Source organism: Seriola dumerili, unplaced genomic scaffold, assembly GCF_002260705.1.
Source record: "Seriola dumerili isolate Sdu_G_001 unplaced genomic scaffold, Sdu_1.0 BDQW01000035.1, whole genome shotgun sequence".
NCBI lineage: Eukaryota > Metazoa > Chordata > Actinopteri > Carangiformes > Carangidae > Seriola > Seriola dumerili.
Genome location: NW_019174290.1, coordinates 1534516 through 1599129, shown reverse-complemented (window position 1 = coordinate 1599129; position 64614 = coordinate 1534516). Strand labels below are relative to the sequence as shown.

The window sequence follows — 64614 nt, the reverse complement described above, 5'->3', positions numbered from 1 at the left end:
CACATCCATATTTCCCCCTACTTTCCCTCCCTCTAATTGAGATCTGCTCTCCCTCTGTTCCACATGGATAGATCCATTCAACAACTGACAGACCACTGTTTGTCTCCAGGGCCCTGTTTGTGTGTGTCTGTGTATGTGTGTGTTTGTGTATGTGTTGGCTATGAAACAGAAACTGATGATCAGTGGGGAACTATGAGGGCACATCTATCTGTGTGGCCAAAGGTATGCTCTGTCTGCTCATACTTTATTTACTTTTAGTTTGGGGCCTATTTTCATGGTTTGGGACAGGCCTGTTAGTTTCACAAGGGAAATGTTATTACAGTAGTATACACAATGATATTTTAGACAATAGCCTGCTTCAGACTGTAAGAACAGTTTGGGGAAGGTCCTTTCCTGTCCACAAAGCCTGACCCAAAAAGAAATAGTTTTGTGTGGAGGAACTTTTCGGGCCTTCACAGAGCCCTGACCTCAACAGCATCCAGCACTGTTTGGAATAATCAGAAGAGATGTACTCTACATTATCCTAACTATAAATGTTCCCTGCTGCAGGCAAGGCAGTGTGCCTTGTGTCTCTTTCTCTCTCCCCTCTCTGCCTTTAATTGCCCTGGTGACTTCTTGTCATGGTAACGTATATGTGCTGTAGGGTGAGAGGTTATATCTGGTATAACGTTCTCTCCCCAACCCCCTCTTTCTCTCTTTGTCTGACAGAAAAAACTCCATACTGTATGATCTAAAAATGCTCAGCTCTGAAGGACTATGCTGAGTGGAGCTGTGCTCAGCAGTGCATGCAGGTATAACAAAAAAAAATGTGTGTTCGGAATGTGGACATGGAAAATCAGAGGTCCAAAGCAAATGTAAAGTGTGGATTTCTGTTTTCGGCTTCAGTTGTTTCCTGCCCTCTTCTTTGTGATTCCACCCGTTTCCATCTGCTGCTCCGGTCAGGCCCGCCTGCCTCTTCCGTCCTCCTCCCCTGGGCTCCATCATGACTCCTGCCTGCATGTTCACCTTTATTTATACTGGAGAGACTGTTGACGGGTGTGCGTGCTTATCTTTTCTTCACACCTAATACGATAATATTAGCAGGGCAATGCAAAACCCCATGAAAATGTATCAGGTTTAGACTTTTGAGCTGTTTTGTTTGCTTCTTCTCCGGTGACAGTCAAAATCTGATTATGTAAGTGGTGCTGTTTTGACTGTCAAAAATATCTGATCAGAGGTTTTGTCCAGCAGGCTTGTCCAAAGTTATCTGTGTCAGCCACAGTGTGAGTGAGTCCTATGGTGTCCATCAATACAGAGAAGCTATCCCCAGATTGCCTTTGTAAAACTGAAATAACTTGCACTTACACTGTTGGATGTATTTTGAAGAAACTTGACACTGTCTTCCCCTTGTTTTCCCAAAGTGAAAATTCTGCACTAAAGGTGGAAAGATGGGAAAAGTTCATGAGTAGCTCACAGCTGCTGATCGCCATTGTGTCATTCAATGTTTATGCAATTTACTGACCTGCAAAGTGTGTGTGTGTGTGTGTGTGTGTGTGTGTGTGTGTGTGTGTGTGTGTGTGTGTGTGTGTGTGTGTGTGTGTGTGTGTGTGGACTTTTGTCTATTTCTTATGATTTACATTGTTTGTTTTTTAGTTGTTACAGTCTTCTGATACATTTTTCTCCTGCTGCTGTTATGCAGTGTAGGTGTGTTTCTGCCCAGTGTCTCTGTAAATAACAGTTCATAAAATTATTTCCCCATCAATCATCTCACTGTGAGCAGTTTGTATTTCTCTTTATATTTCAGTGTTTGAAACATCAACTGTAGAAGAGCAGCAGGATACGAAACATCTGGTAGCCTATGATTTGCTGGTGAAGTGATGGAAGAGGAAACGAAGTGGGTCTCGGCCTGCGCTTGGAGAGTCTGAGGGACATGAAGACTTGGATGGCTCCAGGTAAGAGAATCTGAAGGTGGGGCACTTTGAAAAAGCATGGCATGGCCTGGGCTGCTTGATGCTGGATACAGCTCAGCTCAGGCCACGTTGCCCCCTTCTGGACATTCAGAGAACAACAGCAATCATACGGCTGTACATGTTACACGACTGAAACAGCAACTAATTAAACAACCTTATTCTAAATACAGTCAAAGCCAAATACAAATAGAAAGTACATTTCTTGTATGTGCAGCATTAGAAATGGAGTCCCTCTCACGTCCATTTCATCATTCCTGAGGTTTCTTTCATTTCCAGTTAAAAAGACTTCAGGTGTTTTTCCTCACCAGCTTGCCACACTGCTCCTGTTACTGCCCTTGAGCAAATCAACACAATCATTATTAGAGTTGGTCACTGGGTGCTGCCTACTGCCTGTCGGCCTATATTTTTAGGAGTGCTATTAAAGTATAACAGAACTTCTTCTGTATGCAATCACTCATAAAACATTTATTAATCAAAAATAATTAAGTAAAACGCACCAGTAACTGCTGGCTGTTGTGCTGTAGAGAAAAGTTTGAAAATAACATATTTCTCACAGGTGAAAGACACTGTTAACCATAGCTTCACACAGGTGTTACCAGTGGCATTAACTATGACTGTGGAATATTTAAGCGTCCCAGTGAGCCACGACAATATGGCAGTGAACCAATGCCAGGACCCTGAAACTGAAGCAGCTAATTAATGTTATATAATATTTATGCTTGTACTTGTTAACTCTTTTCTCTATCATGTCTTTTCTTCTACTGAAGTTGGCACGCTAACCAGCTTTCCAATAGCAACTTGCTGTAGCCTCCAATCTGCCCTGAAGACGTAGTGGTGTTCAGAGGGTGTATTATAACTACTTGTTTAATAAACACATCGATGGCTAAAGCTCTTGCCAAGCGACAATCACCACCACCCGTTCTGCAGAAGAGAAAACTTACAAATAGCCCCTTAAAAGTAATGGTGTGTTTGCAGGGTCTCTGACCTCCAGGTAACATGTAGTGCAGCTTGACACTCACTAGATGGCAGACATGTTACTTCTACCATGCAACTTTTCTCTCTCGCTCTCTCTCTCACACACACACACACACACACACACACACACACACACACACACACGTGCATACATCAGATGTTTCTATCACTTGTCCGGGAACAATGAAAGTTAAAATAAATAGATGGAAACATGAAACGCTGGGCAGAAGAGCGCCTGAATGATGATTTTGCCTGTGTAATGAGCATTGGTTGTTTGAGGCGATCAGTGCATGCTTTTTATTTTTTTTATGTTAGTCACACAGAAATACAGAACCTATATCCACAACACAACAGAAACTCACACTGCACAGCATATTTTCCATATTGTTAGGTGCTGATTTTGCAGTGACAACTAGAGATCCAAGTGTTGATTGGAGTGTTGTTTGCTTGCTGACACCACTGATAAGGTGAGTATCTTCCAATAGGTGCAGCGCGGTATAAACTTGTTTACTTTTAGACTGTCAGACAACAACTATGGAGTGTATGATAATAACAAGTTAATCTTGTTTAATGCTATGCTATGTGGTGAAATCATGTTTGTTCAGTGTTATACACCTATCATCTCTGCGGATACAGTCAAAAGAGGTGATGAGTTTTGTTCCAAAGACCAAGATTAGTAAAACTGAGGTTCTGCAGAGCCACCAGTCAAATAGCCTGTGTTTTGAATTACATGTCCACTGAATGAAAAGACTAAAGTTACAGCATATAGTCTGCTGGTTTGTTAACTCACAGCTGGAGGTTAGTTTCAGCTTTTCTGGGCTCACAACAACCACTTTATTGGACCAGTTTAACTCTTTTGTAAGAAAACTGATCTGCAATGGGTTTATTTGCTCTGGCTGTGTGGATCTGGGGGTCCACCACCTGTATAAACAGTGTGTGTGAGAATATGATACAGTAACAGGAGGTCACCGTCTTCTCTCCAGAGTTTGCAGGGAAGAGGACAGTGTGAGGAACGATGCAAAAGGAGTGGTGAGCAGTGTACATGTGAGAATAGGTTTACCAATTTCTCTATTCATTCATATATTCTGCATATGCCCACATCTATCCACTAATTTACGATTTATCCACATACTTATATCTCTTCTGGTCAAGGCAGTTTAGGTGCATCATCTAAATTAAGAGGGTGTTCCTACTTTATGCCACAAGGCTGGTCATGTCAGTGTCCATGCAGTTATGGGCTACTCAAAGTAAAGGATCTATTTACCTTTCTCAATCATTCTTTGAACACCTCTCATTATTTGTACTATGCTGCTGCCTCTTACCTCTCAGGGGACCAAAGAAGAAGAATGGGAATGACAGGTTACCAGGGAAGGAAGATTCTGGAAGTAGAAATAAATGAGAGCTGAATGCTGGCAGAAAGTAAGAGCAAGCAAGAAATGAGCCATATGGGAATAAGAATAAGACAGAGAGAAAACACAGAAGTAAATAGCAAATATTTGGACTGACAGGTTGCTGCTTGAAGTTTGGTTGCATGCCTAAGTTTGACTGAACTGTTGGTGCTAATACACTAAGTTACAAAATGCTGCATTACATGTATGTTTCAGAATACATTTAGTACTCTTATTTATACAAAAAGGTAAAACAAGAAAAGTAGCTGCAGAAAGATGTAAGTTTTAAAGCTGCTGTGAGGACATGGTCTGTGATTTGTCATGTTTGTACAAAAATGTGTAAAAGTACTTTTATATAAAGGTTATGTTGTATGATATGTTCATATGTAAAATATTTTGACACTGGAGACCGATGTTGATTTGCTGTGATCAGAGGCGAACAAGCACTGAACAGGGGACAGTGGATCAGTCTCAAAAGTCTCCTTTATCTTCCCTTTTCCTCATCTCCTTCTCTCAAGCCATTGGAGGAAATTGTCTAATCCCCTCCTTTTAACACCTCTTCACCAATGGGCAACCAGAGGAAATGAGTCAGAAAGGATAGGTAGAAAAAGTATTAACATTCAACCCTGGGCTGCGGTTTAGTTATGAGCTCTGTCAAGCTAAACAAAGCTTCACTTGTACAACTGGCTTTAATTTTCAAAATAAAACTTTTGAACATTGCGTTGACATTTCTTTAAATGTAATATATATTTGCCTCAATTAATAATACATTTGGTCAACATATTCTATTAAATAAAAAAAACTAAACATAATTTGATGAGCGCTTGCTATAGTTTAGCGTGTTTATGATTTTACTTTGAAGGCATGCTCATATGGTTTCCGGTACCTCTCAGACTTTTTCTAGCTAGTTTAACGCAGCTGATTAACAACTGCCTGGTTGCTAGACGACTAAATCTCCAACAGTGATGTGAAAACAGTAACATCTGCACGGGAAGAAAACAACGTTTTAACGGATTTCGAGAAGCTATGGTTAACAGTGTCTGTCACCGTATCACCGGCTCATTACGTGGCGAATCCGCAGTGTTGTGGACGCAAATTTCGAGTTGTAGCATAGCTAACGTTTCTCTTTTGTTGCCCCATGTTTTTACTACTACTAGCAAGAGGGGAAACTGAAGTGAGCTGCTTGACTTGGAAAAAATGAGAGGATTACACACGGAGAAAGTCAAGTTTTCCGACTTAACGTAACGTTTGTTTTCCTGCGATGTTTAGTGCAACTGCTAAAATGTCTCTGGAGGCGAGTGATGTTCAAACAGATGAAGACTGCGAGGAGCTGGTGAGTCCTTAGCTTTGGTTAGGTCAAGAATAAAACTGACTTTGTCCCTGAGTCTTTAGATTTGTTCTTTAATTTGTGTTTCCTTCTCGTTTCTAACATTTATCACAGCTGCGTCCACACTGAGTTTGTAACTCAAAACAGAACACAACACAATCGTTTATGACAGTTAGTCCCAACCTTTTTGGCTCGTGACCCCTTAAACTGATGTGACGTCTTCTTGGTTATAATGTCTTGAGAGCATTTAAAAAAAATCCTTGTTTGGTTGCCGACTGTTTAACTTGAAGGACTTTTAGACGTCTTGAAATTGTTCAGTGTTGTAGAATGTTTTGTATAACAGAAATAGTTTTCTCTGTTTAATCGTCTAGGTAGCCCTGAGACTTATATTGGAACCCCATATGGGGTTTTTTACACCCAGGTTTATAGGATTAATTTAGATTTAAACCCGGCCTAAACATACAGATTTTTTTTTATTAAAAATGTTATTTTTCTCACTTCTTTACCTTGGCACACACTCACTCGCCTCTCTCCTCTGTCCAACCTAGGTTGAGGATGGCTTCTCTTTCTCTGCTGATATTTTGGAAAAGGTAAACAAATCCGCTCCTGTTGTTAGTGATGTGACTGTAGGTTTATACTTTTGTCTTTCTGTTGGGTTGATGTTTTGGTTCAGGTGTATTTTGTTGTTAATAAACATTTTAGTTTAATACACCTTTCTTCTGCTTCAACGCCTTGTTTTTGTCCTCCATCAGAGAACAAGGAGGAAAAGATCTTCTGGGAAGCCTCCTTCTTCTCCAAGTAAGACCTGCTCAGCTGCTCTGTGGGGAATTTTTGCAGTTTATGTAACAAACCTGCTTTCCAAATTCCATGATTGTTGATATATGGTTGGTATACATGTAGGGTCTCCATACCTCTCCAGCCTGAATGTGAACCCCAGAAGAGCAGCAGTGGCGGCCTGGAGACTACCGAGGGCGTCCTTGGGGGACGCCAGAGGGGAAAATACTGGGGAGAGTGGCTCAGCTCGTCTCACATCCCTCAGCAACGGCCATGGTAGGCACCATATAAACGCAGCCTTAGCCACGTCTCTCCTCAGGAGGGATAGATGGAGGAGTGGCTGCTGGAAAGAGATATGGATAAAAGTGAGAGACTCAGACTGTTTGCTCAGCTGATAACTGGTTTGCTAACTTTGTAGGTGACTTTGTAGGTGTCCTGCTCAGGACTGATGTCTGTGGAGAACTGATGATAAGCAACTCTGCAAGTGTTATAAAAATATTATATTTGGCTTGATCTTTCTGGGATTTCACTTTGTTACAGCTGACATGTTAACAATAGCTGACACGAGAAACGGCAGCATTTATTTGGAGTGGTGTTTTTGTCTACCTGAGGAATGTCAGTCCAATTCCCAGCCTTCCTTTAGCTCTGTTTTGGTCTCAACCCATTACCAAAGCAAAGATCTGTGTTTATAGCTTCCAAGGTGCTCTTCTAGGATCACTTGCTAATCACTAACTTTGTCTGTCAGCTATATGGTGTTATTTGTTTGCTGAAAATATCTACCTTCTGTTGGAAGCCAGTGATTAAGAGCAGAATTTGCAAGCTGCACAACCAAAGCAGGGAGCTAAAACAGACTAAAAAGCTCCAAAGTGTTCCATTTTGCACATCAGTCATTTGATCAGTTGTTATAAAGAAACACTGGATTGGTGGAGCTTGAAAAACGAGTTTAATGCATGAATCGACTGCAGCATTGAGCTGTGTTGGAGAAAATCTCTATTCACTTCATTACCTTATTTATCCCATCAAGGTCACCTGTGAGCAGCAGCTCATCATCCAGGTCAACAAATACAAACGATAAAAAACACTGTTAATCACACAGTTAATACCAATCAAAGGTTATAAATGTTAATTGATTGATATTGATAAAGAAAAGGAAATATTTAAAAAAAAAGAAGCTGTTTAAAACATACAGTAATGAAATTGTACAGAGGCATAAAAAATTTTGTTGTTTACAACCTCTCTTCATCTTCCTCTTTTCCAGATCTTTCCCAGATGCTGAGATCAGAGTGTGATGTGACACCGGAGTTTCTCAAACAGACCCTGAGCATGAGGAAACACAAACATCTGCACTCTGCATCTAATGGTGAGAGAATGTGTTGGTGTGACAGTGGCGAGGGGAAAGGTCTGGTCTTTTGTGAGGCTGGGCGACAGTAGCAGAAAGCGACATGATCTCATTAACCATCAGTTGTTTCATACCTGCAAGGTGAGAATGTAATTGAAGTGCATTTGTGTGACTGTGTGCTGTTTCCCTATTTGCCCCTGTGTGTTGCAGGCTTCACCTTCAGCACAGGCGACCACAGAGAGAAGGAAGACATGTATGATGAGATTATTCGCCTCAAGAAGGTAAAGAGCTACACAATGAATGTTGTGTATTCAGAAAAAAGAAGCACGGTGATAGAGGTTGTCAGCACTAGCAGGCTAGGAGCTTTTTCTTCAGAATCTAAATGAAAGTGTACATCTCCGGTCTGCTGAAATGTCCTTGAGTAGGACAATGAATGCTTATCAGTTCCATTTTGCTGTTCTGTAGCTGACTCAAACCTTTATTACTCTGCTAAAACTAAAAGGGCTTTAAGACATTTTTCCTTATGCGGATTTACAGCTTTTGGCATTTCAAGTGTATTCAGACATTGTACCTCCACCTTTGCATATGCACTCTTTTATGCAGTCTCTCCTTTTATGCCTTTCGTAATGTGTGATTAATCTCTAGTACTGTTCTCTGCAGAGTCTCCAGGCGCAGAAGTCTGACAATCAGCAAATGAAAGTGAAACTACGCCGCCTGGAGGAAGATAACGCTAAAAGAGAAAAACAGATAGAAGAACTGTTGGATCCCTCTAAAGTATGATCATTAAATTGCCTCTGATTTTTGTCATAGAAACTACTAATACTTTAAAAACTGTATGATCTTTCTCTGTAGGGATCTGACTACACTCGTAGTTTGGTGGATAAGAAAAAAGAAGGGAGCGTGGTGGGTATTTCTAGACTGTTAGTGCAAATACCAGAGATTAGTTTTAGGATGCATCCTAAACAGGCTTATGAAACGGATTCTGTCTGTCAAGGTTCTCAACGGGCTGAAGCAGAGGATCCTGAAGTTGGAGCAGCAGTGTAGAGAGAAAGAAAATGCCCTGAGGTAAAATTTCTGACCGTCTATACATCAGTCCATTTGGTCCATTAGCGAAGCTGCAAGATATTTAGTTTATTCCCTCTTATTCTCCAGTAAACTGCAAAGTGAGCTGAGAACTACCAACTTGGAGGAGCTAAAGATCACAGTGGAAACCTACTCTGAAGAGGTAACATGCTGCTTTTTGTTATTTTTTCCACCTGAATGTTAAAGTAAAAATTCTTTTGGCATGTTACTGCATACAGATTTTCCAAAGTAGAACACCTGAAACAACCACCACAGGAATGAGAGAAAGAAGCCGACACTAAAAATAGTGTTTGGTTGAAAGAATTGTTCCTCGTCCCGCTCTGTGTTTCTGCTCCTGCTGTGAGAGCTAATGTTATCGTCATGTTGACTTTGGTTGCAGAGTGTGAGTTCAGCTGTGGAAAAGGAAATCTCACCTAATGTGTGTGTTTGTGTGCCTCGTCTTTCAGATCCAGAGACTGAGGGTGCTACTAGAAGCTGCAGAGAAAAGGTATACATGACTGAAAACGGCAGGATCATGCTTAAGTACCATGCTATGGACGTTTGGTGTCACAGGAAGTTGTAACAGCTTACAGTGATACCCCTTCCAGCCTGATACAGGGACCCTAAATTAAAAATTGTGTTGGTCTGCATGGGTAAAGGCGGGTCACCCGACATGCGTCTGACTGTGCTTTGGTATAAGAGTCATCACTGTCTTTTATCTTATAATAACTACAGGATTACTATACAGTTACCTCACAAATGTTTTAGGGGTTACTGGAACCTTATAGTTGAGTTTGGTTTTGACTTGTACTTGAATATAAATGTAGGTTTTTGAGTTTTCCTACATCAACTTCTTATAAGGTTAACAACTAAGAAAAAGTCCTATAAAATTACACCCCAGTGTCAGGTTGAATGTGCAGTGTGAATGATATATACTTCACTTTTATGGAACTGAAATTTCACAACTTTGTTAATCAGTTATTTATAAGTTTGTCAAATTTAGTTTGACAGTGTGTGCAGTATTCAGATACAGATCAAGTCAGTCACTTTCCTCTGCCTTCATCAACATGCAGGAAGGTAGAGAGGAACTAACAGTTTCTTTTGTAGAGTAGTGAGAGAACTCCTGATCAGAGACTTTTATCCTGGATTTAAAGGATGGCCACGGTCACAGATCAGAGGACAGGGTTGCAGGATTTGTGGTAAATGTCTAAAACAAGAGACCATCTGGTGATGGGATCACATCAGCCATGACGCCCCTCAACATTTTCGCGTTCACACCCATCTTCGAACTCAGCTTTCATTTTGATCTCAGCTACACAACTGTAAAGTTTCGTTGCTGTATCTTTCATGGTTGTTACGCTATCACTGTGACAAAATCTGCCCACACACAGAAATATAAACCTACCACAGCACTCAAAACTGCCTCACACACACACACACACACTAACTAAAAGGTGAAAACAAAACGAGCCATGCTGTCACACTTGGTAAATACTATCATCCGCTCGCTTATTAATTCTGTCTTTCTCATGAAGTCTTCCCCTCCCTCTGTCTCTTCCTGTGTGCAGTAGTCGAGCAGAGAGTAAATGCTCCCAGAGGCAGCAGAAAGCTTTAAGCTCCATGGTTCATCGTCTGTCTGAGAACCTGAAGCAGCTTCAGCAGGAGAACACAACACTCAGAGAGGAACTCAACACTGACAGTCCTGCTGGAGGGATCAAAGGTCTTTTCTCACACACAAAACCACACTGACATGCCAGACCCAGAGCTTCCAGAGTCAGCCACACTGAAGACATTTACTTCATTTATTCCTTTTATCAGTTTCTAGTTTGACTCTTGCTGCTCTGCCTCTAAACGTGACAGCTTTGACTCCGTTCACTACAGCTTTGTTGGTTTACAATTTTGAAAACTGGAGTCAATTTATGACATTTTGAAAAGTGTATTCTATAGACAGGAAGGTATCACATTTTGTGAGTATTTGCTGGCGTTCATAGTCCTCTATAATAATAAACAGAATATTTTTGGGATTTGTTTTGTTGGTCAGACAAAACAAGCAATTACAAGTTGTCAACATGGGCTTTGTGGAAATGTAATGGGCTTTTTTAACTATTTTCTGACATATTATTTAAATAATAAACCAACTACTGGAGAAAATGATTGACAGATTAATCCACTATGAAAACAATCTTCAACTGCAGACCTAATCAATTCTCAACCCTGAATTAAAGTATGTAACACCATTGTGGTATTGTATTCTGTACTGTGATGCAGATGAAAAAATGGGTGTCTTTGTGTGATTATGTTCCCTAGGTTACAGAGACTGGAGTAAACAGAGACTGTTGCGCAGGTTGCTGGAAGTGGAGAAGGTGAGAGGAAACTAACTAGTTTTAACCATATGTGACTTACACCAGCTAACAAGTCATGTAAACACATAGAGATTACAGCTTCATCACAGACTGACTCCTCTCTCCTCCTATCAGAGGCCGGAGGACAGCAGAAGACATACCCAGTCAGCGAAAAGCAGCAGCCGATTGGATCAGGAGGTCCAGGCCACACCCACTGAGATTCTGAGGTTTACCATGGCAACAGAGGCAGTGGTCTCCGTGGGAACAATCACTGAAGAAGGGGAGGAGGATTCAGATCTGAGAGAACGCGTCAGCCAATTGGAGAAGGAGAGGGTGGAGCTTCAAGAGATGCTGTCAAGTAAAGAGTGAGTGAGAAGCAACATGATGTACAATACAAACATCTTCTCAAGCCTTTGTCAATCTCAATTGACCAAATTGAGGTTGACAAAGGCTATGAGCATAAAGCTACTGAGTTTTGTTTGTGAGACTAAATCTGTGTTGTGTTTCTGCATTTCAGTGATGAATTGAGACAGTTGAGGACAGAAAGAGAGGAACTGGAGAAAGAGACAGAACGATGGAAAGCTGAACAAACGAGTGAACGGGACAATGAAAAACAGCAGCATAAGTATGTTTTGCTTGCTGAGTGTAACATTTTTATGTCTGCTGTTTGTAAGCTAGAAATGTATAAGGTCCAGAATGGTTCTGCATGTTTTTACGATCAAAGTCATACATATATTCATCATCTTTGAATGTTATTTTGCTGTTTATATCAAGAACTTTCTGAAACTATTGATGGACTATTTATTTACATTTGAAACAGTAGTTTTAACAGGGAATTTTAATTATGCCCATTGTAGAGATCATGCATTTGTCATACAGAGGCTTTGTCCCACCAAACACAGTAGAGATCCACCTGAGAATTGTCTTTATGTTAATAATGGTTAGATATATAACCTCCAGGCCACAAACGGAGATAACTGAAAGAGATGGGGCAGTGTCCGAGATGTGGGTGATAGTCTAATCAATATTATAAATAAATTAGATGATAAAGAAGAATTGTTTACAGATGTCGTTTGCTCTACAAACTAAAGCGTGGTCAGCTGGAAAAAGTCACTTTTATAGTTTCTTTAACCTAAACTAACCAGCTAAGTAACAAGTCCACAGGCTGCTTATACTAAACTTGTTTGATGGTGTACAAGTCAGATATGGTTAAAACAGTGAGGCTTGGCTCAGTCCAAGCACATAATATCTGCCTGCTACCATGGTGCAGTTGGCTAAAATCAAATCTCACCACATGGACATGCAGACCGCTCAGAATAAATTGTAATATTGAGCTCTAAACCAAAGTCATGGGTTTCGAAAGTCTCTGCTAACTAATTGCTAACTGTGAGAGGACATCCACTATGGCTGCTGGTTCTGTTTTGTCATCTATTTATGTATTGTGTGTGTGTGTGTGTGTGTGTTTCTCAGACAGGAGTTGGAGCAATTGTGGGTGAGGATCCGAAGTCTGGAGGACGACAAAATCAAACCTGCACTAGCTGAGCTCTCCTCTCCTTCTGCCACAACAGCAGGGGACCATGAGGACAGTCTGGGCAGATCAGGTCAGACGGAGACAGAGGAAAGGGACGATGGCAGTACAGAGAAGGAAGGGGACAGAGGTGAAGATTTGGATAGAAATGTAGAGGAGAAGGGGAGTGAGAAAAGACAACATAAAGAAAGAGAGAAAGCAGCAAGGATCATCCAGACAAACTGGAGGGAGCATAGAAACAGGGTATGTAACACACCACAGTTATGTAAAAGAAGTTATTGATGTGTGAGAGAAATATTACATAAAAATATCCAGACACTCTGTCCCAGATTTCTTTCTATCTCCATCTCTTTGCATTCTATCTTAAGGACATTGTGATGTTGCAGTCAGCATTAAGAGGCCATCTCCTCAGAGAGGCGCAGCTCAAGGACCTGCTGAAAGACACGCACATTAAGGTTTCACCCACACACAAACATTTCCATACAGTAAAGTTGTGAGAATCCGATCACACATCAGAATGGTCATATTCAATCACCAGTATTATTCTTGGTAATAATATCACAAGTACTTTTTAAACTATGGGCCATTTAAAAAGCATTTTCTGGTATCTTACTGCGAGCTCCCGAGGTCTCCTCACTTGTTTGTCAATCTCTGAATCTCATCTCTTCCTCATCTCGTCTTTTCAGGCTGTAGAAGCAGCAAACCACAGTGATGTAGCTTCCTCTGTAGGTGGAGAGATGGATGCGGTTGCCTTGACGATGATACAGTCTGCTTTCAGGGGACACCTGGCTCGCTGTAGTCTTGCAATAGAGAGGTGACTCATTTATATACACACAAAATAAAAATAAAAAATACATTCAAACATACAGAACATAATGCAGTATTGTGCGTGTGTGTGTGTGTGCGCGCGCACTTTAGCTCAGGGTTCTCTGTGCCTTCTCCAATGGGAAACAGTTTGCCCACGCCGGTACCAAGAAGAGCTCGCTCAACACCCAGCAGAACAGGTCAGGTTCACACATACCTTGTTGTGATTAAATATTTGTTGTATATATGAACACACTCGCAGAACAGAGCAGAAACAAACAAACACGGTACACTGCAAAAAGACTTCCTGCTCCTCTGTCTCAACCCCATCTTATGGTCATGTAGCTCAAACACAAATTATTATATGTGTGTTTTTTGTGTTTATAGCATACACTTAATTTCAGTGAATGCGTTTAATGCCTCTGTGCCTTATATGTGTGAGTTCCCTGTTAAAGTCATGATCAGCAGTGTGTACTTTAGTAATATGGGATTCCTTGACGTTGGAGGTGTAGAAAGGCTTTGTCAGGAAACACATCATCGATACAACCACTCAAGATTGTCAGTGAGGGTTCAGGCTTGATGTTTGCTGTGTGTGCAACACCATGGCATCGCCCTGCTCTCAACCTCAGAATTACTCATGATGTCTTCCCTGACAAGTTTATGAGTAGTTATGGATATCTCTGGCACACTGATCTAATTTCAGGGTGCCTGTCTCCTCTGCACCAGCCAGAGCTTTGATAGCTCCCTATTAAAGACTGATGAGGGCACTCAGCAGCCCTGTGGACCAGTACTGTCGCTACCTCACATCACCCTCTAAAAATATAAAGTTACCACTGCTCAAGAGCCTTGTCCTAAGCTTCAGTCTGACCTAATTGACCCTGCAAGACTCCACTGCTTTCACCATCTCTCCCCCCAATTCCCTGAATTTCTAATAGGTTGACAGCAGATGGGTGCATAGAGCAGAGAAGTGATGTCAGCAGTTTCCCTGCATGTTTATAGACTTCCCCTCCATTTGATGTTATGCAGGCTTCACAGATTTTCGACTGCACCATCTTCACTTGTGATCCTGAAAAAGTTATTTTATCTTAAAGTTTTTGCAAGGAGAAGTAGGGTTGTCACAGCTTTGGATTTGCATTGCTTTGCAGGGTGAAGAACGTGTGAAAAGAAGTTATGATTTAAGCATGACATGGTCCAAGGTCCATATATTTGTACGCATCTTGTTAAAAGTACTGCAGCTGCATCATCTGTACGGACATGTTTGAGGACATGTCTGACTTGGTGACATTGGTTATGTGTTGCTTTGTTGTCAAGGTGCTGCATCCCTGCATAACGACAAAAAAAAACTGGGTGATGAAGAAGACCTGTGGCCTGTCTCCAGCAGTCATGCCTCCAGAATGACACCCACAACAGGTTAGACAGAGAGGGGAGATATGTTTTACTGTTTGAACTGTTAAAAGCACATAAAATCTTTGAGTCCTCCCCTATTTTATATGTGCTGATGTATCTGTGTGTAGAGTTGAAGCAGTGTGTTAGAATAAAATGTTTGCTGGAGGGAACTATGCTGAAACCAGAGCCAAATCATTTTAAAATCTGAAATATTTATGTAGAAGTATGCATATTGTAAATTGCAGACTGCTTAAAATTGTACATTTTAGGGCTCTTTAGGTTAAATGGAGTTAAATAAAATGATGCCCAGGCGATTAATCACAAGTATACCTGTATATCTCCTGTAGACCAGACAGAGCTCCATTGCACAGCTGAGACTGGAGGAGCTGCTGCAGTGGATTCTGATGATTCGGATGATATCATCGTGTCTCCCTCGCGTCCTCTGAGAAGCAGAGAAGTCTTAATCTTATAGACCTCCTGAGTTGTGTGAGTTAGTGTGTTGTGTGTGTGTGAGTGTGTGTGTGTGAGTGTGAGTGTGAGAGAGAGAGAGAGACAAAGTGTAGGCAGGAAGAATTTCTGCTGTGTTCTTACTCAGAGCCTAAATGTCAGAGGTTTAAATGGCCGTTTTTGTCAGGGTTCCTATTGAACATGCAAATGATAGCTGGGATATTCCAATATTATTCAAGATGATAGTGGAACATACACAATATTTGCCTATTTTGTCATCTTTAAGAGCTTCTCCAACAGTAATAACCAGCATATTCTGGGAAGTCAGGTACAGGATCTTTTATGACATGGAAATACATGGCACATCAACACCTCACTTTCATCATGCTCTTATTCAGGATACTGTCACAATAGAGTCTTGACTGACTAATCACCCAGTTTAGTGTTTAAATGCTTGGACCAGAGGTTTAGGGATTTATCGTCAAAGTGGAGGAAAAAGCACTAATGTGAACAGGAAATGAAGCACCCTATTCATTTTGATCTGTTATTCTTGTGGTTTATCATTTGAGCCAGATATTCTCAGTGGTTTGCCAAAGTGCCTCCTGCATGGATATTCAGATTTAAATTACAGAAGTAAATGCTTTAATTTCTGTTAAGATGACTAGTCAAAGTGAGGCAGATCACTGTAAAGTCCTCTGCATTTGACAGGCTTGAAATAATTAATCAATTTTGACATGCCAGATGTGTAACACATAAATTTCCTTACACTAATATATCATGTTTGCTTATTAAATTATGACTGATTCCGAGGTATGACTGAGGGAATGATGCACTCAACCGATGCACTATTGAGCGAAACTGTGAATAAATTATAGATAAGCCTGCTGCAATACTCAACACACAGTCAGTACAACGGAGGATACACAGGGAGTATGTGTTATGCCAATGTTTGTTCTCTGAAATAGACTAATGATAACCTGTAGGGAGGTCAACAAAAAAAGTGCAGGAGTGCAGTTTCCACATGATGTATGTAACTTGATTTCTGAGACACTCAATAAAATGCTTTTTTTTTTTTTTTTTAATAATACCTTCTTTGGTCTGATATGTTTCTTGCTGGTAAGATTTACTCAAGTACAGTACAGTTTGAGGTACTTTTAGTTACTTTTTAGATGAATAATTTACGTGGAAATATGCTGTAAGAAAAGCTTATAAAATTATTAATATGAGTTGTTGGCAGTTTTTGCACCTCAGGGTCACCACAAGTGTCCCTTAAAAATCTGAATGCACCCTTCACTGCTGGAAAGGTCCTTGGTGTAACATGTACTACCGTGATTTCAACGTAAGGGGGTGGTCTCTCTGCGCATTTGCTCACTCACACTCTCACAGTCTCTCTCTCTCTCTCTCTCTCTCTCTCTCTCTCTCTCTCTCTCTCGCTGTCTCACATACACACACACTGAGAGCTGGAGCTGCCGCAAAGCCCCGTCCTCCAGGGCTTTTTAAACACCGTGTTTGCTTCACGCTCCAACAATATCATCCAATTGAAGAGCCGCAGCGCTAAATGCACTGAACCGACGGTCATCGTGGGAACAGCGCGGACGAGCACAAACCGTCATGGTTTAAGAGAAAGACAACGACGGCATCGTCAAGTGTAAAAAAAAAAAAGATACTGGGTTGCGGGTCAACGAGTTTAACCCTTAATCTTCCGTAGCGTTGTTGCTGACTGGTAAGGTAGTCCAAACGGGAAGGCGTCTCGGTGAAATGTGAGCGGACTGGGTCCGTGACCGTTATTCCATTATTTTCAATGTGGTTGGGACCGCAGCCGACTCGCTCGTTGCAGCTAGCTCGGTACGGCCGCGTTGATGCAGCAGCGCACGGCTGTGGGGTTCAAATCCACCACCGGATCTGGGAAGACAATAGGTGAAATATACGCCGGCCTGGACTCCCAAGACTACACTAAACGAGAGTCTGCATCCGCTTGGGCTTCACTAGGTGAGTTGCAACACGGTTCCTATTCCTCAACACACGGGCTTTGATGTCCACAGACATGGAGCCCTGAAGCCAGCTCCTGCCTTTTCTCCTCCTCGTTGCCTTGACGACTCTGTCAGACTGCGGTAGTTTTAACGGACAAAGCGGGATAATGCTAGCTAATCCGGGTTTTGCTAACATTTTATTGACTCGACGTAGAAGAATGAATAAGGCTTGCTGCATGAATATGTGAGGATACCCGCGATTGAGTTGACCTACATGTGTGGGTACAGTAAAATCAATGTAATAGAGAGAGTCGTGCCTGTGTGTCGGGTTTGATATAACGGCCATTTCACCGTCCACATCACGTTTATCTCACCAAGCCTGTCTTTTACAGCACGGGCGTAAATTGGGAGATGCGATGTAGCTGTCAGCCATGCTATTGTCATTTCATAATTCATGTACAGTAGGACTGAATACAGTATGACCTCATAGGTTTAATATTTGCTTACAATGGGCTATTAAAAAACATTTCAGGACAAAGATTCCCTAGTCGATACTGAAAGGTTTATTGGTAATAAGAGTAGAAATAAAAAGTGAGCTGTTTTATGACATTAATATACTGACCACAATTATCATGATACAGGCACATTACATGCCATATTACACGGCAGTAAACCACAATACACCAGGGACTGTGAAGGAAAACACCCCTTAAATGGCAAAATAATAGTATTTATCCAATTCATCAGAAGCACTCTCAGTTTAACAAAGATAATTGAAATGAAGTAATGTGTCATATTGCAGTGTTTTGGCCCTCTTAACCACACACTCCACAGCAACATGTTCAGGAATGTCATTGGTAGTTAAGGGCATGCACTGAGTGGAGAAGGGATACCCTGTTTTTCACAAGTGAAGTCTTTTCATTCGATGCAAATCTAAAATAAGCAAATTGTCATGAGAAATTTAAATGATATATGACATTTAGAAAACAGCAATACTTTGTAAGTGTATTTCTAACTCACGGCCAGGTGGTGTATGCAATACTTTGGCATGTTAATGTTGATTGACATGTTTGTTCCACCCTTGTTAGTGACTAATAACTGATAACTGATCACATTGGCCTTGTAATAATGTCAGTCATGAGGTTTTGGTTGTAGACAGTATTAGCACTAAGGACTGTGGACACTTTACCTTCATCTTGCTTAATATGTTTGTCAAAAATTACATTTATAATAGTTGTTTACCAGCTTTGCCACAGCCATGTCAGGAGTTGTGAATTATGCATGATGTAATTTCTTTGCCCCGTTAACTTACAGTGGTCGTGAATTTCTTTTCAGTGTCTGTGTGAGGAATCGGGGTTATTGAGTGAAGTGACAGCCGGCAGGTCATTGCATCAGGATGGCGGCTGTAGTGAACTACTCCCCACCTTGGTGGGTGAATCTACTGCACCGATTGCCTCATTTCAATATCGAATTCCAGCTGGTGAGCAGTGACTTCAGACCTGAGGACTCTGAGTACCAGAAGGTAAGACAAGTACAGGGGAATAATAACCTCCCACTCAGAATTCATCATCCCCTTCATCATGCAGCATCACCTAATCATCCTACCTCCTGCCACCTACCCACACTGTAATTTCACAGCAGAGTGGCAAAGTAGTGACTGAGGCTGTCCTGCAACCACAGAGTTGTGGGTTCCCTCCCTGCATCGATCAGTGCTCTGTGTGCATGTGTGTGTGTGTATGTGTGTTTGTGAGTGTGAGAGAGACAGAGAAGTGTCCTTGATCAAGGCACTGAACCCCTACCTGCTCCATCGTTGTTATTAGTCGATTAGTCAGGTGATTCCCATCCTGGGGTTCAGGACCCCTAATGGTTGCAATGTAAATCTCAGGCATTGTGAGATTAATAGCAAGTTATTTTTTAATAAAAAAGTCAAAACATTTCTTCTACACCAAATTATGTTTGTTTTTTCAAATTTTTGCTTTTCATTTTTGAAATATTGGAGAGTCGTACCTCTTCACCACTTGTAAAACTATTAAAATTGTAAAAAAAAAAAAGTGTTTCCAGTTTTCCACAGCTCATAGGCCATAGACATGCAAGCTGTGATTAGGTGTACTGTGTTGAGTAGGCACCGCTTGCCTGGCTCTCCAAAGGTCACAAAGGTGTGGTAACTAATGGATTAGTCAAAAGGCAAAAATGATCACTAACAATTCTGATGATCGGTTCAGATGATTTATAAAGCTGAAATGCCAACCGTGGTCCAGTTCCAGTTTCTTAATTGTGAAGATTTTCTACAATTATATTGTTGTTAATTAAATATCTATGGGCTCTGGACTGTTCTTTGGACAAAACAAGAAATTTGAGGACATCATCTTGGGCTCTGGGAACTTGCGATGGGAATTTATAACTATTTTCCGTCATTTTATTAGATAAACAATTAATTAATTGAAAAAAAATAATCTGGGAGGAAAAACAATCATTAGCATAAGTTAAAAGCATAAAACTAATTGCAGTCTTTCTTTGATAAAACACTCTCTGAGTCGGAAGCGCTGCCTTAGAGAGCAGCTCCATCGAAGAGTGGCTTTGGCCCAGTTTTTCTACATTTCATTAGAATCTGCAAACAAGGTGACTTCCAGGTCTCTGCAGCAGAAATGAAGCAGAAAAGAACAGTCTTTGGAGCTCCGCATGAAAGCCAAGACATATCGTTTAGAGTCCTACATTTCATGCGCTGCAGTCACCCCTCAACATAGTGTGCTGACATGTATGGGGAGTGGAGGGAAGGCGTGCAAGTTCAAGAGCTGAGCGTGGGAAGGCACCCACGGCCATGAACAAGGGAGGGAGATGAGAACTGGAGAGAGAAGCAGGAGAGAGGAGGAGGAGTGAGAAAGATAAAAAGAGACTGATTGGAGGCGAGAGGAGAGAGAGAAGGCTCGATGAGCCATGGGAGGTGCTTCTAAATTGCCAAGTAGCCACTTCCTGCGAGCTATTCAATGTTTAACTAAGGGCCTTTGTGTGTGTGTGTGTGTCAATGTGTGTGACCACTGGAATTTTAAGGACCCCCTTTTTATACTAATTACATCCTGACATATTTTAGCAGATGGTGCTGTTTCTATGTCACTGATCATTCTGCACCATGATCATATGTTTGTTTGCACGTTATTTGTATGTACAGTTGTGGATATCATATGTGCTGTATGTTCAGTATGTTCAGTTTCTGTGTCAGTGCGTATTTAGCTCTTAGTGTTGTTTGTTGAGGTGAGGTCACAGATCTCCCTCGGGGGTTGTGTGTGTGTGAGTGAATATAGGGGTTCTATTCAGGGTGAAATCATTAATTCTGGCTAGACGGGGGGGGGAGATAGAGGGTGAGAAGAACAAGAAGAAGGAGGTTGAATTGGGTTGGGGGAGGGAGGGAGTGAGGAGGGAGGGAAGGGGGAGAGAGTGGGAAGGGGAGGGCTGTAGTCTGTTGTGAAAGAATGCTCTCTTTCTTTCTCTCACTCTTTCACTGAAGCCCGTCTTTAGATTGGCTCAGTGTATCTGTCTCAAAGGCTTTCATGCATCCACTCATCCAGCTGAGAAACACACAAACAGACACACACATACAAACAAGGTCCTACACAGTGTCCTTCAGTGCGCTGAGTCCACCACACCACAACGTAGCACACACTCACACACACACTCTCTCACACAATAGAGAGAGATTCTTCTGTGTAGTGTTTTTCTTTCTGATGTGATTTGGCTCAGGTTCATTTGTATTCAGCTCTTGAGCTCTGAAGCTGCTCAAAACTTTCTTCTCACACAGTGTCACTCACTCACTCACTCACTCACTCACTCACTCACTCACTCACTCACTCACTCACTCACTCACTTTTCCTCTCTTATGCAGGAGTTTTTCTCTTAAACAAACAAACTGTTTAGTATTCATTCACCACAGCAGTTGGTCTCTGATGACTTTGACTTTATTGGGGATGCTGACGCTGTGGCTTTTTGCAAGAAAACTGTTTTATTTATTTATTTTTATTTTTCCTGAAGAGCTGAAATCGGAGCTCTTATCCTGAGGTTCTGCAAGGCATTGGAATAGCATGTGTGCCTATCCGTGTGTGTGTGTGTGTGTGTGTATATGTGTGTGTGTGTGTGTGTGTGTCTGTTCATCTGTTTGTATTACGGAAGAATCGCAGAGTCAGCTACCAGCCACAGTTTAACAGCTGCAGAACATTACAGAGGAATCATGTGACCTGTAATAACACACACACATATTCCCAGCTGTGGAAAGTAAGTCAGTAATTGGTATTTTTTTGAGTAGTGTGCTAAAGTTTGCACAGTGGAAGACATTATCTCATAGTGTTTTGAAAAGGATCAGAGAGGACAAAAGGTGCCACTCTTGAATCTTTTTTTTGTGTATAGAGGTTAAAAGCAAACTATCTGGGTCTTTGTCTGAATACAGAAATTGATGTTAGTGTTTTGGTTGCACTTTAACCCAGAAGTACAGGTGAATATAAGCAGCATGAACTCGAGGTCAGTCAGCGCCTCCGGAGAGACGTTGAGAGGATAGAGGGCAAGGCCAGACTACAGAGTAACACACAGGCAGAGAGAGTGCAAGGACAACTCGCTGAAGTGGAAGTGATTGATCCTGTCAGCTCAATCATACACACACACATTCACAGGCGTGCACATACACACACTTAAACGGACAGATTGAAAGTAGATCACTGTGCCTGGGCGTTTAACATTTAGCCCCTCCTCCAGCCTGCAAGCTGATCTCCTGGAGCTGTTCACACACACACACACACACACACACACGCACACGCACACACAAACACACACACACACACACACACACACACACTTGCATGTAAGCACGCACACACATACATGCACAACCAAGCTCACCATGCTTATTAGTAGCTAATTGATCCACACTTAATCTGCTCTGATGGTTTGTCAGCCTGACAGTTAATCTAGCGGCCATCGTACACAGTGTGAGGAGAGTGAGGTAGCTGCAGAGACCTGGTCCATAGTCAGATTATAAATTTAACATTAAGCCCATACACCAAGAGTCCTGGATCAGCTGTTATTACTCTGAATGGCCACTAGTTCTGAGATGATTAGTTGAGTAAATATCTACTATATTAGCTGTTTTGGTTATCAATTAATAATTTAAAATAAATAGTGAAGTAAAAATGCTAGACCATAAGTGGGTTAAAGCATTCGCTGTGTTTCTCTGTTTTGTATTTTTGCATACTTAATACTATTGGGATTTGGACTAAAAACAAGTCATCACAAGACGTTTTTTGAAACTGTGACAGGCATTTTTCATTGTTTTTGGACATTTTCTAAACTAAGCAGTTATTTAAATAATAAAAAAAAGGTTTCGATTAATGGACTAAAATAGTTTTATAGGGCTACAGCCAATGATCATTTTCATTATTGGATAATCAAATGATTATTTTCTTGATAATCAATTTTTTTCTATAAAATGTGGGGAAAAAAAAAATTTCTTGGAGCCCAAGGTTATGTATCCAAAGGGTATATGACCAAAAGAAAGCAGCAAATCCTCAAATTTGAGAGGCTGAATCAGTTTTTCCAGCTCTAATAATAATTTTATATTTCATGGTAAAAAATACCACACTTTGTGTCCCAGCGTCTTTCACCTCCACCACTTTCCTCCATATCATGGTGTCTATATCATCCTATTGTCATTCCTGGAGCATGATTTATAAGGGATGTCATGAAAATATCCATCATTATATACTGTAGTGTGAGGTTTTGTTCTCATTCTGCAAAGCTTAATGCATGTTACTGTAAATGGTATTAAGTCCTAATGTTGATTTTAAAGTCACAAGAGATCAAACAATACATTAGAGGAGCACAGTTCGCCTTTACCTCAGCACAACGTCTCTGTCGCGAGCTAAGCTCATAGATAATAACAGAGGATAATACTAGAGACTAGGAATCTGCAGAGCTTATCTCCCCCTTCTCTCCCATCAGGATCCTCTCCCCCCATCCTCCACTCATCTTCTTTAACCTGTTGGAGAAAAGCAGTCAGGGAAAAAGCAATCAACTGAATTTCCTCTGGCTCAGCCATAGCTTACCACCTGCTCTCCCACCACAAAGGAAGAATGTGATAATGACAGAAACACAGCATTATTGACAACATAAATGCACAGAATTCCCTTCTGATATTTGTGGAAGTTGAAACTTAAGTTGTAATAGTGTAGCGCCACAATTAGTTTGTAATATTCAAACTAACATCGTCACCACCACCCAACGACTGTAACTATTTTAAGTAGGTAGTGACCTCAGAAAATATAGGTGTATTGATGCTTTTAATAGGGACTGAGACTTGTGGTTTGAAAATTAGCACTCCTCTCCCTTCGGATGTCACATTATGCCACTGCAGGTCACATCCTGTCATGTATCGTAATGTATCCTATAATGGTCTAGCTAAGTGACCCACAAGCCATGCTGGATTGGCTGAGGCCCTCCAGATTTGATGCATTACCCTTTGCTGGCCTGGTTATACATCTGCCACAGGTCATAGTTAATGCTGACCTTATTAGACCACATTGTTTTTCAATGAGAAAAGAGATTTAGTTAGTGACAGTATATCAGCTGGCTCTTGTATGACTGGTCAGTGTGAACAGTTATTTCTATTATGTTTTACAAGTTCAGGACCTCAAGGCCACAGGGACGGGATGAATCTCTCAGATAAGCAATAAATCATATTTTGCACTAACAATCTAAAGTTTTACTGGAGATCACAGTTTTTTTTAGCGGTCTCCACTTTGGTCCAGACTAAAATATTGTCATGAAATTTCTCAACGGACTAGTGATGCATGGATCGACTCTGCTGTCATCCCAATCCGCATGTATGCATAAATCATCCACCTGCCACCCACCCGATCATATTATTTTCCACAATTTAGATACCCACAGCCGATCACACATTACCATCATTTCTCAGTGGGATATTACATGCAACGTTTTAATTCTAAATGTCACTGCTACTTCCCGAACACAAACAGCTTAAAAGCTCATAGTAACGTGTTCAGAAGTCGAAACACAGGGTCTGATTCGTGCCTGACGAAAATGAAGCTTAAATATGTTCACGTTTTAGAGAATGTCATTAATATCTTTCTCCTACATTTTAAATTCACCCACTCACAACACATCTGCTGTTAATCATCATGTTAATTTTTATGATTCGGCCCACTTTTGATTTCGCTCCATCATCGGGTCAAAATTTTACAGTCCAGTACTTTGGTTTATGACCGAATTTTCTGCAAAACTAGTAGCATTTCCCTCGGCACTCAGCTCAAAGAACCACTATGTACAGTCTCACAGATCCGCTAGCCTGGCTGTAGACTCTTAAAAACCCAAAACCTGGATCACAAACAGTTTTGGTATGTTACCCATCAAAACGAAACAATGTCTACATCAGCAGTCTTATATGTCTGTGGGTAGGGACCAGTTCTGTTCATTTTTTATCATTTCAAATCATTTATCATTAACAAATCAATCTTGTTAATGATCTTTTGTGGGTCCCTGTCTTCAGGTTTGGAACCACTGCACTGAAATATTATGCTTTACGTTGCCTACGTATGGTTTAAGAAACAAAAACCATCACAATTAATTAATGTTCGAATATAATGTGAATTCTGGCAAATATACACTCATACAATATATGTGCATATTTACAGTAGAGGTGCATAAATTGCTGCAGGGTGAGGAAACTGCTGGCTGGCAGTGAGGAAAAAATTAGGTCAGTAGAAAAATCGGCTGTTTAGAAGTCAGTCTTGGAAGCCAGGAAGTCTGTGAGTATCTTGGAGGTGGAGTCAGACTGTGTTATCATCCACAGAGGAGTCCCCTGAATTACAATGTTGCTGTTTCCGAACAAGCAGAGCCGTGGCAGGATTCCTTTGTCTAAAGTGGTCTTGCAGGTGGAGATTTGGTTTACCAGAAACGTGCCTTCGTCTCTTCACGGTCCCTGCAGTAGAATGACTTTTCCAGACTAGTCCAGAGGGGAAAGAAAAACTAACATTGCAGTGTGTGTGTGTGTGTGTGTGTGTGTGATAAAAAAAGATTTCATCAGTTCCAGGCAAACTGCTGTAACAGCCCTCATCCCTGTCTTTATCCATTTCTCCCTTTTTAGTGTTCAGTTCAGTCATCTTCTTTCACATCTTCTTTCTGTTCTGTCTTTCCAGCCTGTCTCTTTTTTTGTTCCAAATTTACACCACCACCCCCCACTTCTCCGTCTGTCTGCCCCCACCACCCTTTCCTTCTTTTACACTTCAAAGCTTTTAGAGGGTATGTGATCTGTGTGGTGGGTCTCTAGCGCACGCAGCTCCCGAACAGCATCGCTTCCGCTCACACTGTGGAGGTGTGCGTGTTTGATGGTGTGCAAATGTGTTTTTCACGGTATCCATCAAACGCCCATTAAACAGCAACTATTTTCTAGTCTCAAATAGCTGGAGAGAGTAGCACAAGATGTGTCTGTGTGTATCTGTCTACACAGGAAAAACTAAATCATGTGGTCTCTCCATGTATCTGGTTTCTGCTCATATCAGCTAATTTGCTTCCTGTATCCTTCACCCTCTTCCTAAATTGTCCCTTTCCCTGTGATAAGGACGACTATTAAACATGAAGCATTTGTTTACAGAATGAATCAATCCCAAAGTTTGACCCAAAATGTGTAACATAAACTGTATCATGAAATCGTACATTTCTTGCTGCCACTAATTGTTTCTTTCTCTCTCCCGCTTCTCTCCAGTCTATTTTGCTGCTTGGTGCTGTGGCGTTGTTATGTTTGGGCCTGGACCTCCTCTTTCTCCTCTTCTACTCGTTCTGGCTTTGCTGCCGGCGACGCAAGAGTGATGACTCCTCACACTCCCATACACACTCTCAGCAGCCTAGCGCCGACTGCTGCTGCACGGCCTGGTGCGTCATCATCGCCACACTCGTCTGCAGGTGAGAGGTTATTCCCTTAAGAGTGACACCTTTATACATTTAAACGGCAAGTGTATTTGAAGGACGTTTAACCCCCTCTAGCCCTGGTAACCACTTCCACATGCTATAAGATTTGTTTTATTAAAGGGGTTATTTGTAAGTTTTCTGTGACGCTGAACATGGTTTCTTGCTGGGAGCGGGTGGTGATGATGTTCGGTTGCCAAGAGCTTCAGTCATTGTTGCGTTTAACAATACAAGAGGTTATAATATGTCCTCTGAGCAGTGCTACTTCTTTGGGGCAGCCTGGACATTACAGTTACTCACTATCAGAGAATGACGATACGGTCCAGCCAGACCAAAGCTAGCTGGTTAGCGTGCTAACTTCATTAGAAGAAAAGAAGTGATAGAAATAGAAGCAAAGCGAGAGTTCACATTGGCGGTGGTTCTCACCTCTGGAGACAGCTCTTGGCGAATAAACAGCTGTTAATGCAAATGTTGGCTATGTAGCAATAGCAAAACTTACAAATAGCTCCTTTAAGGATACTTGAGTGAGTAGGAGTTGATATAGTTAATCATTCTACACGTTCAAAGGAATTGCCCTGTAGCCTTAAGTGGAGACTCTAACTTTTCTCCGGGGATTTACAGGGGGGGGTCCACTGATTTGCTGGCTCTGCATACCACAGCCTGTTGGTGTACAGCTGTATAGAGAATGCCACTAAAACTGCACAGGGCAGACACTATGTCTGACTCAATGTCCTTGAATTAATAGTCATATTTCCTTCCAACAGTTTTTTGCACATTTTCAATTTGCACATTAAAAACCTGTGAGGAAATACCAGAAGTGCAAAAACAATGTTAATATCAGAAAAACCTTTTATGATCGGCTGTTTATGCTTCTTCTACTTCATATAAAGCATTCATTTAACTGCCACCCCAAGATATAGACAATACAACAGTGGAGAGGACAGGGATCTGCACGTACAGTAACTGTAATGTCCCAAGTTCGAGTCTATCTGTTGTATCAGCTCTATCTCCATAGCAGCTGATACAACAGATAAATTCCTTCTCGTGAAGAAAAACACAAATGCTATCTGAACTTGTTGTAGTTCCTGGAAGCGCTGATTCACTTTTATTTTGCAGAAATTTCAGAAATGTGTTTATCTAGTCTGCCCTATATACTGTACACTGTGTATTGCAGTTGTTGTATGAAATCATTATACTTTTAATTCAGTATGCTCCTCTGTGAATTTGGAGAGAAGACGGGATAAATAAACAGAAGGGGGGGGGCAGTCTGATGAAACCCCTTTGAAAACAAATAGACCATTATTGTGAAGAAAAAATCCATCAAGCATAAAACATCACCTCTCTTCTCTCTTCCTTCAATGTTGACATTTTGGTGATACAATGTTTTCAGCCAACAGCCGCCATATGTGCATTATGACTGTACATTGCACCAATCAAGCTCACTCATTCTTGTGTAAACCTAAAAGCCAATGTGGTGTAACTGGGAGCCAGCCAGGTGGTTACACTCCTCTGTTTGTGTTTATCTGACTGTGAAGGCTGTGTGTACACGCTGAGGTCTTTGACCTAAGGGACCCAGCAGCAGAGTAGAGTCTATTTTGACCACAGATACTGAGCTGCATAGACTCTGCTCCTCTTGGCACAAAAATGCACACGCAAATATACAGACTATTGCTCTTTCGTTTACTCTCTTGTTACTTTTCCCCTTCCCCTTTCTTGACTTGTTCTGCCCCTCTTCCCCTTTTCTTCATCTCCGCCAGTCCCCCTCCGTTATTTATTATTTCTCTGTGTTCGGCCCTCTCCCTGGCCTAGAAAGGTTGCCATGGAGACAGAAGCGAATTTGATGCAGAGAGTAGAAATGAATTATACAGTCAGGGGGAGCTGTGTGTGTGTGTGTGTGTGTGTGTGTGTGTGTGTGTGTGTGTGTGCGCGCGTTTGCGTGACTCAGTGTTGGAGAGTGTTTTTACAGGCTTTAATATTTTATGATTAGCTATAATATTTCTTTTTGAATATTTGATATGGATCTGAGCCTGTACGCATGCGTTTCTGTGTGATTGTGTATGTGCGTGTGTGTGTGTGTGTGTGTGTGTGTGTGTGTGTGTGTGTGTGTGTGTGTGTGATTCCTGGTCCACTATTTAATATGACATCATGTCTTATTTTTGGCACAACACCAACTGCATGTGGACTTCCTCCATTTGTTTGCAGGTGCAGTGTGTTTAGATGGAAGCTGTATGTGGTATTAAGTTGTTTACAGTTTTTTCTACAGTTTTTTTATTCTCATTGTCTTTTGGTTTTACATTGTTGGCCACAAATAAGTTATTTTAGGATGTCACATTGGGCTGTGGATATGGGCATGTTTCTCTATTTTCTGACATTTTATAGGCAGAATGATTCCTCTATTGATCATTAAAAAAGATTGAGAGATAACTTATAACAAAAATCACCGGGGACACAATCATATACTGATACAGCTACCTTTATTCAGAGTGTTTACCGATGCTGAGTACTGATGCGATACTGGTGCTCTCTTTTCCAAAAATTGTATAAACTATATCTCACATTGCTTGGAACACATTGCAATCATTTTGAGATAAGGTAATGTGAGGCTGTTGCTCTAAAAACTGACTCTGCAGCTGGTTGTCACAGAATGAATCTAACTGACACCTGTAACACTGAATCATATCATTACATTGACACAGAAACTGTATTTAAAGTCACAATTCTTAAGATTTCTGATTTGGCGACAGTATCAAATGGTAGTTTTAATAATAGTGCAATAATATAATGTGTATCGGTTATGAAGTGGCTGATATCCAATACACAAAGTAATGTCATTATGGGTGCCAGTACAGATTGGATCGGTGTATTTCTAAAAATAATCATTAGTTGCCACCCTTCTCCTACATTGCTTTATATTGCACAGAATAACTTCTGTATGTAGCAGTCACTAGTGGGAATAGGTGTCTGTATGTAGTCTCACTTTGTGTATTCAGGTTGCACTATTCATATCAAATAAAACATTAAAGTTTATTTATTTTATTTGGATTCAGGTGAATGAGTTTTGTTTGGATTTGAACTCATCATGAACCCAATTTTGACTGAATACAGCATTTACTATCTGATCGACTGCGCTGAGTGCATTTTAGTTTGGTCATTTAGGTGCAGCAAAGATTTATGATGTCAGTACAATTCAGCTGAAAATGGACTGAAGCAGAGACTAAGGCTGCGCTCTGTCTCTCTGAGTTAACATCATTCAGAACAGGTTGCTGTTTCTCAAAGGCAAAATGATGTCTCACTAATGTATGTGGTTTCCTTTGTGTGGGCTTTTTATCAGAGCTAAGCTGGCCAGTGTTTGCTGTCAACTATTTAACTTCTGACCTTCTGCCTTGCTGCAGCCCCTCGTTTATGTCTCATATCCTAAGCTGTTGGTTAATAAAATCATGAAATCCCTTGATAGGAGCAGCAGGTATTAAAACAACGAGAAAAGTCATAGAGAGGAGGACAGAGAAGAGGAGGGATGAAGGGAAGAGGAGAGAGAAAGCAGTGGGAGAGAGAATGGGTGGTTGAAGAGAAGAGGAGGATGAGTAAACAGGAGTGGAGAGAGAGGATTTCCTGTCAAAACTAAGATGACATGAGGGATGGAGTAAAATGGTGGGAGGCAGGGATGGGTGGGGAAATGGACAGATAAAAGAGAAGATATTTACGTCAACACACAAAGCACATTAATGTGTCTTCACGACTGTGTTCATCTTTATTCTGTTTCTCTTGTCAAGCCTGCTTCCTTCTGTATTTGTTGTTTTATGTTACATGCACACATTAAGTCCATCTTAAAGCTCTGAAACACAATGTGTGTTTACACACACATGCCCACACACACACACACACACACACACACACACACACCATTGTGTGTAACACGGGGCTACTCAACACGGGGCTACTCAAGATCTAATGGGCTAGAATGAATTGCCTTAACAATGGCCATAAATTTCACTCCATAAATCTTTGTGGTGTTAGTGTGCAGACAGTTATCATGAGTGCAAAGAGTCCTGTCATACACACACATGCACACATACAGTACACAAAGGGAAAGGAGGGGGTTGCTAGAGTTTTACAGGGTAAGTGGGAAAATAAAAGCCCAGTGGGGAGGGGTGTGTGGTGAAAAGGGGTTAGATGTGGCAAAACAGAGAGTGTAAAAAAAGATTTCTGCAGTGGTGGTGGTGGTGGGCAGGCGGGAGGTTAGTGTGCGGTGTAAATATAGTGAACATAGGAGAACTAGGGTTTGAAAGAAAGAGAGTTGGTGCCAGGAACCAAAGATATTGTAGCATGTGTCATGTGTGAATGTCGGTGCAGAGCTGCAGAAGGACCATATTATGTGCGGTCTGGTGACCCAATTATTGTGTAGACGCTGTGTGTGTGTGTGTGTGTGTGTGTGTGTGTGTGTGTGTGTGTGTGTGTGTGTGTGTGTGTGTGAGAATCATTCCTGGTAGTCCTGTGCTTGCTGGAGGCCCAAGGGTGACACCAAAGCAAAGAACCAAGAGCTCAGTGCCGCCTGTTGCTGGTTAACAGAAGAACTGCACTTGATAAATTACTCGTCTTGGTGCAGTTTTGCCGTGTGTGTGTGTGTGACTGTGAGCAAAAGAGAAAAAAAAGACATGGTTCGCCCATATTGATGAATTTGATGCCATCCGATGGTTGAATTAGTCATTGTGTTAACACTTGGCACTTCCTGTTTTCTGCCTCCCAGCGCTGGCATCGCTGTAGGATTCTACGGAAATGGAGAGTCGAGTGATGGAGCCAGTCGTTTGGCGTACTCCCTCCGTCATGCCAACCGCACCGTATCTGGGGTGGAGAAACTGGTCAGTAATACGTACTGTGTTGTTTGACTTTAAAAGATTACCTCACAAACCAGTTATAAGATAATAAAAATGTGACTGATGCCAGTTTTTTTCTTTTTGGTTAATGTCTGAGTCCAGGTGTCTGACAGCGCCCTAGCCTTAAACCAGACAGTGGAGGAGAGCTTGGTCCAGTTGGAGACAGCCTTCCAGGAGCAGACAGACTACGTGTCCATCGTCCAAAAGCTGCAGGGCCAGCTGGACGAGCTGGTGAGGCTGATGGTGGATGTCCCCTTCTGGTCCAATACTGATATTTCCTTGGAGGATCTGGCCCGCAAGACGGAGGCCTTTGACTTTTACAGGTCAGTACTAACGAGTATTGGTGTGTGTGTCAGGCATTTCAGCAGTATTTGCTGTATCAAACTGAAAACTGGCCTCACATTCTCTCAGTCATGCAGTTTTTTGATATATTCCTGCATGTTAACCCCATTAAAAACAGCCACGCTGGCATAAGGTTGTCAACGAACCATGGCTTTAATCCTGAGGATTCATTTGCTCAGTGATGAACACCCTCTCCTGCGAGACCATGTATGAGACACTGTGGTGAATTTGTGTATTTACAGGTGGTTGGGGTACCTGGGCCTGCTGCTGTTTGATGTACTCATCTGTCTTCTGGTGCTCTTCGGCCTGATACGCAACTCTAGAGGCACTCTGATTGGGTACGTTACTTCACATCATACCCCAAGAGCTGCTCCTATTGGACGGGTGAAATCCTGTCGAGACTCTTGAGTGTGTGTCAGAGCTGTGTAATACATGGTATGTCAGTAAGCCCAACCTTGACTTTAAAAATATGTATTTGCTTTGTCCTTCAGAGTGTGTCTGCTGGGGGTTCTGACTCTGATAATCAGCTGGGGGTCTCTCGGCCTGGAGCTGGCTGTTGCTGCTGTAAGTGTAACCATGGCAACATCGCCGAGCTCCCTGGCTCTGCAATGATGTAATCTCTACCCACTGCTCGAGCAAGTGTGTTCAAAGGGGATGTTACTGTAGCCTGATGTGTCATGTGTGCTTACCCTCTTACAGTCAGCCAGCGACTTCTGCGTTTCCCCGGATACCTACATCACCAGGGTAACCAAGGAAAACGCTGTCATCAACCAAGGTATGCAGACAAAAACATAGGACCTGTCAACTGGTAGCAGCCATTTTTAAGGTTTTTCTGCTGTAAAGCGGCGGTTCCAACCTGTTTAGACTAGAAAAACAAAGCAGTGTCTACCTGCAAATCGTTGCCACAGCTCAAATATGTGTATTTGTTGTGAGCAGTTCAAGCAAAGGGTCTTTTTCTCTTTTCAGATTGTTTTATTAGAATATTTCTAAAGGCCATAAGATAAGTCAATCCATTATTTCACAAGAAAAAAGCCTGTGTGTATTACTTACTTTTTGAAACCATTCAGATTTATTTTGACCTCTGGGGATGAGGAGAATAAAGTACCTTATAACTTGTGAATAGTATTCTCAGTTGATGAATGGTAAAGTGATGTAGGGAGGGATAGAAGGAGACTGGTCATTGGACTGCTATAGAGATGCTCTAGGTTGACAAATAAGCAGGAACATCCAGAATAGACTCCGGTTTCCACACTGACAGTTGAATCTCACCCTGGCATGTTGCTTCTATTTTAAGAAACAAGTGTGTGTGTTTATGTGTGTGTATGAGTGAGTGTATCCAAGGGGATTGTGTTTGATTGACACTCTGGTATCTAAAAGCTCTTACTCTCTCTCTGCTGACTGCAATGCATCAGCAACCCTGCACACTCCCCGCTCTCTCGTCCTCCTGCTCATCCCAGATGTAAAAAAAAATAAATAAAAATATTCAGAGCACTTTTTTGCTTTTTCACTGTGGATCATTATCTGATTTGTTCTCCCTCGTCATCCTTTTATATCCCTCTTTACTTCTCAATTGCTCCCTTTCTTCCTCTCCCTTCCTCACTTTCCTTTTTGCACTCATCTAATGAGCTCTGTTGTCTGTCAGTTGTTTCCGCTCTGTCTGTCTGCTGTAGAGAACAGATGTTGCCTCCGAAACACACATATAAAGACACAAACACACAATTATGCTTGAGTGTTACTGCTATCATGCTTCCATAGAAGCATACTGCTTGTCTTTTCATTAAACTGTATACTTTAAATATATGTATTATTATATTCCCAGATATCCTGCAGTATTACCTGAGGTGCAGCTCTGGCCAAATTAATCCCTTCCAGCAGGTAACTTCACCATCCTTAGTCGTGTTGAAGTTACTGTTCTTTTTCTGTAGAATACTTTTCTTTTGGTTCCTTTCTTTCAGTTGATTTACCTGCTTCAGCCTGTAAAACGATATAATAACCAAAAGATACTTTTGTTTGTGTGTCTTCTGTGTCACTGTATGTTTTGTAGAGGCTGTCAGGGAGTCACAAAGCATTGGTGGAGATGCAGGATGATGTGGCAGAGCTACTGAGATCAGCAACACGTGATTATGCCAACACCAAGGTACGTGCACTTGTGTGTGCAATGATCTGTAGGTCTTTATTTTCATGCATGAGGGGATTTGCGTTAGTGGGAGCGTGATGAAAGTGGCATTTACACAAGTGTCAGCACACACGTGTTTATCTGGTGTGTGTGTGTTTGTTTGTGTGTGTGTGTGTGTGTGGATGTACATGAAGGCGGATATCTATATTTGAGCGTGAATGTGTAACCTTTGCTCTGTGCGTGCAGGGGAGTCTTGAGCAAATCCAGTCTGTGCTGAATTCCACGGAGGTTGGTCTTCACCAGCTGACTGCTCTGGTCGACTGTCGCAGCCTACACATGGTGAGTCACTTTGTTTGTTGTGTTAGGAGAAGAGAGAAGTCCTCAAATCCCAAGATCTTTCTTAACAACTGACTCTCCTCTCTTCTCCTGTGGTTGTAGGACTATGTTCAGGCATTAACAGGCCTGTGTTATGACGGAGTCGAGGGTCTCATCTACCTGGTTCTCTTCTCCTTTGTCACTGCTCTGATGTTCTCTTCCATTGTGTGCAGTGTGCCACATACCTGGCCTGGCAAGAGGTAACACACACACGCACACACACACACACACACACACACACACACACACACACACACACACACACACACACACACACACACACACACAAACAATCTCTCTCTCACACACACATACACAAGCTACACACAAGCCTTTACAGCCCTAAATTAAACTAGTTAATCTGTACACTAACAGCTAACATGTAACTAGTTCTAACTTCTTAATTGTCTCACTGAATTCAGCTGATGAACTTGAAAACAGGAGAAAGACCCATAAAGAATCTACTCGGTGCCCATGCATGTCATACTTTTAAGTGTATTTGCCTTCTGAGCTGTTGTATCCTTCTATACGTCTTCCTGCTTGTCTTTGCATCCATCAAGTTTTCTCTGCAAGTTTTGTTTGGTATTTTATTGTTTGCCGTTAGCACTGCCAATCTGGCTGATTGTTTGTTTCTCTGTTTGTACATCTCTCTCATTTTCTTTTCTCCACCGTGGACTTGGAGCACCAGTGTTGTGTTAGATTGTGTATCACTACGTTTTTTGTTTTTTTTCTATGCCCCACTTCCTCCTTCTGTTCCTTCCCTTCTCCCTCTCTCCCTGTCCTGATTTGGAAATGCTTTGGGCTTCAGCGAATGATGATGGATATTGAGGAACCTTAACAACCCTTTGATCCAATAAACAGCCCCTTTAAATACCCATTCGATCAACCAAATCATTCTGTGGTAAAATCAGCGCAAAGAGCTCTAGACTATACATCACACTATACGTGACGGTTTTCACTCTGGTGAATGATTTGAATTATGAATCACAGCTGTGCCATAATAGTGTTGTTTTGTGCTTGTTGGTGGGTGTGAATTACCAGCAATGCTAGCGTATGGTCCGGTGGGGTATTAAATAAAAATCCATAATGTCCCTGAATTAAGCAAGAATAACTGCTCACCGGATTGGTTGCTTTTTAGGCTGACTGTGCTGCAACTGCTGAATCTTTCTGATGGGCTGCACAGCTTAACTCCATTTTGGTTGAAAGAGTGAAATGCCTCCATCTGGTGGCCAACCGGGGTAGTAACATCTCCTCTACCTTTTTGTTAACACAGGGCCCTGCTAAAATATTCTTCATACAGCTCCCTCCCTCTTTGAAACATTTCCAGCCTGATGTGACTTTGTTGGTATATAAAAACAATAGTCCTAATGGTAGGGTCCACATATGCACATGTATATGTATTTTGTGATTAATCATACATTGTCACACCCAGTATAATTCTGTAGCCAGAGATCCAACTTCCAAATCAGCACATATCTTATTTGATGCCTCATTCTGTTATGTTGCTGGCCGTTTTACATTCTTGACCATTTTATGTCTGAAAATGGTTTGCCCAAACCAGCCATATTATCTCCTTTTTTCCTGACGTTTTTGCTTTAATTTCCATGTAGCACTGAGAGATGCATGACTTTTTATCAAAGAAAGTGGATTCTTGACATTTGACACTGTTTGGACAATTTGAAATGGACAGTAAAAACCAGGAATCCTCCATGTCAACAGAGGATGACTGCATGAAGAAAATGACTGCATGTTTCTGCGTATTAAGAGAACTTTGAGAATATCGAAGAGTCTTCTACCTTCATACAGTTTAATATTATGTAACCACACACAACAACAACAAAAAAACAGCTCTCCACTTTGAGCTGTGCAGTAATATTAGAGACCCTACTGTACTTGTTGTGGACCTGTTTTGTAGATGAATGCTGCCCGTGTTCCTTTTCTTCTTGTTCAGCTGCTTTGGGGCTGAAGGCATGGTCTTAACCAGTCTTTTGTATCAGGGGGCTCCTCATAGTACAAGAACGCCTTCCCGTCTCCTAACCTCCTCTTCAACCACTTGTTTACACTCTGTTGTCTCTCTCGGATCTCCCTCCCCTCTACCTTTCCCCCCTCCTATCCATCATGCCCTCTCGTGCCCTGCCCTTACCCTGAATTGAAGGACGGATGAGGAAGACGGAGAGGACGAGTCGGGCGCCTCACGGGGCGGTGTGCACGATAACCTGTACCGCGTTCACATGCCCAGTCTCTACAGTTGTGGCTCCAGCTACGGTAGCGAAGCTAGCCTGCCCGCTACAGCCCACACTGTCAGCAATGCCCCCGTCACTGAATACATGTGAGTTAGCACCCACCGCTAGCTAGAGGCTAGCAGGATCAATACACTGCCTGCCATAGGTAGCTGATGCTTGCCCCCCTGTGACCCAGACTAGCAGCACAGCAACGCTCACTGCCTGTAATATGATAAATTAGATTAGCTAGTTATTTGCTATGTACGGCTCGCATGTCCTTTGTGACACACTGTCAGCTATGTTTGACAATTAATGAGTTACAACCTTTCACTAGTTTTCCCTTTGAAGCTGATAGAAAATTAGATGCTTGCTGTATCAGCCAGCCTGCCTGTTTCAGTCCACAGCGTTAGCAAAAACCTGACTTAAAAAAGTTAATTCAGATCTGCACTCGCCGCAGCACAAGTTAATAATTTCACCCTGCTTGCTACGTCTTACAGTTTGACACAGGACTGCAATTGCTTGCTCTGAATACAACAAAAATACAGAAGTGAAATAAGCATCTTTAGTCTGCCACTGCTTGCTTCTGTTTTAGCTGTGCGCTAATCAAGGATAATATGGTGTTTGCTGCAAAGCAAGAAACTGCAACTTTAAAAATAAGAAAGTTAAATACTAAACAGTTCAGTTGTCTGTATTCTGATAGTCATGTATTACTTTGAGTTTTTGGACCATTAAAGGACTATGTCTTTGATGTTTGGGCCATGAACAAATCCTGTATGTTTAAGAATACTGATGACTATATTCCACAGCATATTGCAGGGTTGTAGAGGGATTTATTTCCCTCCGCATTTTTCCTTGTCATGTTTGTGGAACTATAGTCAGCTGTCAGCAGCAAGACTATCAGCTGCCAAAGGACCAGGTTCATATAATCCAAGGAAATCCGTTCAGTAACTTACATAAACATATAATGAATGTGTGTTGACTTGTGTTTGTTTGCGTAAAAATATATTTTTGTAGTTTTGAAAAACTGGAGTATTTAAGGAACTGTTTTATGTGTTAGACCTTTTTATTAACAAGATGAACCATATTTGTTAGGTTTTTTTCAGACATTCATATTATAAGTTCGTTGCACTGTCGTATATAAAATATCAAAGAAAAGAATAAAAGAAGTAGCCCTAATTTAGCTTTATATTAAATTGTGCTTATGAGTCACATTTGAAGCTTAATGAATTCATATTTTATATTTAAAAATCTTCTTCTTGAAACCGTTAATAGTTGAAATGTTGCTCTACAAATTACCAATATATGCTTTTTTAAATTATGTGCCTACAGCCAGTTGCCTATAGGTCTCCACACTGATAAAAGCAGGATTTTACAGAGCGTGTCCCATTGTGAGACTAAATGTTTTTCTTTTGTGCATTGTTAAGAAAGAATGTTAACTATGTTGGACTGTGGCAGAGGTGTTTAACCCCTGGCTATATGGTGCCAGGCTTAAGTCCCTGACTTGTAATTATTACTGAGGCCATTTGTCAGAGGCCATTTGTCAGAGGGTCATTAAGTTGTAATCATGAGCAGACCACAGATCAACAGCTCAACAACTGAGCACCAGCGGCAGGGTGACCACATGCAGTAACCTCTTATTCTATAATGCAGGAGCCAGAACGCAAACTTTCAGAACCCTCGGTGTGAGAACACCCCCCTGATTGGCAGGGAGTCCCCTCCACCCTCTGTAAGTGCACACTTTCTAGATCACACTCTCCCTCCACTATCTTCCAATACCCACAGTGCTGCTGGGAAATTCTCCAAACCGCAGAACCCACAGAGATGGCATTTTGTAATTTCAGAATGTAATGAAGGAAACATGTTGTTGATGAATGTACTTTTATCTTATTCATGACTTAAAGTGCATGCTAGTGTGGATATTGGAAGGTAGTTCCCTATCCCCACACCACTGCAAGTGTCCTCTGTGCTAAAACTAGACAGTGATCATGGATCGCCTTCATGAAGGTCATTTTGGCAGCCTGGGATTACCTGGAAGTTTTAAAAGAAGCCTGTTGATAGTTGGATCTGCACTTGCATCAAAAGAGAAGCTTGACTCTTTTGATAAGTGTAATTGTTGGGTCAGTCTAATACATGGTAGTCACACAGTTGTTCTCTATTTCTGATGTAAAAAGTCTGGTTGGTTTCACTGTGGCCGTCAGTGAAGCGTGAGAGGACTTGCTGATCATGAAACCACTTTTGCCGTGGCGGAGAGAAGCTCAAACAAACACTTTAAGAGTATTTTTAATATTTAGTCCTGTAGTGTATCAAGCTTTTTCTTCAATACAATAAGAAAACATTCTGCAAGGTATACAGGTGTCTGGATTGCACCTTCTTTTATCTACAAACGTGTTGAATATTCTGGCTTTGACAAGATGCTGCTGAGCCTGTAGTTGTGGATGTTGTTCCATGCTCTTATCAACTGTACACATTTGGGGCTACAATACCATGGACTGACTAAATTTAATCAACGAATGTAGAATTATTCATAACTTCTGCACACTTTTTAGGATTCATGTCTCGCTCCACGCCACCTGGTTATAACCTGCAGTGAAGCTGAAGATCTTTTGACAGTTCAGCCCTTGAGTAAACTCGAGCCCAAACCTCTAAAGTTCCTGCTCCCCCTCCCCCCCCTGTTCCCACAGTGTGTCTATGTGTGCATTCTCTGGTCGAGGTGTGTGTGTCCTCTGTTTCTGTGCCCCCTCACCCTTCACCATTTAACAGTCACAGGAGCACATGTTTCCCACCTCCACCGTTGAACCGTAGCAGCCACCCAAATGGCCACGATTCATCATTCTTAGGCAGGGCTGTCGACCGGGCCGCCATCCTGTGCAGAACTGCTCTCCTGTTGTCTGCAGTGCCGTGGAAACCAGAGACCTCCAACTGTAACTAGCTAGCTGCTCACGAGAGACCACTAACTCATACCAGGCTAACCTACTACATCAGAACTAGAGCACTAACTACAAACCACTGACAAAATAAAACCACATCTGCTAATTTACAATAACATCATCCAGACGTAATCAGCTGTTATATAATGAATGACTGTTGTAATCAAACACCCCCGGCTGTCCAAATGACTGGTCAAAGTACTTCTGCTGTACCTGTGTGTTTGTGTTTGCCTCACATGTTGTCACCCCATCTATCTATCTATCTATCTATCTATCTATCTATCTATCTATCTATCTATCTATCTATCTATCTATCTATGTATTGAAACCATTCAAATCTCTTGATCTAATGTACATTATTTAACTGAGACTATTTCTACAGTACTTCTTTTATTCTTCGGCGTAAATAATGGTTAATCATAATCCATCCGTGTTTTTCCTCTTTCTTGTCTTTTTTTGTCCTTTTTTTCTGTCATCCTCTTTCCCTCTTGCTTCTCATTGTTTCCCGCTCTTATCTCAAATTCTCCCTCTGTTTGTGTCCCTTCCCCACATGCTCGTCTCTCTTTCCTCTGTCACTGTCTTCCTATCTCTCCAGTACACCTCCAGTATGAGAGCAAAGTACCTGGCCACCAACCGACCAGACCAGAACCGACGCTCCGTTCCCAACGACCAACTGGACCCGGCTAGCCGGCCTCACCCCGCTGCCCGACCACAATCCTCAGTCCACTAAGATACCAGAGCCGCATCAGTCCACCCCTGTACTGCCTGAATCCAGTTCTCACAGCCAACAGCACCACCCGACACAGCGCTCACCAGAGCTCAAGCAGAGCCGAGCGCTTTAAGCACCAACAGGACCCCAGTTTGTCAAGGTCCACTGAAATTCACTATCACCGGTTCACCAGAAACAACACAGCAGGCCAGAACTCATCAACCAAGCACCTCAGTAAAGGACTGCACTTTGAAGGTCAACCTCTACTCCTCACCCACAATTATCCAAAAGACAGTCAAAGCCCATCCTAAAAGATCACTACTTCTACTACCACATCCCGAGCTGCTCATTTCACCACTGCTGTGATGGACCAGCCCACATACCCACAATGCACAGCAACTAAAGCCTTGGCTCCGGCTCCGCAGGTTCTTCTTCTTCTACTACTCCAAATATCTCCTCCTCCTCCACTGGGATCTGTACACTGCCCTCCAGTGGAGGCAGCCACGCCACTCTCACCACTCAACCCCCCCTGACACGTCTACGTTCAGATCGCACACTCGCACAGAGACAAGCACAGACATGCACAAACACACACACACACACACACACAAACACACACACACACACACTGTACAGAGCTGTAAATAGTGAACATGTGCTTTATTCTGATTTCATGAAAAGTCGACTGTTGAATCATTACTGGTAATGTGGTGTGATGTGTGTTTATCATGGAAATTTTTGCTGTATCTCTCATACAAACACATACACACACAGACACACACACACACACACACTCACATAAACAAACAGGCAGATAGTCTAACTGAACTCTCATCTGTATAAATGATAAGCCAGTGAATCGGAAAGCCATGTTTAGATAGAAACTCTAGCAGCACATCCACATTCTCTCTTTAGCTTAACATTGTCGTCTAACTAAGACTTGAATCGTGAACTCAAAAAGTGGTGTCCACGTCTCTCTCCGTACTTGTTTACGTGCACATACAGTATGCGCGTCAGTTAATGCATCTTTGAGTATGAGCCAGGAATCCGGTTGTGGAATAACTGCTTTGAAGCCTTTGGGGAATGGAGCGAGAGACAAGGGACATAAGAAGGCTCAACCTGTGCCAAAAAACTATACTGTAACAATGAGGGATGCCTGATTCTGTCTTCTTCTACTCCTGCCTCCAGATGTCTCAAAAAGGGGGAAAACACCTTATCTGGAATGTTTTCCCTGCGGCTGTAAATAAAAAGGGAACAGGAAAGACAATGAAAAGACAGATAATTGTGACTACACATTTGCCAGGTGCTACATAAGCCAGTGAAGGTCCCAGAAGACGATCAGCGCTGAGGAGGGACGGAACATGTTTTGTTACTATGATGTTTTGTTTTCATTCAGGGATGTGATCAGGAATATAAAAATCAGTAAAAAAAAAAAAAAAAAAAAAAAAAAAAAAAGAACGGCGTTCCATTATTACTGAATGGAAGTTGTGTCGCAGAACCTGAAAAAAATCACGTCTCTGATAAATAATGTTACATAAGTGTTTCAGAATAAAGGACAGTGGGTGTTTTTTTTATGTTTTATTATAAGCTGACATTCGGGATGTAATACTGTGACCAACTGTAGTATTCTGTTTCTTCTTCTTTACTGTTGTTTCTTTCTTCCTGTGCTTTTATTTTGTTAACTGGTGACATTGGATCGACCTTCATTCACCAGTAGTGAGTCTTTTTTTTTTTTTTTTTTTTTTTTTTTTTTTTTCCTTTCTTACCCACAAGCACAAATTCTCTTCAAGGTGACTTTGCGAGATGGAGAAGTAAAACACACTGCCTGGAACACTGCCAGTGGTTTTTCCTCCCGCTCTAAAACTCTGTGTACAGTGTATAAAAACTGTAGTCGTGAACCTGTGTGTGTGACATCACTGCAGTGTGATTGGCTATTGCTCTATCTCAGTGTTACTGTGTGTAAGTACGGTGATCAGTGTGTCTGACTGGCTGCAAGCAAGGGCCAGCCTATCTAGCATTTCTACACAAACTTTGCACATGCCTTCATACACACACACACACACCCACATGTTAACACACACACACACACACACACACACACGCTGTACAGACACATACACGCTCAATACACACTGCAGTATCATATAAAATCCATCTACTTTCCCTACTTTTGTCCTGTTTACATTCACATCTAGAGCTGTAGTAGCTGCACGCCCTCCCACAGCTGTGACATCACACTGATAACCATTTGCATTATGGGTGATGTAGTAGGTAGTAGCTGCATTTCAGAGAAGCCTGGAATCTCATAGTTAGTTGAGTGAGCAGAGCCCTAACATTCAAACACCTTTCAACCACCATCCCTGTACAGCATTTTAATATTTTATTATTAATCAATGACCACTTCTCGTATTAGCGAGACAATCTTACATGTGTGATTTTACTAGAAAGAAAATGTCCATGTTATGGTAACAATGCTACCTATGGTCTAGTACTTTACAGTGTTTTTTTTGCACCATTGATGCAAACAACGTTAAGATCTGTGGGACTAGTCACTGATTAATGGCCTTTCATAATGTTTTTAAACTCTTACAACACTCTTCATATCACAACATGTTTTTTTTATTTTTCTCTGTCTTGTAAAAATCAAAGTTTAAAGATAAAACAATAGCTAGCTGTTTTGTAGGAGAATAAAGGCAAGAGCAGCGTTTTTCCTCTCTTATTAATGGTGAATGACTCTCTGTCTTGCAATGTTTTAATAAAACTATTCCAGTGTAGTCTGCACACCTGACTGAAAGTTGTATTTGAATTCCTGTGCTCTGCTTTGTGGGATTTACCCGACCTGGTACGGTATGACCTGAAGGAGAAAAAAAAAAAGCCCTGCTCACGTTCAAAATTCAGCAACGTGTGTGTGTATGTGTGTTATTTACTGGACTTCAAATACACCTCTGTCCAGATGTGACAGACAAGCAATGTTTTCTATGGCTGTTTTTATTTTCTGATGGTTTAACTAAGATATTAATGATGTACATGTCAAAACTGTGGTAATGATATCATTCAGCCTGGAATAAATGTTTTAAAAAAAAGAAATTAAAGCAACTTTAACGTACTGATCAAGACTGTGGATTCTTTCTTATTGCTTCGATTGAGCAGATGGGAAGCACAAACTGTCTCTACTCAGAAACTGTTTCCTCAGTCTGAAAACTAGAACATAAACCCTGAAATATCTTCGGTGAAGGTGAGACGTTTATGGAGCGTAAGTTTCACGGCCACTTCATTTTGTGCCCTTGTTATAACCCACATTACAGACTCAACTTCCATCCATTTGGATTATTGATGTGATCATCATTTCAAACTGCCACTTCTTCCCTAATGTCAATAACCATTTTATCAAGAGAAAAATAAAAACAAGTGATGATTGATGGTGAAAAAATGGGAAAAATACAAACATAAATCTTGACTATATGATGAGTGCTTTTAATGTAATATTTTAAACTTGTTACGACCTGTTCCATGTGTTTTACAGCAGCTATTGGATGTAAAGTTTCTTTAGAAGAGGGAAACAAAATCATATGTATTCATTTCACCTTGAGTTAAACAGCTTTAGCAGTAAACACAGTCACGGTAATCAGTCAAATACAGTATGCTTTACATCTGTACTTCTAATCCTCCTGCAATAAAGTTGTCAGTCTCAAAAGTAATATATGGAACCCATTCAAATTCATTTCCTGGCTTGTGGAAAGGTACTGCAGTATGATTAAGAAACATTGTACATTCCTGAATCAGCTGTTTGTGTATTTACCTTTTCTATATTCAAATGACAGCATGTACTAGTGCAAGTACATTATTCAAGAAACAAGATCTCTTGTACATCCATACCTTTATAATCTGTGAGGGGTGTGTGTGCAGCAGTACAGTGCAGTCAAAAGTAAGTCTCTCTGTGATGCAAGTTACTGCCCATTGTGCTCATTTTCACATTTTCCCTGACAGTAATCACACAGACAAGGTGTAAATTCTCAAATAATAAACCATTCTTTCCTGCTTTAAACCATAGAAATTGAAAAATATGCATCCACCATATCCACAAGTACAAACAGAAAAACAATTAAGACATACAATGCTTGCTTACAGTCTTATATTTATCGTTGGAATAAACTTTTAATTTTCCCCCTGGCAATTTTAATTTTTTTTATTCTTTTACTTTTATTTTATTTTACTTAATTTTATTTTTCTCATATATTGTTTTTCTTTTAAGTTTTTGTTAAACTGTATATTTGTTTGTATATCTGCTTGCTCTGATGAGCTGTTTACAATGTCCATGTACACTGTTCAGTATATTTTCAATAAAAAAAGGAACAAATCAAAAAAAAAAAAAGACACAGAGTCAAGGTTCAGGACACCAAACCTGTCACCTAAACATTCAACCTACAGTTTGTACAAACGTGTCGGTGGATGTGTGTGCTGAGTTCAAACCATAGACTGTTTATAAAAATCGACGTAGTCTCCGGGGCTGCAAAGTGAAGCCAATGCGGAAGTGCCTTAATGTGCAATACCACCGAAGGCCGCTGGGAGCTGACTCCAAAAAACTCTGGTTACACTCATTCAAAAAACACCAACTTCTCTCATGAAATCCCAGAACTCATTACGGTGTGATGGACTAAATATACACCTCTCGTTCAGTGTCCTGGTGGTCCATCCGAAAATAATCATCTAATTATTTAGATATTAGGCCTTGAACAGGTATTTTTGGGGGCGTGCCTGTTTGATTGACATGCCTGGTCTGCAATGATTGATGAGCTGACGAGGCAGGCCTGCAGGTTGTTCACCGGGGGAGGGGTCACCGGAGGAGGGTTTGGGACGTGTGCGCATCATATTGAATCAGTTGTGTTGAATTTTTATAATTTTTCTCAAATTTTGTCGGTGGAGGAGGAGTTTTGCACTGACAGTTTTGCTGATAGTTGTTTAGTTTGAATGAATTTTCGGTTCACAGTAATTATGGCTCATTCTTCGGCACTAACAAACTGGAGAGATGCTGATATACAGTTTTTTTTTAGGTAAGTAAATGTTTATTTCTCGTCCTACAGTTTTAATGTGTATGATGCTCCCTAACAGCTAGTGTGTTTTCTCTACGTATTTTGACCGGAGAACGGGAGATAGTTCACATCCACATTAATATTAGAGTTAATGTGACTTTCGGGTGCACTTTGCTAACCTAGCTAGCTAGCGAGCTAGCTAACGGATAACTTAGTGTTTGCTAAGCTAACCGTACCTTGTCCCAAACATCCAAACATTTGCAGGACAAGGATAAATATAGTTTAACAATTAACTCACTCTCATGTTATTAGAAAAAATCAGTTGCTGATAGAATTTTCCTACATCCAGAAAAACATTCAGGTTTATCTCATTAACTTATTTTCTGTCTCCTGATCTCGCTTGTATAGTATTGTATTGAGTACAATACACAATGTATACTAGAACATTATCTTGTAGGGGTTTGTCATTTAATACTGTAAATTCATACACAACAGTACTGAACTGAAGCAGATATTCATGCACCTGTCCTGACAGCTGGTATAAGTGTGTGATTAGCTGCGATCCACCATGTCTGAACATAAGTGTTTGTCTTTTACTGTCATTCAAAGGAATCCACACTGAAAACTGAATGACTGGTGCCAACAGAAGGAGGACCTCATGTACGGACAAAGGAGACTGCACAGACGTCCTTAGTTCTCAAATGGGCTGTGATGATGATGATGATGCCAGAAAACCACTTCCAGTTGAGCTTCCTCCGATGGGAGGACAGGCTACTACTTACCACTCAGTATCAAAACAAAAACTGGAAGAAAAGTAAAGTGAGTTGTCTGGTGTGTCCTTTAAAAGTAACCAAGCCTTTTTCAAGTTTGAGCAGGAGCTGAACAAAAATCTGGCATAACTTTACAGTGTAAAATTTCAAACTGTCACCAGAGCTTTCTAGATGTCATTTCCAATCAAACCTGCACACACTGAAACCGAGCTTAACCTTCAGTCCAATAATTACTCGGTGAAATCAGGATCAAGCCTGTGCAGAGAGTCAACTGACACCGTGCCGCCTACTGTTACTCTGCAGATTGTGAGTTGCTCTCCTTATGCACCATGAGTCAGTCTGCAAAGCTTTTCACAGAGGTGATCATGCCTGTCGTGCTATTTCTAGCGGTGCTAACCTACTTCTGAAAGGCAGAAACAACATTAGGGAAAAGAAGGCAGGTGGTAAACTTTGTTTGATTTACTGTAAATCGACCACTGAGAACAGATAAAGAAGACATGTGGAAATATGGAAGTTGAAGCTCATGTATTGTAGAGAAGGGGGATGCTGGATAGCACAACGCACATGCCACCTCAATTTTTGGTTTGATTTATTGACAATAATCTAGAGATAAAGATATTTATTAAACACAAAACATCAAACTTCATTAAGGATGGAATGATAAATTCCTGGGCTTATTTCCATTGTTGCCCCTGTTGTTTCCTCTGTACTTTAACAATATGTCTGACCAGTGGAAAATTTTGAAATACCTTCTTTTTTTTTTTTTTTTGAACGATTATAATCACATTTTGAGACGGTTGAATATAGAAACCAAACAGGTGCTTCAGGACGAGCAAGCAGCAGAGAACCACATCTACTTAACAAAACTCACATTTTAGTCTTCGCTTGCTGCAGTAACACATGCAGCCAGCAGGTGTCACTGTCCACCCAGCAGCATGTAAAACATCAGAACAATTTTCTCAAATTCACTGCTGTGTGTTCAAGCGTTTGCCGGAGTGCTCCCTAAGGTCCTCTCAGTCCAGCTTCTCTTGAGTATCCACTGGGAAAGAGGCCATAACGCACGCACACACAGTGGCATGCAGTCCGCTAATCTTTTGGTTCTGACTTTATCTCTGCAGGGCCTTGTGTATGGCTCAATCAGATAAGGGGCCTACTGTTGTTTCAGTGTGTTTGTGAGTGGGTGGGTTTGTTGGTGGACTTCTGGGTGCAGAGGGAGAGGGAGGGTGTGGGGGGTGGGGTCTCCAGACAGGAACCCAACAACTCATAAACAAGGTCAGAGTTGAAAGGTCGATGCTGTGTCCTTTATAACCCCATTTAAAATCCCCCAAAGTATTCCAGTATACAGTCTCACACAAAAAGAAAAACATTGACCAAAAACTGTTTTTATTAACTTCAGCCATAATGTCTACAGACAGTCCAGATACTGGAGAGAGCACGTACGCTTCGGAAGCAACGGTTCATCATATACATTCACTTAACAAGGGACAGAATTTTAACTTAATAACTTTCATTCAGTTACAAGAACTGCTTTCAATGCACAGAAAGATAGAAGACGACCCAACATGAGTCATTTCTCAATAAAACCTCAAAGGGGATAATATCTTTGTTACACTGCTATAACGTTTCAAAAGCAGTCTCACATCATCTACAACCATAATCCACCCATTTAAACGGATAAAGACGGGTGATATATACTGTGTTTTGAAGAATGTTTTGTAAGAGAGGCCTCACTAGTTCATAAAGAGTTGTTAAAGGAATGGTTTGACGTTTTATTGGCTTTCCTGCGGAGAGTTATATGAGAACATTGATACCACCCTCATGTCTGTACAGTAAATATGAAGCTACCACCAGCAGCCGCTTAGCTTAGCTCATCACAAAGATTGGAAACGGGAGAAAACTGCTAGCCTTGCTCTGTCCAAAGAAAAAAAATAATCTCACTAATTAACATAACATAACATAACAATAACAACATCTTTTTTGTTTAATCTGTAAAAAAGTGTAAAAAGCATGTATTTATAGTTTTACAGGGAGTTGTTTTGGACAGAGCGGGCTAGCTTCATATTTAGCGCACAGATGTGAGAGATATCGATTTTTTTTGTCTAACTCTGCAAGAAAGCAAATTCGTCAAAATGTCAAACTATTCCTTTGATTTTCTTTTATCAAACGATGACTCGCAAACAGCAGAAATTAAACAGCAAAGTGCTCAGTCATACTGTCATGATAACATACTTCAGAGAGAGGGTAATACTGAACTCTGATCAAATTACACTTCAGATAAGGAGTCTGGATTCTATGAGATCATCAAAATGTGTTTTTTTTCTTTTTGGCTTCATTATGATGAATGATTGATCCTGCGCTGTGTTTCTGTCTTTGATTGCTTCGCTTCATCCACCAACCGCAACAGTCACATTCACTGAATCCAAACCGGTCAACACTGGAGCATGAGGAGGTGCAGGGTGGGCAGCTAGGTTACACATTCACATAGTTTCAAAAGAATGATCTTTCACAGCCGAGGAAGTGGAGAGGGGACACTGTAAAATGTTTGAGGGTGTGAGGAACAACAGGTCTTTTAGTGGGATTGCCGACGTTCGAACCAGTCGTCTTATCGCTGTCTGTCTGTTTGCGGGTCCAGCACTTACTGGATGGATTACCACTGAAATTGGTAGAAATGTTTCTGGTCTCAAGAGGATGATTTGGTCACTGTGGTTATATCCCCTGACTTTTCCTCTAGTACAGCAACGTGATCGAATGTACCACTTATTCAACACTTTAGGTAAAGAATGATTTCAGTTCATCACAACAGTCTCATTTCAGCTGTTCTGTGCATCATTTCTATCAGTAACTATTCTCTTGGGGCTAGAAACATGAGCGGTGAGATGATCATACAGGTTTTACACAAATAGCAAGGTTAAGCAAACTTACTTGAAGGAGAAAACAGAGAAGAACTTCAAGCTCTTGATCCAACTTCTCTGCTTAAGAAAGTCGCTTGCACACATCTTTCCTGGTCAAGATTATTACGACATTTCACATGTGCTCACTTTCAGTTCTACCTCCAAATCAGATTTAGATAATCTGATTTTTTTTCTTCTTTTTAACTCAACATTTTGAGAAGTAGGCCTTTTCAAATTCTTGCCAAGGCTTAGATGAGGAGACTGATAAACACCTCATGCCTGTACTGTAAACATGAAGCTGGAGCCAGCAGCTGATTAGCTGACAAAGACTGGGAACAGGGGGAAACTGCTAACCTGGCTCTGTCCACAAGTAACAGCACTGCCTGGTAGCTAAACCTCACTAGCTTAACATGTTATCCTACTTGTTAAGTCCCTGTTAAAAAAAAGGGTTTGTGCTCATGTTTCTTGTCCCGTCTGACTTTGTTGTAGCTGTGGTGGCCAAAAATTAAAAAAAAAAACAAAAAAAAAAACAAGCTGCAATAGGACCAGAGTTACCCTCTATGCCTTAATATCATATGCTAACATTAGCATTAAGCTGGATGCACAATTGAGCCAGAGCACATCTGAAGCTAACAAACAGGAGCTGAAACTGAGAGGACAACTGAAGCTGAATGTCAGGATTAGACAGAAGAAAGATGAGACAGGTGTGACAGGCTAAACTCTGTGTTTGCAGCTGAGATGTTCATTGTTACACATGGCTTTTCCTCTCACACCACCATCAGGCCAAACTTTACATGTTCTTTCTTCAGGATCTAAGAATAACAAAGTAGTTTCTCCATTTCTCATCCATTCATGGATTTTGACTTTTCGTAGTCTTCTCTTGTAGCAGTTTTTGGCCTTTTGACACCATTTAACGGTTCACAGGGTCAGAGTTCAGGTGTCAAACTAATGCAGTGGTACTTGTTCCTAAAAAGTCAGTCTGCCGCTCAGACAGCTGTGGGAGTGTTTTGGAGATTCTCCAGGAGTCAAGAGGAGGGCAGCTTGTTCACTTTATATTTTTTTTTCTTTCAGACATTTACTCTTTCTCCTCGTCAGTCCATCCCTCCCTCTTTGTCTCGAGAAGGCTGTTAAAGTCGCTGGGGGCTGGGGCACCAAGGAGTGTCTGGGTACAACAGACAATGGACAGACCTGAACCTGAGAGAGAGAGGGAAATGAGTGTCACAATGCCTGGAAGCCGCCAACTGGGGATTTCAAAATAAAACAGTGAATACAATTAGACACACACACACACACACACACACACACACACACACACACACACACACACACACACACACACACACACACACACACACAATGAACAAAGCCAGGAAACTTGTCATAGTAGTAAAACATACAAATCCGAAGCGCTTACATAAAGAGGAATTGTAGTACACGACTAAAGACTAACACTTTTCCTGAAACAGACTGAGCAGCTGTAGCAATGTGTTAAATATATATATATATATATATACACACAATATACTGTATGTACTGAGTGTTTCTTTTCCATGAACCCATCCACAAGTAGGTCAGCAAACTTATTTCATTATCTGCAGCCCTCCCTCCCACCCTGTAGGCACACTGCCATCAGTGTCTGTTTACGTTATACAATAATGACAATTAGCCCAATTCAGTACACAATGATACAATTACTGACCAGAGGATGAAGAAGAGAAGGGGGACAAAGAAAGAAAAATCCCCTTAATGTCAGGAAGAGCTACGATAAGATCACTTTGTGTTTTATCCCTTGTGTTGTTTTGTTGGCCTGTAATGTCGGCGTGAATGCTGTTCCTCTCAGTGAAGTTTTATAGCCTCTGTACTGTAAATATTCACAGTGAAGGCGACCTTTTGTGTTACACTGAGCTTCACAGACTGCTTCTTTCGGAAAGACCCCAGGCCTGCGGGTCTGCATTCACAGGCTACATCAAACTTTCACCTTTTATTTTTCATTAGCATGTAACATTTGATCCAAAGAGTCAAAATAAAAGTGGCACACAAGAGAGGAGAATAAAGATAAAGTCCCCAAATGGGGTTTTAGCTTTCCTAATTAAACGGAAACACAATCTAGTCTCTAACAAAAATCACCAATAGAGAATAAGAATATCATAATCAATCCAAAGCTGTCAAACAAACTGTTAAAAAAAACTGCTGAGTCTCGAAGAGGAACTGATTTTACACATCAAGTCTGTACACAGGTCTTACCACTAAATATGTAAAATGTTCTATTAAGCCTTTTGAGGCTCCAGAGGGGGCTTCACTGGGTCTGATAAATTGCCTCAAGTAATGGCAGTCAGTGGTGGTCAAATTGCATTGTGGGTAATGTTTTGGAAGGAATAAGAATGGTTGGAGTAAAAAAGAAAGATGACATCTCTGGTGCTGCCGTATCGAGTTTGATGACTTTTTAAACTTCGCATCTTTAGATCAAGATAAAAATTGGTTCTGTACTATTTTAATATAATAATTATAGTCCATTAACCACAGAGGAAAATAAACAAGGACTCCAGATACTCCTCAGAGTCAGTGATGTATTTTGTGTGTGTGTGTGTGTGTGTGTGTGTGTGTGTGTGTGTGTGTGTGTGTGTGTGTGTGTGTGTGTGTGTGCGTCCGTCACAGTAGCTTTGGTTAAGCCCATTTCCCTTCTGCGGATATTCAACATTCTTTGTATTATGTTCCTTACTACATAATAAAGCAACAAAATGGCCTGACTCTACACATCGTCATGCAGTGTCAACACACTCTTATTTTACCTTGTAGGATCTTCATTCACTGAGAATGGGCCATTCACGTTGACAGTGTTTCTGCTGTTTTCCACAGTGCCGTAGCTGAGAGTCACCTGACAGGAAAAAATAAACAAGTGCAATGTTGCTTAGAAGATTTTTAATATCTGTAGTGGCAGAGAGATAATTGCTGTGGTGTTATGTCTGTATATCAATGTGTGTGTGTGTGTGTGTGTGTGTGTGTACCTGGTTGTGTATGTCAGACACCAGCCCCAGGTTCTCCAGGTGGGAGTGGAACAAAGCCGAGCGGATGAGGCTCACACCGAGCAGCGCCTCCACGATGTAACCGACGGTGCAGTCGTCGGGGAGGCGAATGTGCTCAGCTGTCACCATGAAAGTGCCATCGCTGGCCAGAGGGAGGAGCAGAGAGCGTGAGGGAGGTGAGATTTGATTATATACTGTAGAAAGAAGTAAAACATAATTCATCTAAATGAGAGTTTACCTCGCCCAGGGTTTCATCTTGAGAGCGAGGCCGCGGCTCAGACAGAAGCCTGCTCCTCCTGTGGCGAACCAGAAACGCACCTGCTTCTGCAAAACAAAGGCGCACGTACACCCACGTAAATAAAAGTGTATGTTGTGCATCAGCCTTGGCACCAGTGCTCTCAGTCAGTTTAGAGTCAATATAGATCTGTGGGTATCTGAGGTCAGGAGGAAACCACAGCTGATGTTTCTTTGATCACTTCTTAGGTTTCAAGACATGTAGCATGTTTCAGTTATGGAACAAGGGCAGAGGCTGAGAACCCCGATCGGCAGATTTAGATCTTAAGCAGTCTGGGTAGTTGCGAGGATAATCATATGGAGTTACCATTTCAGCGGTGCCGAGCTTCTCCGTAGCCTCTATCGGTCGTTCGAGGCTGGGCCGGCCGAGGTAAACGTCCTGGGCGTGACTGTACTGAGACAAGAGCTTCAGGAGGGAGTCGACGTTCACGTAGTTATCGTCATCGACGTGACAGAACCACCTGCGACACACGATGCGTAGCGTTAGTAAAATGCTCTCTGAGTATGTTGAAGGCAGTGTACGTGGGTTACTGTTTGTGTGGACTGTGTCTTACTTCTTGCCAGAGTTAATAAAAGCGTCGTACTCCAGAGCCATTTTACAGGAGAGGGCCTGACGATTGTGGGCCGCTGAACAGTTGGTGTTGATCAGGTGAGCTCCTGGTGATCAATAACAGACAGAAATGACCAGTCATGACACAGTAATTGTATGAAAAGAAAGAGAAAATGATTTGTTCAGAAGCAAGGAAGCTGTTTGGATTCCTTTATAACACGACTGCATGAAAACAAATAATCAGGAAACAATAAATTTCATAGTTGCACATTTTTCCGCACTGACTCGTACAATGTGTCTGATAGTGAAAAGAATACCTCATTGAAAGTAAAACAATTCCATGAGTAAGATGAGGAAAGGCTTGTTGATTAAACTGAAGTGACTTCCTGCACTTCATGGAAACATAATATTGCACAGTCAGCAGCCTGGTTCCTGCTTTCCTGCCTCTCGCACTGCAGATAACACTGCTGCTACTCAGCGAAACTGCTCGGCGTGTGTGTGTGTGTGTGTGTGTGTGTGTGTGTGTGTGTGTGTGTGTGTGTGTGTGTGTGTGTGTGTGTGTGTGTGTGTGTGTGTGTGTGCGCACTCACCCATCCTTTTCCTCAGGTCCTTGTCCTCTCCATCAGTGAACACGTACGTCTGTGGAAAAAAAGAAACAAAACCTTCATGTTATTCCAGGCACTTTTCACTGACCAGCAGGGAAACAAAAACACCATCACACAGACGCTCCTGCTGCTCCACCATCATTGTTCATGGGTGTTTGTTTATAATCTCAGGTGAGGCTCCACCTGCTTCCTCGGTGATACACGGCACATGGCGGCAACAAGCACTGCTGATCCTGGATGAAGGCCAGAACAAAAGGTAAGCCCCCAGTCTATCAGCAACAGAGCAGCTGGTCATAACCCTGTAGGTGTGTGTGTGTGTGTGTGTGTGTTTGTGTGATAAGTGACGGGGTTGAGGGTCACTGCGCGCTCAGGAAGCTGCGTAGACCCCATAACTTTCCACAGGAAGTAAACACACACCCTGGGTGCACATACGGAGCAGTCTGTAAATAGTCTGTTGTTTCGGCTCTGAACTCCAGGACAATAGATTTGAAACGAGACAATGACAGACAGGTTAAAGTGCTGACTTTCAGCTTTAACGTGAGGCTGTTTACATCTATACTGAGTGAGCAGTGTAGGGCTTGTAGTCTTTTTTTTTCTTACACACAGTCCCCCAATTTTAGCTTAATGCAGCAGGACAATGATCCTCACCTGACGGCGTATCCAAAGAGATTCTGTGGCCGAACAGTGACACAAAGTACGGCTAGGGCATGATGGGAATTTCATTAGTTTTGCTCGTACTTAGTCATAAACCAAATTTGGGACAAGCTGTGACCTGATGATTGCGCTGGATGAAAATTTAATCACCAAAGTTGTTACAATTCTTCCTGAGGGGGGCATGAAGGTTTGCAATAGATTTCATGTAAAGCGGCCCGAAAACTGTAAAGAGATGTCAGTGTAGACCACGTCACCATCATGGCTGAAAACACCCTGGACTTCTTGCTTGACACTGGGCTAAATTTGGCTGAAAAGTGAAGGGTTTTTTAGACATCTAGTTTATGTGGATTTGTTGTTTCCACAGAATTTCTATCACTATATTTAAATATTTAGTTCAGTCCTGCTTCTCAATGAAATATAGTTGTTTAAGTGCTGTTAAAACAATGGCTTCATTTGAGTCCACGCCTTTCACTTTCAGTCGCAGACGCAGCAACGTTCGACTTTTTCGACGATATGCTGCTGCGGTCCAGGTCTGGCAGAGCATCATCAGGGACGGTCCGCTGATGTTTGTGTCTTGTAGCCTTCAGACATTAACTGAGTGTAAAAGACTCAACAGCAAGTAATAAAAATAATGACTTAATTCTAAGTTTGTGTTAACTTGTCTTTTCACTTTCTGTCCCCCTAAAACATCCATACATCCTGCACTGTTCATCTGATGTGGTCGTAAGCGCACTGAAGTTACAGCAAAAAGTCAGCACTTTGAAGTCAAAGTCTTTGTTTCATTTCAAATCCAAATGTTGTGGTGCAGAAAGATCAGAGCAAAAAAAAAAAAAAAGCTCTGATACTCTCTGACTTCACTGCATGCACTGCTCCAGTCAAAAGACAAGGCTCAGAGGGTTTCCACTTTGCAACTCACTTGCCATGCAGCACAAATTCAATAATAAATCTTTGGTCCAAGTACTGTGTGATCACATCGCTGCCTGTGGTAGAGAGAGAGAGAGAGAGAGAGAGACTGGAAAACACAGGGGGAGAGTCCAGCCAGCTGTGAGTTTTTGTCAGTCGTCTTTTTTTTCCCACTCTGAGCCTCTTAAGCCTCTTGAGAGCAGTCAGCTTCTGCAGCGCATGAATGTTTGAGTGTGTGTGTCTGTGACACCAGTGTATGCTAAGCTGGGAGCTGGGAGGGCAGTGGGGGGAAGGACAGGGAGGGAAAATGTGGTTTTGAGAGGTGGTGGGGTGGGGGGGTGGGTCGCCAGTTTGAACTTTACAACACAGAAACAGCAGCAACAACAACCACCACCGAGCAGAAGAAAGTGATGTGGGGTGTGTGTGTGTGTGTGTGTGTGTGTGTGTGTGTGTGTGTGTGTGTGTGTGTGTGTGTGTGTGTGAGAGAGCGCGCGCGCATGTTTACTCTTGTGATCAGACACATTTTTAACTTCCCATGAGAAATCTGGTGAGTTCCCAGGGCATCTGTGTGTGTGTGAAGGTAACACTGTGAGAATGTGTGTGTGTTGCTGTATTTCCATTACTCAGCAGTCTTACAGTATAGAGGTGTGTCTGGGAAACAGGTAGAATTACACACACCTGACCGTGAGAGCAGATGCAGGAATGCGTCACACACACACACACACACACACACACACACACCAGCTGATTTCCCCTACATTTAAGCTGTATTTACATGGCAACAGTCTGGGTGCAGCATGAGATGAGACTTGAATGAGTCCTTCCTCAAACACTGAGGTTTAAATGGAAATCAGAACGACCGCCGAGCGATCCACAGTCACGTCTGCATTCGATTAGGAGCTTTGAAGACGCTGGGTGCAGTTTACCACAGTCCCATGTGTTTTATAGCAACAAATTCATCTTTGACTCACCCACCACTGTGATTCAGACCAAAAAGCTGTCTCTCCATCTGCTTTGATCTCAAATATTTATCTGTGAGGCTGTACGACCGAAACTCTCCCTGCACCAACATCTCCCTTTTCATCTCCAGTAGTCATGTTAAATCTCAGGACTCCACCTGGAAACGATGGTTTCCAACATGATCAGCGGTGGAAGAAGAATTCAGGTTTAGAGTTGCAATGATTACTCAGTTAATTGAAAATGAACCAGCAACAATTTAGATAATCTAGTAGGGAATTTTTCAAGCAAAAAATTCACTGTTTCCAGCTTCAGAAACATGAACATTTTCTGTTTTCTCACTCTTCTCTGATGGCACACTGAGTATCTTTGGGGTTTGGGCTGTTGGCTGGATGAAAAAGGATATTTGAAGACATCACCTCAGGCTCTAAAACTGAAATATGAGCAAAAATGATCATCTGCAAAGTAGCTACCATCGTCAAATAAATCTGGTGGGGGGGATAAAAGATTTCATGTAGTGGAGAAGAAGCAGAAAGTTTAAGGAAGTGGAAATTCAATTCAATTTCAAACAAATTTGTCACTTTCACCTCTGAAACAGACCACAAATCACTTTGAAATTCAACTTCTATGAGTTCAAAGCCCTGGCATGTCAGTTCATATGATGTTTGAAGCTGTTTTATGATGCAGAGCACGGCACGTCTCTGCACGGCGATGCCAGTCTGAACTACAACTGAAAAATTGTTTTTGTCTTGGAGTAAATCTGCATGCATCTCACTGAGTCAACTTGATGAAATCCAGGGTTCATTCATCCATCTACAGCCCTACAGTATAGTCTTTCCTCTTCATGTCCCCTGCTTGTGTTATGTCAACATGTTAGCAGCAGCGTGGTCGGCCTGTTAACCCTCAGATCTCCCATCTCATACATTACAAAGGCCTCTATCTCTGTTTTACAATGCACTGGCTGGCTGGATCAAAGAGCCACTGGACCCAGTCACATTACAGGGGGTTTACAACTTACTTGCAATTGCAGTAGGAGATGAAGGAAACATTTAGGATGCCACCTCCCTTACATAGGAACTCTTAACACAGGATAATACTTTGCATGAGGCTGGATAATGTGACTTTGAGCTCTGATCCTAAATGATCAGCACAGGTCTGGCGTGAAATACTGAGTAGCAGACAAGCTTTCCTTCATGTGACCCTTCACCACCTGATAAATCACATTAACACTCGATCTCAGTGAACCATCTGGTAGCCTGTTTTTTTTATCCCATTGTGTCATCAGGAGTTGCACAAAATAACATATTATAAAGGCTCATGATTGTTCACTGTCTGAATGGTTTAGACCCCAGAATGAAGCGTGCCGTAGTGTATGTCTCTTCAGGTTTCTAACAGCTGCAAAAGTCATGTTCAAATCATCTTTTTGTTTATTTATCATTAAGTTCAGACTCAATTAACAACTTTAGGCCTGTTTAATCTCTCACGTTGTCTTGTAAGAAATTTTGCTTATTCTTCCAGTGACAGTCACCAAGTATCCCACAACACGCCTTGGCTCACCTGTTGCATGTTTCTGGAGATCCAGGTGTCCAGCAGCAGCTCCAGTCTCTGCCGGTGATACCTCCCCGTTGTCTTCACCGCTATGAACACGTCAGAGGGGGTGAGATGCTCCACAGGTCCCGGGGGAGCGCTGCTCCGCAGGGGGCCGCTTATCGCTCTCCTCTCCCGGGTCAGTCTCCTGAAGTACGCCGAGAAAACTTTTCCGCTCGCCGCTGCGGCTGGAAGCTCCTCCGGGTCTCCGCTGCCCGGGTGTCCGACAGTGACGACGAGCATCCCGGTCACGAGCAGACAGGTGACCGCGGCGGCAGCGGCGCGGGGTCCCGCCGCTGAGGTGAAGGTGCTTTTTGATTCCCCGGTGGGTTTCCACATTGTGACTGTGAGGACGGTTTTACAGCTTCGTTCATTGACAAGAAAACTGTTCCCTCCAGTTCACAACATTTCCCCTCTGCAGACACAAGTCATAACTGTGTTACAGCCACTTCTCGTGGGTGACCTCCCACTCTTTGACTCGCTGCCTTATTTTACACTGAAGTTATAAACTCCACCGGTGGGCGGGACGGGCCGGCGTTGATCCAATAGCCGGTTTTAGCGCTTAGTGTGGGCGGGGTTAATCAGCAAAGAGGCGGCCATGTGGATCTCCACATGGCAGTTTGAGACACTGACTTTTTTTTTTTGGGGGGGGGCTTCACTTTCTCTTTCAACTTAAAGAAACTAGTTGCGGTGGTGGATCATCCTGCTACTTTAGGTGCTGTGGTCCTGTATTAACATGCAGTGCATCAGGTGATCTCTCTAAAGTGATCTCTAAATGATGCACCTGCAATTTTGTTGCCATAGACGATGACAATAAAGCTCTGTTGAATATCATGGACGGATGACGCATGACCTGCATTCTTCCAAAAGATATTCCCTCATAAATCATCCAGTGGTCCCTTGAGCCCTGTATGGAAACATCTATATTAGTAATGTTTGTGACTAATTTATTCAGTCTTTTCCTTTAATTCATCATCTGTGTGTGTGTGTGTGTGTGCGTGTGTGTGTTTAGAAATATTTTAAAAGCTACACTGAATTGGACAAAATCTAACAGCAAATCTCGGGTTCTTAACGGGGGTATGTGCATAATATTAGCCTTTACCTCACAGCAACCTTCCTAACGCTACTAGAATTAAAATATAGGTATTGTAATGTGTAATTTAAATCAGACCATTACAGACATTTTGAGTTACTGAGGATGAAAGCAGCAGTTCTCTTTGCTGGAAAGCAACATGCCTCGAGTTCCTCTGTGCGAACGCCTGGTGGGTCATTCTCCAAGTAGACAGATGTTGAAAAAGACCGTGACATCGGAGTGTGTGTAGAGCTGCCAACTGCACACACACGCGCGCACACACACATACACAAACAGGAGACTGATGTGCCAAACGGCCAGGTTGCCAGATCCACCAACCATCTGAGGAATGTCTCCTCTAATAATGTGTGGTGTGTCTGTGCTGCATATCTGTGCTGATCCCTCAAGCAAAGTCAGTATAATATTACATTTTAGAAAATATACAAATGCCTCAACAAGACTATGAGTCTATTTAGGACATTTAGAGAGAAAAAGTGCCATCAAGCATGATAATGAGGTTATAGAACAGCACAGCATTGAGTTGAGACTGTGACATCTTGAAAAACGACTGAAAAATGTTTAATTTCACAAAGAAAATCCAACTCAAGTTTCCCTTACTGGCTTTTTCCATGGCTTTCAAAGCTATCTCACAATTTTCATCTGTGGATTTTGTTTGCTCAGTTGTCATGGTGAGGGAATTGTCCACATGCAAGCTCTGAAAAAGCTAGTAAGTGGTCCTTGAGTTGGACTTTACGTGCTCCGGATGAAATCATAACAGCAACTGAGCTGGGATGTCAACAGCTATACTGTGCATGAACACTTAGTTTCACTGTTATATTAACTCACTGAGCACTTTATTAGGAACACCTGTTCACCTTCTTATTCATACAATGATCACTTAGCAGCAATGCATTGTATAAAAATCCTGCAGATAAAGGTCAAGAGCTTCATTTAATGTTCACATCAAACATCAGAATGGGGGGGAAAAAATGTGATCTCATTGACTTTACATGATTGTAGCCCATCCACCAGGTGGATCAGAAGACCTCGTCAGGTCCCACTCCTGTCAGGAATGTGAGGCTGCAGTGGACACAGGCTCAACAAAACTGGATGTTGAAGACCGGAAAAATGCAGCCTGGTCCGATAAATCTCGCAGATGGTAAGCTCAGAATTTGGCGTCAACAGCATGAATCCATGAGGTCAACAGTCCAGGCTGGTGGTGGTGTCGGTGTAATGGTGTGGGGAATGCTATCTTGGCACACTTTGGGCCCCTTAATACCAATCAGTCACGGTTTGAGTGCCACAGTCTATCGGAATATTGTTGCTGACCATGTGGCCACAATTCATCCTATCCATCCTCTGATGACTTTGTCCAAATTGATAATGCTCCATGTCACAAAGCAAAAGTCATCTCAAACCAGGCCTCCCCAGTCACCAGATCTCAATCCAATAGAACAGCTCTGGGATGTGGTAGAACAGGATATTGGCAGCTTGAATGCGCAGCTGACAAATCAGCAGAAATGATGCAATCATGTCAACATGGACCAGAATCTCAAAGGGAAGTTTACAACATCTTGTGGAATCCATGCCGCGAACAATGGAGGCTGTTTCGGGAGCAAAGAGAGGAGCTACCCGGTATTAGTATGATGTTGCTAATGAAGTGCTCAGTGAGTGTAGTTGAAAGCTCTGGAAAAATCAGTTTTGCCCATGTAGGCTATGTATTGCTAATACACTGCAACATACCTTTACAAGCATCATAACATACAATTACTAAATCACATCCTGTGTTTTAATGCCACCATGAAAAACTTTCCAATGTGTACTTTCCATTTTATGTCACAAGACACTAAATCTTCTCTAAAGCTTCTCAATACTGAAACTTAACACCTGCCAATGTGACTAAACATTTGATGAACTTTGACCCTTTTTTTGCTGCAAGGAAACCGTTTTACAATGTTTAATGATGATGTTTAAGTGACCTTATATTTTGCAAGATGTAGGGGAAAATATGTGTTTGTTTTCTTAAACCCTGAATGTCACACCACCCATTTTATCTCACAACTGAATCATCAGTTGATGGTTTCAGATACGATTCTCGGAAACATTTGGCTATAATACAGTTGAATGTATGGATTTCGGTTAGAAGTGTTTTTCCTTCTGACCTTTTCAAAAACTTGGGTGGGCAGATGTGTTGCTTTCAGTTTGTCTGTTTTATATTTTTGAGTGCAGCGCAACTTCTTTCGTTTTCCAAATGCAATTATCAGAGTTCAAGTCTGTGAAAAGCAATGAGTCCGACGCCAAGTAAATGCTCAGAAACATGAATGTCTGTATGAATTGTGTCAACCTCAGCGTCAACCTCATGGTGGCGCTAAGAGTGGTAGTCAAAGGATCGCCAAAGTCACTGGGATACATCATCTGGGAACCATCAATATCCGTACAAAATTTTGTGCCAATCCGTCCATTAGGGATGTGCTAGCTGGTTAGCTTGGGGCTTGCCCCGGCCCGTCTCGTCACTTTCCGATAGCGACTCACTGTAGCTTCCAATCTGCCCTGAAGCCTTAGCGCAGGTCAGAGGGGGTATTATAACTTCTCGTCCTGTAAAAGCAATGATGGCTGAAGCTCTTGTCCAGCGACAGTCACCACCACCTGTGTGAAAGAAACCAAACTGACATATAGCCCCTTCAATGCTATTTCACTTAATAAATGTGTATCTTGCTCTTGATGCCACGCCTCTTACTCTTCTCCTATTTGAACAAGTACAAACAGTGGTAAGAATAGGATGTGATTTTTGGCTGAAAAGGGGTTTTGTTTCAGCATTTCTTATCACAGGGGAGGCAGATTTCCTGCGCCGCATGACATAAAGAGGAAACACTGCTGATAACTTAAACAAACAGACACATATTGAGAGAATCAAAGGCAAACAGCAAAGCCATACCTCTCATTATTTCTTCTTCTGCCTGTCTTTGTCATAAAAACCTCCTCATCCCCTGCCTTCAAGAGTAAGAGCGGCTCACTGCCTTCACTTTCATCCTGGTGGAGATCATGTAGAGCCACAAACGCTGAACCTGCAAATGCACCCACAAAGTTACACCCCATTTATGATGGCTTTCATTTCCTCTCAAACCATATCAGTGCAGCCACAGCGTGAGCATGAAGCTGTGTTTGTATGCGCCAGTGTGTATCTGGATAACGTTGCGGTTGTGTGAATGGATGTGGACTAAAGAATCTCTATTTATATTCTTCTCAGGAGCTGCGTATATTTGTGTGCACTGCTCTCTTTTCCCTTTTGTCTGTGTGTTTACAGCAAAGTGGTGGTTCTCTGTGGCTCAGTGTGGGTTTGATATGTACAATTGAAACTTAGAAGGACAGTCTAGCCTCATACAGTTCCTCCCTCTCTTTCTCTTTCATCTGTAGAAACCCCCTCTGCCCACCCCCCCCACCCCTTAGCATAATCCCCTTGTCTTTGATTTCTGCCCCTAAAATCTCCCTCCTCTCTGCCCTCCTCTCCTTGTTTTCCCTCTCTCCTTGCTTTCTCCTCCCTTGTTTCATCTTGTCAATATGTTGCAGGATTCAGAGTGCAAGGTCACAGTTTTCCAAGCCTCAAGTTGGGACTTTTCCCCCGTTTCCTCTCACTCCTCTAACTCCCGCACTCACATTAAAAAAAGAAAACATTCATGAGCTTTTAAATTCACTTTCATCTCCACGTTTAGATTAATAGAAGATCAACTCCTGCTTAAATGTGGTTACTCCAGTGAAAAAAAAGAGAAAGTGTAGAGCTTTGTGACTGTGAGTGGGAAGGAGAACAAACAACAAGGATGTTTTCCTCCTTTTTTCTTGCTGGAGCGAGGGATCGCTCTCAGACCACATCTAGAGGAGGAGAGGAGGGAAGGAGCGAGGGAAGGAGGGAGGGAGGGGGCGAATGATCAGGGCTAGGGGGGAGAGAGAGGAGAGAAGCTTTGTGGCTATCGTGGCGTCAGTCACGGTTTCAGGGGATTCTGATTCACAATGTGATATTGATTAAAGCTTTTCTCTTCTCAGAAAAAAAGACACGAGGATCAGGAAACAATTAATCTGCTTGTGCATTTGTCCCTGTGTGTGTGTTTAAAGAAATGATTCAATGATAATCTGTCTTTTGAGTATTTGAAAGGTGGCTTTGTAGCCTCTTTGCTAGTGCACAGCAGCTGTAGTCACCTTGGATTCACAGCAGCTAATATAGAGTCTAATCAAGAGCCAGAATAACATCAGGGGGAAAAAAAAACTTGCCAAAGAACCCATTTCAACTTCTCAAACTACTCCTGCAGCATAATCCTACTCTCTGCTCTCAGTCCATCAGTATGCACCAATGAGGTAAAGTGGAAAACTGCCAGAGGCTTCAGACCTCTAGAGACACAAAAGCTTTAGGTGCACTGTGTTTCTGTTGGCTTTTAGCCATGCTACCATGCTGGCTCCATGGTTGGCAATGTCACTTTGTCCTTTCACCACTTTTGTGGTTTGAAAATTGTTTGAATGTTTGAAATTTGTGACTTTGCATAAAATGCCTCAACAACTACTGGATGGATTATATGTCTAAAAACTCAGACTCACTTTAAATGGATCACTGGTTTCTGTTCATTGAGTATGTGGATCAATTCTTTCCAGCATTTTGATTGATAATGTCATTCATAAGTAGACATGCTGATCTTTTCTACTGTAAACTTTGAATGCCATTACCCTGTATTTTCCTCTTCCTTTTTTCAAAACGTATATTGTTTTACTGGTGGATACTGTTTTAGTTATAATTTAGTTATATTTATTCTTGCCTTGATCCTTGAATTTTTGTGGTACACTCACAAACCTACTTATTTATCATATAAAGCATCCACTGCAATATGACAGGCTTATTCTGTTATTAGGATAAAATATATGAATGGACTTCATGTTACTCTCAACATTGGGAGTCTGCAATTATCCAACTGTATTGTATCTTTTTTTGTGTTTATTTTGGTTTAGCGAAATTGAGGAAAATAAATAAATAATTTTGTAATAACTTTGGTGTTCCCCTGAGTTTTCCTCAAAGAACCACCATCAGTTCAAAAATGTAAATTGTTCAATAATTTGGTTTATGACCAAATACCTACAAGACCAATGTCATTTCCACCAGCCTCAGCTTTAGCTATGAATTTACTGTAGTGCTGATTAGCGAATGTAAACATGCTAAACAGATGGTGAACATAAAAAACATTATACCTGCTAAATATCAGCATGTTAGCATGTTAATGTTAGCATTTAGCTCAAAGCACCATTCGTTGAATTACAGCCACAAAGAGCGGCTAGCAGGGCTCAGTGTGACCTTTTACCTTGACCCTAACCGGCCTCACTCCTTCTGCCTAAACCTGACCAATGAAACCAGTGAAGGCAACGATCATTAGCCAATCAGAGACAGTGTAGGGCGGGGCATGTCAACTCTATGGTTGGGTTCCTAAGTTTACAACCTACTGCTGTAGCATGGATAGCTAATCGGAGGATAAAATCAAAATGAAGGAAAAGCGTATTGCAATTTTTTGGGCAAACCACCAGAGAGCACAGGTGAAGTCCAGGCTTCCCAGGAGAGCAGCTCCACCAGCATCGTTTTCGTTTGGTTGTAATTTTTCCACGGAGACTGCCCGAGAGTTAGCGTTAGCACCGCTAAGGAGCATGCTGCTAACAGGTGTCAAGCTAGGACTGACATGGCGGCATTTGAGGAGCCTATCCAGCCACACAAGTTCAACTTTCCGGCCAGACGTTTTGGGAAAGAAACTTTAAACTGTGTATTTACACCAACTTAATTTGCTAAATGGAAGTGGCTTCATTACGTGGCGGATTGTGGTCGGTTTGTGTGTTTTGCTTGCGTGAAAAAGCAGCAGAGGGAAACCGGTTGATTCGGTGCCCCTTCACCTCCCCGAGGAGCTGGACCCAGGCCGTCCTGACCGCCAGCTCAAAATGCCTGGCGACGCCACCAGAGAGTCTCGTGTCACAGTTCAAGATGAAGCAACATGTCTGTCTAATATCCATCCACGACCAAGAGCTCTGTTTACAGACGCTGAAAAGCTCAGTCTTGTCTGTGCCTGCTCATCTGTGTGGCCTCACCCGAACGGACCTTCTCCGACGTGCATGGCGTGAAAACACGGCTACAGCAACACCATGACCCCGAGGAAAACAACTCACTTCTCCCTGATGCATGTCCAGACTGACATTTTGAACTCATTGGACATCCATGCCCGTATGAGAGACTTAACTTCCACAACACCTGAGCGCGAGGCCACATCTGGATTATTATAACCACTGGAGCACCTGGCCTGCAGCTTAAGGTAAACTATTTGGTTTATTATGAGCTGCCGCCGAGCAGTTTAATATTCAGTCGTCATTTACTTTAAACGTCACACTGATATATCTTTGTTGAAAACAATGTGCGTATTTTGGATATTTTCTTGTGTGCCGCGCGCTAT

At 41.9% G+C, this 64614-nt stretch overlaps 3 protein-coding genes across 3 annotated transcripts; 2 read left to right on the top strand and 1 right to left on the bottom strand.

The window, feature by feature from the left end:
- Positions 1–5568: 5568 nt before the first annotated feature.
- iqce (IQ motif containing E) lies at positions 5569–16360 on the top strand. Its single transcript, XM_022738299.1, has 21 exons — positions 5569–5645; positions 6188–6229; positions 6392–6437; positions 6540–6689; positions 7672–7773; positions 7963–8033; positions 8413–8526; positions 8605–8655; positions 8747–8817; positions 8905–8977; positions 9282–9322; positions 10383–10534; positions 11122–11177; positions 11292–11521; positions 11674–11781; positions 12627–12927; positions 13053–13139; positions 13371–13498; positions 13603–13688; positions 14800–14898; positions 15222–16360. The coding sequence occupies exons 1-21, from the start codon at positions 5574–5576 to the stop codon at positions 15344–15346; spliced, it is 2205 nt and encodes a 734-aa protein (XP_022594020.1). The 5' UTR covers positions 5569–5573; the 3' UTR covers positions 15347–16360.
- Positions 16361–16844: 484 nt separating this feature from the next.
- On the top strand, positions 16845–41223 carry LOC111216717 (protein tweety homolog 3-like). The gene is made up of 15 exons (XM_022738338.1): positions 16845–17310; positions 18627–18813; positions 26053–26249; positions 30997–31108; positions 31226–31446; positions 31708–31803; positions 31957–32029; positions 32165–32240; positions 33285–33340; positions 33510–33602; positions 33828–33920; positions 34020–34156; positions 36112–36285; positions 37829–37904; positions 39701–41223. Exons 2-15 carry the CDS (start codon positions 18688–18690, stop codon positions 39833–39835), a joined length of 1665 nt encoding a protein of 554 aa, XP_022594059.1. The 5' UTR covers positions 16845–17310; positions 18627–18687; the 3' UTR covers positions 39836–41223.
- A 6344-nt stretch (positions 41224–47567) lies between these two features.
- On the bottom strand, positions 47568–57537 carry LOC111216706 (beta-1,3-N-acetylglucosaminyltransferase lunatic fringe-like). Its single transcript, XM_022738326.1, has 8 exons — positions 57049–57537; positions 52963–53011; positions 52377–52479; positions 52130–52283; positions 51767–51852; positions 51511–51670; positions 51295–51380; positions 47568–49699 (listed from the first exon to the last, which is right to left on the bottom strand). Exons 1-8 carry the CDS (start codon positions 57415–57417, stop codon positions 49633–49635), a joined length of 1074 nt encoding a protein of 357 aa, XP_022594047.1. The 5' UTR covers positions 57418–57537; the 3' UTR covers positions 47568–49632.
- Between the last annotated feature and the right edge of the window lie 7077 nt (positions 57538–64614).

Excerpts from the sequence above, each read along its gene's own strand:
- LOC111216717 (XM_022738338.1), top strand. The coding sequence starts at position 18,688 with ATGGCGGCTGTAGTGAACTACTCCCCACCTTGGTGGGTGAATCTACTG. Across the intron at positions 32,241-33,284 it reads AAACGCTGTCATCAACCAAG|ATATCCTGCAGTATTACCTG; the intron begins GTATGCAGACAA and ends TTATATTCCCAG. Across the intron at positions 36,286-37,828 it reads GCCCCCGTCACTGAATACAT|GAGCCAGAACGCAAACTTTC; the intron begins GTGAGTTAGCAC and ends TCTATAATGCAG.
- LOC111216706 (XM_022738326.1), bottom strand. The coding sequence starts at position 57,417 with ATGTGGAAACCCACCGGGGAATCAAAAAGCACCTTCACCTCAGCGGCG. Across the intron at positions 52,480-52,962 it reads GGACCTGAGGAAAAGGATGG|GAGCTCACCTGATCAACACC; the intron begins GTGAGTGCGCAC and ends ATTGATCACCAG. Across the intron at positions 51,853-52,129 it reads AGCTCGGCACCGCTGAAATG|AAGCAGGTGCGTTTCTGGTT; the intron begins GTAACTCCATAT and ends TTTGTTTTGCAG.
- iqce (XM_022738299.1), top strand. The coding sequence starts at position 5,574 with ATGTTTAGTGCAACTGCTAAAATGTCTCTGGAGGCGAGTGATGTTCAA. Across the intron at positions 6,690-7,671 it reads ATCCCTCAGCAACGGCCATG|ATCTTTCCCAGATGCTGAGA; the intron begins GTAGGCACCATA and ends CCTCTTTTCCAG. Across the intron at positions 9,323-10,382 it reads CTAGAAGCTGCAGAGAAAAG|TAGTCGAGCAGAGAGTAAAT; the intron begins GTATACATGACT and ends TCCTGTGTGCAG.